We start from the raw sequence: 72,089 nt of genomic DNA, 5'->3' as shown, positions 1-72,089 counted from the left end.
AATAATTACAAAAATGTTCTTAATAACATTGTATACCATAAAACCTGTATTCTTACTTTTGATATTCTGTCCCACAATATTTTTGCAGTGGTGATATATTTATGTCTCATGATATTTTTGAATCAATTTCATTTACCATATTTAAAATGTGGCTATTTTAAAAATGTCCTTCACATGAAAAGTGTAGTTACATAACTGTAAGTGATTTTCTCTACTCCGGCACAAAGGGACCACAAACCTAATTGATACATTAGTGTTTAAGACTCCATGAACAAAGTGTCAACTGCTGAAAGCATGCTTTTAAAGTTTGTGTAGGACACCTAACTTTAACAGGGCACATTTGAAGGTTTCTTTTCACATTAAAACAGCTAGAGCATGACTATCAAGTTGTCTTTCTCTATTCCTGAACAAAGGAGTCACCAGCCCCTTTAGGAACCTTGTTGAATACCCCCAACAGATCGATGTACAACATTTGGCCTCACTCCTCAAAAATGTTTATGTTAACAAAAGACTTCTATATTTAAAGTAGGCACAATTTCAGGTGTTTATTCCCATGAAAAAGACAGCTGTACGTCAGCGAAAGCAACTTTCTCTAATCCTGTACAATGACCATACTAGCTCAGTTCAGGAATACAATTCGTAAGGCTCTTGTATATGATTTGGCCTTGAAATACCAAGACCTTCAATGCCGAGAAGACTGTTCCACCACCCTCCCTCTCTCTACTCGTGTATTCGTGTACAAACAAAACACAAGCCTGGTTTAGGAATATCTATTCTACACTCCAAATATTAAAGGGTGGTTCTAAAAATGGATTTTCAACTTTGTGAAAGTTTCCCATGTTTCACCTTGGCACATTTCGGAAATGTGCCTTTTCCCAGAAAAAGGCGGATATACCACTTCTAAGATGATTTGTTCCTAGACTTGCGCACAGTGTCAACTCATTCTGGAAATCAACTTATAGAATGTGTGCTCCGAGACACTGTCAATGTTTTAAGTTTGATAAACAAGGTTTATGTACATATATACAGTTATTTATAGAGTGTGAGCCTGGGTAGCTAGAAAGAGCCCCAGAGCGAGTAGAAGAAATACTTTGAGGGAAAGAAGAGCTTTATGAGGAGAGGACCATTACATGCTTAAATTATAGAGATAAAAATCATTAAGATGTGCCAGTTCTTATATCTATTTCTCTATTGTAATAATCCTTAAGGGTTAGAACGAATCTGTATTGGGAGTTTGTTGCAATCAGAAATATATTTGTATCTTTCTTATGGAGACTAGAGTTCATAATATGGCAGCTACAAAAGAGAATGAGAACTCAGATATTTGCATTATTAAGAAAGTGTAAACCTTCCTGGATGAACACAGTTTAACTCAGTGAATGTTGTGTTTGAAGTGGGATTAATAGATATTGGATCACTCCAGTCCATCTCTGGTGGTGGCGTGAGTACCACTATTATCACATCACATCATCTCATGTACATATATTTTATGTACACATTTATGCCTGAGGTATCTTTGCGCTGAATAACATATGTTCATTGTCATCCAATTAAATAGTACTTATTGTAAGAACCTTGGAAGGATAAAAAGTTGAGTGGAAGCACCAGGATTCAAATGTGTGAGAGAGACGTCAACCACATATCTCTTGAGTGGATTAACTTAATAAGCTACTAGACTAATACGATCTGTATGGGTTCTTCAACATCCCTATCATTACACACATCACTTGGAGACTTGCATATGACTGTAATCACACATTGACACTTTCGGGACTTAAACATCACTGTAATCATATAATATCTCTACAGAGACGTGGACATGACTATAATCACACACTATCTGTGCGCTATCCCTGTGTATCCCTATAATCACACACTATCTCTGTGGGGACTTGGGCATCTTTATAATCATACACTATCTCTATGGGGACCTGGGAATCCCTATAACCACACATTACCTTTGAGGGGATCTAGGCATGTCTATAATCACACACTATCTCCGTGAGGACCTGTGCATCCCTATAATCACACACTATCTCTGTGGGGACCTGGGCATCCTTATAATCACACACTATCTCTTTGGGGACCTTGGCATCCCTATAATCACACACTATCTCTGTGGGGACCTGGCATCCCTATAATCACATACTATCTCTGTGGGGACCTGGGCAAGTTTGTTATAACACACTTTCTCTGTGAGGACTTTGGCATGTCTATAATCACACACTATTCCTGTAGGGATTTGTGCATCCCTATAATCACACACTATCTCTGTAGGGATGTGTGCATCCCTAAAATTAACACATTATCTCTGTGGAGACCTGGACATGTATATAATCCCACACTATTTCTGGGTGGACATGGGCCTGTCTATAATCACACACTATCTCTGTGGGGACCTGGGCATGTCCTTATTCACATGCATTCTTTTTGGAGACCATGGTAATACTGTAGTTACACACCATCTCTGTGGGGACCTGGACATTTCTATAGTCACACACTATCTCTGTGGGGACTGGGCATGTCTGTAATCACACACTATCACTGTGGGGACCTGGGCATGTCTATAATCACACACTGTCTCTTTAGGGACAGTGGTAATTTGTAATCACACATTATCTCTGTAGGGACCCGTCCATGGATATAATCAATAACACACTATTTTTGTGGGGAACTGAACATGAGCATTATCACACACTATCTCTGTGGGGACCTGAACATTACTGTAGTAGCACAGTGTTTCGGCATGAATAAAGCATGTACAAAAGGGGGTGGTGATGGACGGAGCATCTGAACCAATCAAACACTCACACCCAGTCAAAAGATCTGGGTTTGATCCATCACCGTTCTTTAGCCCACTCTGCAACCCCAGTTCAGACATGGCTATATGCAAATCAGTCTGACCCTGTGCCTTATGGGAACAGTCCAGCCCGAACTGCCAAGCTGAATAAAGCATGACCATCATCGTACACGATCTCTAGGGTTGCTTGAACATGAATATAACCAAACAGTAGGGGGTCCATTAGGATGGCGAGCGGCACGCTAACGGAGAACGGGACCGCCCGCCATAAGGGTGGGGGTTCCGTAGGGGGAATTAGGATGTGCCCGCCACAGTGGCGGGCACATCCTGCATGTTTTGCATTGTGGCGGGCGGTGCACTCTGCACCGCCCGGCACAATGCAAAGCAATAGTGAACGCATTTGCATATGCAAAGCGGCAGGCACCGCGCGGTGCCTGCCGCCCTGCATATGCAAATGTGTGGGGGTACCATAGGTATCCCCCATGTCCTCCCCCTGAGCTGGTGTCACCTGTGGGCCCCGCAGGGGGCCCCCGTAGCAAACACCGCCTGCCTTTCCGTGGCGGCATTGCCTCCGCGGAAAGGCCCATCCATGCAGACATCGTAATATGGCTGGCGGTGTCCATTGGACACCGCCACCATATTTTACTATTACCGCCGCGGTCGCAAGGCGACCGCGACGGTAAAGCGGCGGACGGTCTTTCTGTCCGCCGCCTCCCCCCCCGCCATCTTAATCTGGCAGGGGGAATCCATGCAGCGATGTCGTGCGGATTGCCTCCACCAGGCCGGCGGTGGCCACTGCCAGCCTGGCGGAGGCAATCCGCCCGCCATCCTAATGGACCCCTATATCTCTATGGACCTGGGCACGACTATAATAATCAGACACAATTTTTGGGAGGATTTGAGCATGACTATATTGACATGCTATCTGTGTGGCAACCTGGGCATCATCCTACTGACACACTATCCTATCTGACTTCAACATAACTATCACCACACAAAATCTCTACAGAGAATTGAGTATTATTAAAATCACACACCATATCAGCAGGGCTTAAACATAAATATAAGCACACTCTGTCTATGGGGACTTGATCATGACTACTATTAAACACTATATCCGTGGGAGCCTGGGAATTATTATAATCATGCACTATCTCTGCAGGGGCTTAAATGACCATCACAACACATCCCTCTGTCAGCTGTAGAACATTACTATAATCATATGCCATGTCTTTGGGGATTATTATTGTACAGCCATAAAAAGACAATGGCGAGGTTGATGCAAAAAAACGAGGTAATCTCAACTTGGCTTTCCTATCTGACCACATTGCATGCTCTTTGTCCTCCACATGAATTTAACTATTCTTTGTTTCCTTATCCCTTAATGTTTGTGAGAACTTAACAATAGACTAAATACCTGTGAATCACTTTCCATGGACGTTGTATACTATAGTTTTCTACTGAGCAATGCATTATCATCAAAATCCATTTGCAGAATGCCCCTAGGATACAAAGAGCTATTCAAATATGTCTAAACTATCATGTAATATAGGCAGAGCACTGAAAAAATATCATTTAGCTATTTGTTTGTTAATGTATTCAATTCCAAATGATAATTATTACGTAAGCCCCTGTATGTATGGTAACACACGTTCAAGTCCCCAAAAAGATGGTTCTGTGCGCATGATTAAATAACAATATATTTGCAGATTTGAAGCAGGATCCTATATAATGAATTATTTCTTACAATGTTTCTGTTATTGGTATATTTTTAAAACTGGCAAAGGTTACTCCGCACAAGGCAAGTGTCCACACTAAGGGGCCGATTATGATGGCGGACGGACCTGAGTCCGTCCGCCATCATAGAGAAGGAGGGACCGTCCGCAGGGGCAGCGGCGGTCCCTCCATGCAAATTAGGATGTGACCGCCACCCTGGCGGTCACATCCTGTATTTTTATCATTGCGGCGGGTGCTGCTTGAAGCAGCACCCGCCGCAATGATAAAAAAAGTAAGTTGTGCATTTGCATGCACAAAGCGGCAGGCACCTCGCGGTGCCTGCCGCTTTGTGCAGGCAAATGCAGGGGGGTACCATAGGTACCCCCCATGTGCACCCCCCACTCCCCCTTCACCCCTGGGGGCCCGCAACGGGCCCCCAAACACAAATCCGTATGCCTTTACACGGCGGAAATGCCGCCGTGTAAAGGCATCTTTCCGCACTCATCCTAATATGGCTGGCGGTGTCTGATAGACACCGCCAGCATGTTAATGCTTTTCCGCCGCGGGCGGAATCCGCCCGCGGCGGAAAAGCGGCGGACAGATAGTGAGACCCACCAGCCATCCTAATGTGGCGGTGGGTCTTGCAAGGCTCCCCGGCGGATTTCCCGCATCCTCCGGGCCGGCGGTGGCTTCCGCCGGCCCGGTGGATGCGGGAAATCCGCTATCATAATCGGCCCCATAGTCCCCACAAGGCTAGTAAGACGTGTATGCGTGTGTGTATTGCTGTGTTGGTGTATACGTGGGTGTGGCTATGTGGGTGTTTGAGTAGGTATGGGAGGGCCTCTGTGAGTGTGTGAGTAGCTATATGGGTGTGTGAGTGGGTATGTGAGTGGGTGGGAGAGTGGATGGGTCATGAATAGCTATGTAGGTCTGTGAGTGGGTATGTGAGGTTTTTGTGGGTCTGTGAGTAGATGTGAGAGTGGCTGTGTCGGTGTGTGGGTAGGTGTGTGAATGGCTGTGTGGGTGTGTGAATGGTTGTATGGGTGTATGAGTCTGTGATTGGATGTGTGAATGGTTGTGTGGAAGTCAAAGTGTATGTCTGAGGGGCTATGTGGGTCTGTAAGCAGGTATGTGAGTGGTTTTGTAGGTCTGTGAGTGGGTGTGTGAGTGGTTGTGTGGGTGCATAAGCAGGCTTGGGTTTGTGAATAGGTGTGTGAGTGTGTGGCTGTGTGGGTCTGTGAGTGGGCGTGTGAGGTTTTTGTGGGTATGTGAACAGGTGTGTGAGAGGCTGTGTGGGTCTGTGAGTGATTTTGTGGGTCTGTGAATGGGTGTGTGACTGACTGCATGGGTAGCTGTGTGGAAGTGAGTATGTGAGTAGGTGTGTGGGTCTGTGAGTAGGTGTATGTGTTTATTTCAATTGGGCTCTGAATCCACGGATCCACCTCAGAGCACATGGAGGTGCACTGAGTGTCGCATTGAATCGGCGGGCCCGTGCTCCCTCAAAAAAATTGTTTGGGTATAATTTATTTCTCATGAGCAAGCCTGGGTGGAGTTCGAGGAGTTCCGCTATGCAGAACTACTCGAAGTGCAAAAAAAAAATCCACTGTGCTACTCGGAGCTCCACAAATGGAAGAGTGCATTAGATAAATGCCATTCACAGTGATTTTCAGAACCAGGTGTTTGTCTTCACTGTGCAATCATTGCAAATGGCACCATGCACCTCGCAGGCAGGCACTGCTTCTTTTCTGCCACTTGAGTAGATTTTTAGCTTGAGTGGCAGCTTTCTCAACGCGAATGGACGGTTTCTCAACACAAGCATCACAAGCATATATGACTACTCGCAATGAGAAATCTGACCGCCCGCATTGAGAATGCTCCACTCGCCATGCTCGCACTCGCCAACTTGACGTTGACGATCATGAAAGAGGAAAAATCTCAGCAGGAGGTGGATTTTCCTTGCTCGCGCTCGCCAACTTGATGTTGACTAGCACGAGCGAGAAAAAAAACTCCGCTCTTCTATGTGGAGGGGAGTTTTCCAGAGTAAGGAAAACTACACAAACTCTGCAAGCAGAGTTCACCACCAAGACTCACTCATGAGGTGTCCTTCACAAAGCCCTCCATCAGTCCCATGGGGTCAGGGTACCTCTAATTTGATTCCTTATATCACTTTTGAACTGTAACTTCCTCCCTGTGCACCAAACCCAGATGCACACAATGGTGGCCGCAACTTTCCTCAAAGGTTGGGGTCAGTCATCATGGTATTACTGTTGGTACATGGCTTCGTGGATTGGAGTCTCTAGATATACATAAATCTTTTTACTTTAATAACTCCAAAACTACTGAACAGATTACACCAAATTACAAAAAACACTGTTTCTGGATCAAGATCTAGATTTCTGCCAAATTTGATGCAATGCCGTTCAGTGTTTTGGTCTGTAGTCGTGTATAAAATACCTATGGGAAAATGCATGAGGAAAACATGTTTAGGGACCCCTTTTCTCTCAGCCCATTCTTGACAGATCACCCTGAAACTTTCCAGACAGCAGCTGAAGTGACTAGCAAGCTAGTTTTGGAAATTTCGTGACGATTCAGCAAACGGAGCCTAAGTCATTAGCAAAGCAAAAAACTTTCTTCCTGTGGAAACCTAGGTGCTAACTATAACTGCCAGTAGGTTATATACATAAGCTACCGACCAGTTTATATACATATCCAATCTGCATGAACATTTCCCAAAAAAGTGTCAAAGTAGGTTTTGTGTATCATGGAAAGTTTGTAGGTTATCCGTGCAGTGGAGACCGAAAAATCGGGGCACGAACTAAAGGTGCATTTGTAATGTTAATTCCCATAGGAACATGTTGTTGTACCTAATTTGGCAGAAAGGTAGATGTTGTTACACAGATTGTGCTTTTTGTTATTTGGTGCAAATCCGTTCAGAAATGTAAGTTAAAAATTATAGTGATGTCTCTGGCTGCAGACATTTCGTGGTTATTTCACGATTAATTGTGAAAGCGCTCACCAACAGGAATGCTGTGATTGGCCAGACACAACCTGAACAGAAAGTCGCGACCACCATTTTATCTATCGGGAACTGTTCCTGGGGCATATATTATCTGTGAAAGTAAACATAAGGGGTCAGGGTTGCGGTACTCTGACCCCAAGTTTCAGAAATGTAAGTGTTAGTGACACAAGTTATGTGTCCATCATTTATTTTTTTAATCAAGTTCGATATATTCAATATGACGCAGTGATCGTCAAAGAAGCCCCCATGTACCGTTGCTTCGACATCGAGCATATCGCAACGACACCACAAAAATTGGTGAAAATATAAAAAATATATCAGTGAATCATTAATACACATTCTATTATATTGAGATTCTGATAAATGTTTTTACAGACTTATTTAGATAGTGATTTATCTAGTGTGACAGTTAGAATTCATTTTATAGTTATCATTTTTTAATGTGGTGGAGGCTATTGAATTCCTGCTTTTGCTTTCTAGTTTTGTGCCGTATCTACGCGGATCGTGAGTACCGTCATCGCCGCGATCTCCAGCCTCACCGCCAAAACAGAAAGTATGTTTTAAAGATGGTTTTTCTAGAAAATCACTAGAAAAATATGAGTTTGAAGTATACAGTTATAAACCCCATTTATGTAAAATACTGTAATATGTGTGCATATATGTGGTTTACACTTTGTAGAAAATGCACGATCGTCGCTGTTAACGGTGTTTTCACAACTTCCCAAATTCCTGAATAACCGAAAATAGGTCTTAAAGATGGATTTTAAAGATACTTTTTACAAAAACGAGTTTAAACATGTTTTCAAAGAAGCATGTCTATAGTAGTATGTGTAGCGTAATGTTTACAATGGATTTTTTTAAATACAATTTTTGGATGTGCTGGTGGCCATAGAATGTCTGCTTTTGTTTTGCCATTTGGCAACATATTTGCGACGATCACAGTGTCATCACAAAGATTCCCAAAAAGTAAAAAAGTTACAGGTTACTTAGAAACACCCTGTTGCCTTCATCTGTAAAATGCACTCCATCATTTATATAAATTCCATGCATGTCAAAATGCAGATATGTTGGTATAGATACAGCCCATGCGATGATCTCTGAGGAATGCAGAAATTCTTTTATGAACATGTTTCCTGGCTTTGTCAATCTGTGGACAAATTGATTTGGCCACTACCATTTCTGTCTTTGGCATAGATTAGAGTACACCAAGACAGTGTGAGGGAAAAGCAACATCAGTTTTGCAAAGGTATCTTTCTTTAGTATTTCCTGCCCCACCCCAGTCATTGCCACCACAGTGCACAATCATGAGATGAGGAGCTTGGTACTCCACAATGGTTTTAATCAAAGCCAGCAACTGATGAAACTTTAGCCCTCTCTGGTCAAACCAAGCAATCTCCACATTTGGCAAACCCAAGATCCTGTCAATACCTCTCTTTTTTGCAGCCACTTTAGCCCAATTGACATAGCTGTGGCTGCCAATCCACAGTCTAAGCATTTTCTAATGAAGGAGCAATAGAAGTCAGGAGAAGGCTGGAGCTGAATGAGGTAGTTTTCCAAATGAAAATCAGTTAAAATAGAGGTGTTTTCTTTTTTTAAAAATATATATATTTGATTGGGTGCTGTCAGTAAGTAAGTGAATAAAATTAGGTAATACGTTGGATGCATTACTAAAAAGTCCTATTATTGGCTGTTGTTTAAAAAAAGGAATGTCATACAGACATGGATGTGCTTCTGAATCTGTGCAGTAAATCACACCTGCTGTATCTCATTTTTTGGAAGTAGCATGTTCTTTCAAGAATGTGCTGTGAACTTGTGACCTACTGGTTCTACTGGGTCACTGAGCTCAAAGTATATTAGGGGAAGGGTATTAAAGAGACAAAACATTCTTTTTAAAGTTGAGGATGTATGACATAATTTAAGTAATGATAAACTTAAATTTCCAATTGAGGACTATGTAAAAAGCTATTATGCAGAATCTAAATTAAAAAAAACTGAAGCTAAATATTGGTTTGGACCACCAGAACAAGCAGAGACAAGAATCTTATTTTGAAAGCGAGGAAAAGGTTTAACAAATGCTAACCATTCACAAATGGAGATTCAATAATTTAAAAGAGAAGACAGGATTTTGCTGCCTTTCTCATGATCATAGAGCGGAAAGTTAAAGAGGTTTTCATTTTATAGTAGCTTTCTATGCGAGTGGTATAAAATTCTTGTGCTTAATTTCTACAAATGTTAACGGTGTCAAACTATCCAGAAAGAGCCAAAACAACAATATAATCTGCAAACTCAATTCACTGGTATACATATAACTTATTAATTATTTAAAAGATTTACATTAGAAATGAAGATGTATATGGGAGTTTGATACAAAAGAGTGTCACAGTGATATGAAAAAAATATATGAGATGAACTGTCTTTATCAGAAGGTATGTGTTTAAGATGTTAGTACCATGTATTTTGGGAAGAAGAAAATTAATTAGTGGCCCTTTATTCCATTGCATAGTTCATAGAAAAATTGCAGTATAGTTTTGATGAAAGTTACAATGAGGAATGCATTTAAAGCTAAGAATGTTTTAAATGTCTACCCATCATGACCAGAGAAGATACATCTATGTTATTTGCTGTCTGGGAGTTGTAGTACTTATAGTCACATTATTAAACAAGAGTAGTGTAGTCACAAATAAAAGATAAGAAGATGTTCAGCATCTGTAAATATATTATAGAGTAGTAATACGTGTCTGTATGTATAAGGAAGTGTTTGTCAATGTGGTTCTTAGGTCGAGCCTGAGCCAGCACGCTTGCGCTGCTCTGCAAGCCTTAATGTAGACGAAAACTGAATAGAAGCACCTCCCACTTTCCGCCCATGTTTACCATTGGCTTGTGTCATTGTGTGTCCTAAATGCTGGCTTCTGATTCATTAATAGGCTTGTTAGTCCCTTCTTAGTACCGCCTCCTCTTTATTTGTCACCTCCCATGGTGACTGGCCCCTTTACTTTGAGTGTTACATGGTGCGTGTTATTTAGACTGTTAGCACTATTTTCTTTAATGAGGTTCTCCTGCTGTCTTCTTTACTCCCCTCTCTCTCCCCTTGTCCGTGCCTTGTCATCCCCGCCCGCCCGTTGTCTGTGTCTTCTCCTCCCCCTCCCGCCATGCGGTTGTCCATATCCTAAATCGTTACTTTTCTGTTACAATTATTCTTTTTATGGCTAACTAAATGTCACCTTAGTTCTCGTTACAATGCGTATGTGTTATGCTTTGTCTTTTCAGTCGTTTAACATCACACAAAGTCAGATCACAAGCGCTGTGTAACACAGAAAAACAACATACATTTATCTCTGCCCGGCAATGACACACCTTCAAAGTTATCAAGACTCGTTGAACTTATGGCGAAGCCTACTCGAAGAATGCGCTTCCTATTTAAATAACTCAGTTAATTTGTTCTTTTTTGCTGCAATGCTAACTTTTGTGGGAAAGAGTGGTAGTCACCCGGATTACTGCTTGATGGTATATACTTAATTGTGGGGTAAGAGCTGAATTATTAGCTGATTCCCTTCAGTCAGTACTGAGGAGACATTCCACAGACAGCAGGAGGCAGAGACACACCAAAGGCTGCATGCTTAACCCTCTGGTGTAAATCATGTTTAAATGTGCAGGAATAGTGAGACAAGCCCACCCTGGTGTATTGTGGAGGGGATTCACATGCTCAGTCCCTGCACCATCCGGTATCTGCAAAAGAAATACAATTTACCATATTCTTGTACTTTTAGGAACTTCAGGGGTCTGACTGAAGCGCTGCTGCTCGAGAGATGGCATTTAACAAACAAAATGCATTTTCTTATGTGAATAAGATATTTTAAACACAGTTTTCCCAAGTAAACTTCAGGCTTGCAAATGAATCTTCACTTTACTCACTCCTTTTCTAGGCATCGCGGATTTGCCATTGAAGGGAACAATGGCACATGAAGATAAAGCTACACTGTCAAACACACTGGTGAATAAGGCAGACAAAATTCTAATTTGGTATTAACAAAACATATAGACATCTTTTTTTTAATCTTTTCACGTGATATGGGAAGCTGCATCTTTCTGTCAGATGAAGGCTTGGCGATCCGGTTAGTAAATCTGCACTTAGGAGAAATTCATGTTCCCGTGCATGGGAGGTCTGCTACTGAATTGGGTTTGGAGGCAGGCATCTTTTTGTGCATTTTGTAAGGAAGATTTATTTATTCTTCCCTGGTAAGCTGCAAAACTGAAAAAAATGCAGTGATTTTATTGCATTTAAGTGACTTGTTAAGGTGAGATCTTCAATTTTAGATGTCCACTGGGGCGGAGGTGTTGCTCGACTACTCATCAAAAACAATAAAAACAGTGAACTTGCGAGAAATGCTTAGAGAGATTGGATTTATGCAACAGGGTAGACCAAATTATGCAGCAGGGTGACTAAATATTTCAAAATTTGTGGCACAATGTGGAACATTTTGTGGCAGTTTGACTCCAGTATTGTGACATTTGTTCATGTTAAAAATGTCTGGGCAAAGGTATCACCTAATTGGTGTTAATTAAATAATAAAATGTTGCAATCAGCAACTGAAAGTAATCCAGTTACCCTTCCATTGCACTTCAAAACGACTTGTCTAGCAGAGTTTTAGCAACTTTTGAGCTGGTTGAGCTAAAAAGTATATTTTTGGTTAAAATCTGCAAATTATGTTTATGTGACAACCGTGGTAAATCTATAACTATTCAGTAAATTCCTCTGCCATTGAATGGCCTAATTTAATTTCCACTGGGTCTGCTTTTAAAAGTGAGCTTCACGTCCAGCTCAACTTTGGTCAGTGGAGCCGATAGTGACATGCCAATGTGTGCTAGGTGTCCCATCCTCATTCACCAGTTTTTTTTGTTGGTTTTTATATAGTGCTAGCTAGACCCAAAGGTAGCAGAGTGCTTAACATGTTATGTGACTAAGTGTGCTTGAAGTACATATGTATGGGTCAAGACAGACAGAACAAGCATTTGCAATGCAATAGATCTCGCATTTACGCATTGTAAATGACAATGCGCTTTATATATTTTTCAAAAACCAAAACATAAATAAAAGGAATTGTCAATTGCAATGCCAATAGTTCAAACTCGCGTACATGCGAGACCTGTTGCATTGCAAATGCTTGTTTACTTATATAACCAGTTTGGATATGGAGTGGAGTAGTGTGGCTCACTGGTTAGAGGCGGCAGGCCTGAGAGCAGAAGTCAGCCTGGGACCAGGGTTCAATTCCCGACGCGGCAGGGTTGTGGACCTTGGTCAGCGGACTCGATAATTCTCGCTTCGGTGCTTACTCTAATCAGGGGTTCCACTCTGCAACTCTGGGCATTAGCTTGCCTAATCTCCACAACGGCCCCACCAATTCCGGGGATGCCTGGCTCCACCTTGGGGACTCCCAGCAAGGGACCATCCCACAGGGAAAGCCAGGACGGGTTCTCCAGAGTTATACAGCGCCGGGACGCCCCGTTGCTGGGGCGGCTGTGCGCTTTACAAGTATACTACATTTACATTTACATATGCTTAGATGGTGAAATATCTTTTTTGTTATTGCATATAGTTATATGTACGGTGGGATTCTTGAGTTTATTTAAAGATGCAGAGAACTATATATTTTTGGAAAGATGCAGAGATCTATATATTTTTTAGAAAGACGGCTTGAAGGTGTATACATATATATTATGAAATCACATATATGTTTACATGGCGATCTATGTTCTTTAAGGCTGATGAAAATTTCATGTACGTGGTGAGGGTGGTGTGTTTCTTTAAACATGCTCTATTTAAAATTGAGGAAAGTTTATAGTGCAGAATGTCTGTTAAGAATTCTTGTGCTACCTTAATTTGGTGTGAAACTTTTCCTTGAGAAATGCTGAATATATGTTTTAAATACTCAAGAAAAATGTGAGAACTGATTCAGGTAGTCCATTAAGTAAAGGTTTTAGACTTTCAAAAAGTGAGATTTGTAGAGCAATGTATGCTTGTAGAGAGGCACGTATCAAATTATATATGAAGTGTGATATCTAGACTTTTCTTTCACATAGGTCATTAGAAAAGGATAGATACACTAAAACAGATAGTTTGATACTGACAGAAAGAGGTAAACAACAAGTTACAGATAGAGTCACAAGTGTTATCTATATAACAACAATAGATATACTTTACTGTCATCCAAGAATTACTCAGGAACTCATCCAATCATTCAGCCACTACTCATGCAGTTATCGACTCACTCACACACTATGTATGCACTTATTCCATCACCCAGGCACTACACATGCCCTTTTCCAATCATGGAGGCACTAAATATTTACTCATTGAACCATACAGGCAATACCCATGTATTCATCCTATAACCCAGATAGTAGCGATAGAGTCATGCAAATACACGGGCACTAACTGTGCAGATAGGGAACCGCTGATGTAGTTTCTACATACTCAGGAAATCATGCAGGCACTACCTATATTCAGAGGGAATCACCTAGGTACTATCAATGCACTAATCCAATCATCCAGGGAGTATTGTTGTACTCATCTAGAAACACATCTATTTACAAGTTTTAGTGAGGAATATGTATGGTTTTAGAACCATCTGGTCTATTATATATGCAACCTGTAACACATTGTTTGCATGTGCTCGGACGATTTAGTGAGCTATGTGCTGTGATACAGATTAATGTGCAGAGTTTTGTATGCAGTGTTTCTCAAAATATAAATCTGACACATCTAAGTAGAAAAGTACTGAAACACTAAATCTACCAGTGACACAGTGGTAGAGAGGCATGGTAATAGCTCTTATGTTGTGTTTTTGGATTTACAGTATTGAGACACTGTTTGTACCTTTACACTTTGGTTGATGTTTATTTTAAAATGTAGTACAAAATGTATTAAGTGGTCTTTTACCATGTACACGTGACAACTGAGATATGGCACAGATATGTTGTAGGAGAGGGTGCTATGATATTAAAAGATAACTAATAAATAATATGATGTGTTTTGGTTTAGGTTTGGTACATTGAAATAAGTGCTCGTAGTTATGTACCTAGGTTCATCTGTAGATTTAAAACTGCAACATAACATTAAAAAAACTGTTTTTGTATTATGTGTAAGCCAGTAGTAAAGTAGTTGGTACATTGGCTAAAATAAAAAAGCAACTACAGTATCTAGGCAGAACTGAGACAAAAAAGGGGCAAAATAAAGAAAAAATGGAGAAAGAAAAAAAAGCTACTGGTAAGAGGACAAAGTCTTTTCTTAAAAACATATGTGGACATTTCCAAACATTACAAAATAATGAAAATACAATTCAAACGATGAGAAAGAATAACAGTGGACAAAATCTATATGACAGGAACAGGAAATAAAGTAACAAAGATGGACGCACCTTAACCAGGAGACAGAAGCAGTTTAGGGAACTCAGAGCCAGGAATTTTCATAGTAGAGTAGTTATAAATCTACTGAGAATTATGAAAAGTGTAGAAGAAGGAGAGAGGCACTGAAACAGAAAGAACAAGTTGAGAGAGTAGTTGATGAGGCCTTTGCTTTGAAGAGGAAGCTTTTAATTTTGGTTATAAATAGAATGAAGACTCTTGACAAAATGGTGTTGTGCATGAGGAGACAAAACCAGAAAAAAGATTAGTGAATAGAAGTAACTTTTGTACAGTTTTTAGTGGAGAAGACATACATACTTCTAGTACAGAGCTTTCCTTTAATGAAGAAAGCTATCGCCAAAATAATAGATTAGTTCATGCTATTGATTACAGAGAGCAATATTATGAAATGGAGAATGACACTCCCTTAGAGAGAGGTGATAGTACCTACGAATGTAGAACAAGTTATTGGAGAAGAGGTACAAGGAAGGCAGAGTCAGATGCCTGTATTCAAATGGAATTGTAGTAATGTTTGTAGTATTCAACAGCAATCCATTGATAAATTAAGGACATTTCTATATATATTTCCAAGGCGAAGTTTAAAGAACAAAATAAGTTCTATACAAGGATTGGATCCTTGCAAGATTAGAAAGCATACAAATTTGCAGGGACACTCACTAGTTTGTTTATGAAACAAAGTGTGCCAGAGCACCTTTCATCATATCAGTATGTTAGTTGTACATCACAAAACAATGCAAACTTTAGCTAGGAGGCTGCACTATGTGAAAACCCCTATTTTATGTTTAGTAGGAATGAATGGAGCACTTTTGCATGGTAATGTGGCATATGTAGAGACGGTTTGTGATGATGTGCAGTGTTGTTTCTTTGTTCCTGAGCAGGATCGTAGGGAAAATTAAGAGTTATTAGGAGAAGGAGTTGCAGAACAGGATACAGATATTACAGCTGATAGTTTTGAAGAAGAGATTGCAAATTTTAACACAGTATGTTTGTATATGTTGTTGCTGCACTCACTACAAGATTCAAACATAGATTGTTGACTTTACTCTATAAAGTGAAAAAGAAAAAAATGAAAAATTGCATAATTCATCTGTGTATTGGTTTGTAGAGGAATGCCTTGACTTTTCCATAGGGCAAATTATATTTAAATACTGTTACAATACATTAGAAGATAATAAAATGCCTGCTAATGTAGAAAAACTATGAAGGGCCAAATATTTTTTTAAAAATCAACATTTATGATTCTTTGCAGCATTGCGAAGGGCTGTTATGGACTGCTCTCCAGCACTCACTACAACTTCCTAATCAATGCAGTATGACTCCTTCCGGAAAAACTCTGGAGTCAAATCTTGAAGTTGAGATTGGACCTCTGAAGGGACTCTCTGCCCCAGTATTGTTATGGCTGCTATTGAAGGCGAGGGTCCTTCAGCCCCGCATTGCCTTCTTGCTGCTTTTAGATGATTGCCATGGTATGTTTTAGATGGTAAAGCATAAATTTAGTCCCGCAAGAATATTTTTTATGTGTACCCCTTGACAGTGTGTTTTGTTACATATTGTGCATAGTGCAAATTTGTCGACTTTTTCTATCTCCCAACAGAATCCTGAAGAAATGCCAGGCAATGCTTGATTTCTTATGGAGAGGTCCCTCATCTCCAGAATCACCAGACTCCACCTCTTGTACTTCCTGGTCCACCTGCTGGTCCACCTTCAGTTCCACCTGATATCCCTATTCTGGCGGAGTTGCCAAAAGTATGTAAAAAACACTCCAACAAATGCTAGTATGCTGCTCACTATAAACTCCTCTTAAAGAATGTTCAAAATAGATAAATGGGTGTGTTCTTCCAATTCTTATAGTTGAAAAGTCTATCACCCAATCATATTCTTTTATTTCCCGGTCACATGATCTTCGCAACAATCAGTGTCTTTTGTAGAAAAGGTGAAAAAAAGTTAAAAACCAGTACAATTTTCAAAATGAGTTTGGGTAACAATGTGGAAAAGAACATGTTACAGCGCAAACATTTACAACACATGCCTTTACAATGCAGTTTTTACATCGCAACATCCATTACAATGCATGATTTTACAACCCATGCCATCAGAACGCATTTTTAGAAACTACATTTACAACACATTCCATTACAACGCATACCATTACAATGCATATCATTACAAAGCATAATACTTTTAGGGTAACAGTAGGGTAAGTGTTGACAGAGTGTAGGGGTAAAAATTACTATACCACTTCAGTGAGCGCAACAGTCGGATAAGTGTTGGATAGTGTAGGGGTAACAATTACTATTCCCACTCCAATGAGTGCAACAGTAGGGTAAGTGTTGGATAGTGTAGGGATAACAATTACTATTCCCCATTACTTACCTTATAATACATTGTAATGGCATGCATTGTAGTGACATGTGTTGTAATGGCATGCGTTGTAGTGACATGCGTTGTAATGGCATGCAATGTAAAGGCAGTTGTGTTATAATGATTGCGTTGTAAATGTAGTGCATTGTAATTACTGCGTTGTAATTGCTGTTTCAAAACAATGGGTAGTTTGTGGATGTTTGATAGTTACGTTCTATTTCTGAGTTTAGATGTTGAAAGTAATTTTTTTAAACTGATGTTTTTTACAAATGTGTTGTTAAAATAAAGTTAAGCCAATATTTTACCAAACAGCTAGACTCAAACTTTGTGTAAAATATATCTATATATCTGTTTTACACTTTGTAATTTGTATTCATGAGAACTGATGTCATTGCAACCTCTGTTGTTGCTGTGAATAAGGAAAATGCATTTTATGTAGTTATTTTGACAAATGAATTCAAAGGGGAAAGTTTAAGTAGTATCTTACTAAATAGCTACACTGAAACTTTATGTAAAATAAGTATATGTTTTTTACACTTTGTAAAAAACACCTGGTATTCGCAGTGTGTCCTTGGCAATTGGCCTAAAAAAAACACACAGGCACTACATATACAATCATACAATCACCCAGGCACTACTCATGCACTTGCAAAATTACCCAGACATTATATACTCACCCATGTAGCCACTCACACACTCAGTGACCAACCTACACAGGCACTCACATACCGACTCTCAAAGTTTACAAGCTACAACTAGGAAATAAAATGGAAAAAAAACTTAAAAATGTACTAAAAAAAACAAAGGTTACAGGGATGTTATAGTTAGGAAATATAATTAAAAATAGCTTGAACATTCACAGAAAAAGCCAAAGAGATGTTATAGTTAGGCTCAAATTTCACTCGTACAAAACCAGAGAAATTCAGCAGTTATATTTAGCTGAGCTGACTATATTTCACACTCCTGCAATACACTGCTTATGACCTCACATATTACATCACTCATGACATGGTCAGTGACATCACTCATGACATCACGAATGACATCTAAATGACAACACTGATGACTAACCCTGTGTGGGTAACTATGCTCTGCCAGGGGAGTTTGCATTGTTTAGCCTACTCCGTGTTCCACTGCGAACGCGGAGTTCAGGCAAAACTACAACTCCGTGGCAGAGCGTAGTTAGCCGGGCCCTCCACCCTCCTAAAGTTATAAAAAATAATTAAATAGGCACTTACCTGCTGTGTCTGCCTGGTCTGCCTCCTCCTCACAATGGCTGCTCTCTCCTGCCTCCTCCTCACACTGAATAACCCCTACGTTGTACTTCTTGCACATGCGTAAGACATACAACGTAGGGATTATTCAGTGTGATACAATTTATCCATTCTGAGAGGCCGATTACGATGTTGTTTGGAAACTCTTCCGACCAGATCGGTTTCGGATCTCCGAGTCAGTCCGACCTATTATGATGCCTCTGAACAGTGGTCGGTTGGACTCACATTGACTTCAATGGGAGTCTGTTTTCTGAATGAGAACACAGACTCCCATTGAAAAACAGGTGGTTGGGGAAAACCATGCACCCTGTGACTGGCACCCCATGGTGCCTGCCACACTGTGCATGGTTTGAGATGGTGGTCCCTTGGGTACCTACACGGGCCCCAACCAGAGGCCTCACAGGAAGGGGGGCCTGCTACGGTCCCCTGAATTCTGAAAGCCATTTTGTGTTGGGCAGACTGAATAGGAAGGGCTGTCCTAATCGGTCATCATAATCGCTTGTTCGGAAACCGTGTCCATATCGCTGTACGAATCAGCTCCGAACGACTCTGGCTGTCCGAATGCCATACGGAACCGATTCAGACAGCCTGAACAGTTTCCTTCCATCGTAATTGGTCGTCTGGAAAGATGTCCAATTCAGTCAAAAACATAGGTTCCGAATCTGCTTCGCCAAATCCGAATCCTGTTAGTAGCCTTTCCGGACGGCATCGTAATCAACCCCTGAATGTTGAAAGACTAAAATCATTATGAGTAGAACAAACACAAGAGTGGGGAAAGAAGTGATCAAATTAAAAGCAGACAGCTGGGACTTACAATGTAGACATCCTTTCATGCAAAAGTGGCTTACACAATGCCCACAATAAGGAAGTGTTAAGTATTGGAAATAAATTGCTCTTTCCAAGAGACATCTAAAGGTGGCTGTAGCAAACACCTCAAAATGAGCTACTGCCTTACAGTACAAAATAGAGTACTGGATCAGATGGGCTAGTAGCACTGCTGAGAAACTGGTAAAGAGCATATTTAAGTAGTCAAATTTCTAGCCAGTACTTAAATTGGGGGGCATGCGGGAAATTAGAGCACACATTAATCTGAAAACAGAACTATTTTGGTTGAGACAATGAGGCACAATTTTCAAATGCAGGCATCAACAGCTGTATTTAGATTTTAAATTTTTATTGAATTATAAAAAAATCTATTATTATTCGGGGTGGGTGACTGCTCACTTCAAGGAATAATCACAATTATTGCTTGGTTGAACCTTCAAATTCACTAAATTAACCTGAGCTCAACTCAATGGTAGCTGTGGTACAGAGCAGAAAGGCTTAATTTAGGGCAATGTGTAAAGCAATTATGCAGTAACAGAACAGAAATGAAGTCAAAATGCAAAACAATAAAAATCCCAAACTGAATAAGAAAAATAGAGTGGAATTGATAATCACATTGACACCAAAATGACAAAAATTCAATAAGGGGAACCAGAGACATGAATTTTACATTTTTAAGTAGGAAAATCAGCAAGAAGCACAAAGTGTGATGATAGTCAATGTTCACAGTAGGCAAGGACCTAGGCACAACAACAGGTTCCAGTACATGTGCAGTTGCCACTGGTCAGCTAGGCAGTTGCAGGAAAGGGCTCTTTTAGTTTGTTGTATCCCTGTGGCTTGAACAGGAAGGAGGTCAGTCTTACGGCCCCTGGAGTCCACGTCTTTGTTCTAGGTACAATAGAGAACAGTTCTATTTCTTCATACTCCTCTCAAGCCACCAACAGCAGTTCCAGTCCTTTTCTGTGCTTCCTCAAGGTCAAGCAGTGTTCTAAAATGGGTGTCCGAAGGTGCCACATTTATGCCTGGCATGGGCTAATGGGTGGAAATGACTCCTGTGCATACCCTAAACAAAGGGGTAAAAAATAATCAATCCAACCCTTCTCACTATGGGCATTTTCAAGATGGGGAAATACTTTGGACTCACTAAACATGGACTCTGAGGGCTATACTTGTGTGTAGGGAGTGTACTATAATAATCCTAGTGCCCTCTCACATCTAACATTAATATCCAGATAGGGGCAGCCAAGGTATCCACAATAAACCGAGTGACAGGTGTCTGGTAGAACAAAAACAATTTTCCAGCAAACAGACAGTTGATAGATACGAACTGTCTTGGTATCCTGTTTGTACCTTTTAGGTGTACCCCAATGTTATATGTAAATCCATCAGACTTGTCAAAGGAGGATTTGACACTCCAGCAGGTTTGATATTGTAGAGTCAAAGGGGATGCTCTCAGTGCCCACCTTCCATATTCTATGAGGGTCAGAGAAGTAGCCTCTGTCCAGTCAGGTAAGCCTATTGTTTGTTCCTGGGAGGCATTTTACCCAGTTTTCACACCTATTCAAATGCTAATACCTTTCTGGGAGAAGTCTGACAGTAATGCAAATTAGCAATCTGCAACTTCAGGCAGGGAAAGGAAACTATCTAATAGTTACCTTTCCCTAATATTTATTTAAAATCTTGAATTTTTAATAGCTACTAAAAATAGTTGACTAACGTTTTCCCTAGCCAGGCCCATGATACAGTATTAGGATTTTAATCTGTATTCTTGTTCCCTGCATTAGACAGCAAGGGTTGCCACAATGGAAAATAGCATTTAGGGGCTTATCACTGTAAGGACACGTTAGCATTAAATGTGTACATGTTCTACTTTTAAATACCCTGCCGTGTGGGCTACAAGGCATCCATGGGGTGACATTAATATTTAAAAGTGAGGTTTTGAATTGTTAAAAGGATTTATTTTGACAGTTGCATTGCAGTTTTTACACTTCCACAGTCAGGCTACATCGGTTGGCCTTAAGCCACGTTTACCCATTGGATGTCTCAATAGGTGCTGCAGTCCACTAGTGACTTTACTTACACGCCCTGGGTGAATGTTGTACCATATACCAGGGGCTAAAAGGTAAGTAAAATATGGCAATTAGGAAAATGCTAATTCAACCATGTTCAAAGAGGTAGCACTGGCACTTTACTACAGGTTATCCAGGGTAAAGTGCACAGAGTTCTAAACAAGCAAAAATATAAAGTCCAGCAAAAGGCGAAAAATCTGGCATGTCCACGCAGAAAAGGCAGATTTCCTATACATGATAACAGTAGTTTTCTCAAAGGGCTTATCTTAGCAGTGGTAGCTGGATATGCTTTATATGGTATTGTTCAGGTAAATGCAAATTTAACAGGAATTGTAGAAAAGAATAATATTGCACTTCAGTGTATACTTGAAGTCTCAAATTTATGGTATTGAGAGAAACTTGCTCTCTATGCTCCTGCTTCAATTATTCAAAGTGTTTGTGCAACAATGGGCCAAATGTAGGCCTTTATTTATGAAGGCTTGTGCCACCATACATCACTCTTTTGTGACGCTGTAGCGGTGTAAATAATGTGCCACACTGCGCCCTATTTACAATGCATCAGGTATAATGTTGCAGTGTTGGCGCTCCCACATAAAAATAATCTATGAGATTTCACTGTACTACTCCTATTACTTGACTGCGTCACAATCCTTACGTCTGGAGACAGGCAGGGCCTTTTACATCGGACTCGCCCCATGTGTAATGACACATTGCTGGAGTTGTGTCAGTTTACCGACATGCTCCAGCAATGCATCATTACTATGCCACCAGATAAGTCAGGATTCCTAACATATCTGTGCAATCCTTGGAACATGGAGCGCCGTAGTGTAAAAACGGCGCATTCATGGTGTCACGAGGATGGCATAATGAAAAGTGTTGCATAGCTCTTTTTCCCTACCGATGTGACACTTTTCATAAATGAGGCCTACCGTATTTAACACCGACTTTAGAGGCTTTCATTAGAGCAAACTGAATATTCAAGACTGAATTTCGGGCTAACTGTGCAAGATGCACGTTCAAGAAAAATGCTAATAACTTTAACTCTAATTCAATCCTGCAAGCAACATGCATTTGAATATTTCACTATTCCCTGAAACACCACAAAAACGTAAAGGATGTTAAACTTTAATTCTCTAACTTACACAGAGTACAGGAGAAACGCGCCCACTGATCATAAGCTACTACAGAACTGTGCAAATAAACAAAAGAGCTGAAACAAAAAAAAATGATTTCCGAGTGGACGTTTAACATGGGTACAGATGCAGTCAGACAGAACAGAACAGGCTGTCCGCGCTTTCAAAATAATTGTGTTCTTTTTTCCAGTGGAATTGAGCCTCCTCTAATGCCAGATGGCTCCATTCTGTGTGCTGGCTTCATTATCCCAGGTCACCACCCAGAGTGCTTCTGGAGAGACCAATGAAGCAGCGCGCTGCCCACTCTGTCACCGTCGAGGCCCAGTCTGGAGCTTATCCATTCGAGGTCAGGCAGGGAGAATGCCTGGGCCCTTCAGTTCGAGCTCACAGTAATGGCCTCTATAAATGTAAGAAGAACTACATAGAGACTTGTATCGGAATTTCAGCTCGCTTACCCCTGTAAAGTGGGGCACCTGGCGGAAGCATTCCGAGCTTTTTGGTCCTTTCGTTTTTCACAGGCTTCAGGGATGATTATTACAAAAGACCGAGTTTCAATAATTCTCTCTGTGGTTTCCGTTTATGTATTCATATCCTGTTGCATTTGAAATGTGGCATCAAATTGGCTCCCCAGTTCATTCTTTTTTTCACATCTTAGTCAAAGTTCTTTAGATCGAAAGCACGAAAAACAAACAATCAAACAGCGGAGTGCAGATGAAACAGAGAACGATTTTTGTAAATATGCATTTTCTGCGTATTTCATTTGAATTGTTGATATGTGATTCTATTTCCGAGCCTTAAATATTTTTTCCAGTCAATAGCAAAGTAACATCATCTGTTCTAGAATGTTCTAGAGAAGCAATGCTTGATTCAGTGTACAGTCACAGTGGTGTTGGTCAGCTGAGACAGTATCTGTCTGATTTGAGTTGCAGCTGTTTCACAGAGCCCTATTCGCAAAGGTACTTACAACTATAAGCATACATTACCTTATTGCAAGGCCCGTTTACTTGTAGTGTGGGTTTTCAACTTATTGACCTTTCGTCATGCGGCTTGGCCAATTTACTGCAGCATCCATCGTCTATGCCAGTGGTCCCCAAACTTTTTTGACCCGTGGCTCCCTTGGCCAAATTGGCAGTTGACCGTGGCTCCCCACCATTTTTTTACCGGTGGGTCAGGCAGCACACTATGCTAAGCACAGATTTGTAGCTTGTGGGGCAGATTTATGTTAACTGGCGCATCCCCAGGGATGCGCCAGTTAACATGCGCCACAGTGCGCCACAGCTCCGCCACCCATGGTGCGCCGCATTTATGATGCGGCGCACCATGGGGCAAAAACGGCACAGATGCGTGACGCATCTGTGCCGTAAAGGTGACGCATTGCTGGAGTTGCGTCGCAAGCGCGACGTAGCTCCAGCAAGGCTCGGGGGTGCCCCATCTCCACAATGCTGCGTCAAGACCTACGCCTGCTTCAAGCAGGCGCAGGCTTTTGACGCAGCATTGGCCTGAAAGTGACTGAGTGAAATCTTATAGATTTCACTCAGCCACTTTTGCGAGGCGCACCTGCCCCGGAACGCCCACCCTGTGCCGGAACGCCCACAAGCGGCGCAGGGCTTTACAACGTGACGCATCTGCCTAGATGCGTCACGTTGTAAATCGTTCGTAGGGATGCGCCACGTTTACGCCGCCTTGCGTGACGCAACAGCGGCGTAAACGTGCCGCAAGTGCCTCATAAATCTGCCCCTAAGTGTTTATTACATCGGCCACGCCCCTTTGAGATCCCCCCAAGTTTTTTTCATCCCACTTAAAGCCCTGCATTTACATAAATAATATAGGTGTAATGTGCATGCTCGTCTTGGAATCGAGGCACTCTATATTTAGTTAGTGATTACAAGAGCACTGAGTTTTGAGCTGTTTTAGTTGTTCTTTGTAAATTTAAAGATTTTCGTCTTTTCCCTCTAAATACTCTAAGGAATCACTGTTTACAAGTTACTAACAAAATCGCTTTCGAAAACTTCACTTACTATTAAATGGACACACACGGCAGCACTCTACATTTCCTGAAATTGTTAATTATGAGTTTAACTTCCCCCCGGCATTCTACACTTCTGTTGCAAAACATGCTGTTTTTTTTACCAATCCAAATATTGGAAAGTAGTATGAACCACCCAAACCTACAAAATAATTCATAATGCAAAATACAGACAGAGTCTAGCAGAGACACTCATTTCAGAGATGCGGCCATGGCGTTGAACACCCTTCGAGTTGTAGCAGCAAAAAGAGATCGTAAATCTATCTGTGAAAGGTTTTAGTTTGGAAGTAGCAATCCGTGGCAAACGCTTTCTCCAATATGTGTCAATGAGCACCAAAGGAGAGTGTTTTGCGTCGCTCTTTCGCTCATATCAGTTGCTTCCTCCCCCAGCACAACACAGTGCTACAACTATGTTTCTTGCACTGCATTGCACTAGAAAATAGCCTGCGGCGATCGATTTACAGGCACCACGGAGGGCCCGATTGTGATGCGTGTTGAAGGTGGCATTTCTTTCAAACCCCCCACATCCTGCGCGGCACCGCGGCGCCCCTGGCTTCTCATCACGGCACACCGGGGTGCCGCGGCGCACACTTTGGGAACCACTGGTCTATGCTAACAAAGAACATGGCCTTGTGTATGTGTGCCGGAGCCTTCCGTACGTGGTTGCGTGGGAAGATGGCCTTCCCCTTCGGTGCTCTTACTCCCTCCCTGGTCCACTGACTGGCAGCAGGATGGAAGGAAGCAGGAAAGCATCACTCCAAGAAGAGTAACCTGGGTGTGAACTGGTGAATAACAATGTGTATGGCGACAATGATAAATGTATCTTTTGCATGCCAATGCCTTTAGATGTCCTTCCCTCCTTTCCTTAATGATGCTGCAAAGAATGTGAAAATACAATTTTAATACAACGCGATTAGTTACCGGGAGAGTTTCTCAGTGAAGGTGTGGGAAGCTAGCATGTTTAATCCTTTTTGTAATGGATAATCAATGAAATAATGCACCACGTTTCTCCAGCCTAGAAGACAGCTCCAAACGAGAATTAGCTGGGGGTATCCTGCACATAGCAGAGGGATGCCATTAGTTGCTCCAGTGGCAGAAGCTTACAGTGATGTATCTGGCCCCTTGCAAAGAGTTGTGATGTCATCGGGGGAGACAATACATCAGGTCATTAGGAACTCTGTAGTCCCGGAGAACTCCCTCCTTTGCTTCATAATCACAAGGCATGCACCAACTCCAGATGCAGGGGCCACATCATATGCAAGTACCCACCCACTCACCCATACTTGGAGCAGAAGGACGACATTTCAGCAGAAGACAATGGGGTTAGCTCAGAAATTGAACTGATTGGCTGGCTTTGAAACTTTGGTGGGGTAATGATCTTGGCAGGCATGGGTCTGGCTGGTGGGGGGACTGAGCGGCTGGCGGTCCTAGATCTTTCAGACCTTCCCTAGGTTGCCTGGAATTGATTATGGATGGGGGTTTCCCCTGGAGGATGGACAGGCCACAAGTCATCCCCCAGGAATGGTGCATTATGCGGTGCCCTGGAGTTGTACATGTATCGAATTAAGTGTATTTTTCGTGCCTCATCTATTCTGAGATTAAAACTTGTATAAATGGATGTTGATGAGATGATTTGCCCAAGAATCCTTGATGGGGAATGAACATTGTTGGAACCAGGTGCCTGCCCCTGTGGTGGATGTATATAGGAATAATCTATATATATATGTGAAATGTTTATCACTGGACTTGTTAATCATGCCTAAATGTATTTGGGTTCATTTAACCTTAAAAGTCACTTGCTGTAAAATATGGGTGTTGCCTTCCTTACTTCCTAGTGCTTATATCTAATGCCTTCTTTTATGACTGCTATTTAATTTGTGAATGGAATTTTGCTTGATTAAACAGCTGCATTTTAGTAATACCAAACAATTTCAGTATGTATCTCATTAATCTCAAGGATAAAGCAAAATCAGAGTGTAAATTTACTCTGAAAGTGTAATTCGCCTGTCTCCACCAAATTGAACGACTAGGGGGCTGTATCAATTTGAGTAATTTACACTTTTGCGTAAGTCTACTACTTATTGGCTATTCACAAAGTCAGAGTGTACATTTACTCCAAGAGTGTAACTTTCACTTGGATTACGTGAACAGCCAAAAGTGGCAAACTTACTCCAAAGTGTAAATTACCTCTGTGAATCGGACTATGAATGTAGTGGGGACTATTCACAAAGATAAATTCACATATGAGTAAATCTAGATGTGTAAGTTTACTCTTGCACTTTTGAGTACCTTTACTACTTTGAGCTACTCACCATTTATGAGTTAAAGTTGCTCAAAAGTGTAGAATTTCATTTGTCCACCCTAAATTTATATGTGTAAAATACCACAGCCAAAATGAAGCTGTAGTTAGTCCAGCACTACACATGGCAAAGCCTTCCCATACAAAATAAACCCACCTAGGAAATAATGTTAAGTTAAAATAATTGATTATGATCTTTTTATAAAATATATTGAATGTTGAAAGTATATACATATTGAACAATAAATATTCTGTAAGGATAAGAATCTGCCAGCTACAATACATTTGTGAACTATTTATCGCTGGACTTGGGAATCATGGCTAAATGTTTTGGGGTACATTATATCTCAAAAGTCACTTGCTGTAGAATATGGGTGTTGCCTTCCTGGCATCCTTGCGTTTATATCTAACTCCTACCCATATGACTGCTATTTCATTCACTGATAGCATTTTGCTTGATTAAATAGTTACACCTTGGTAATACCAAATAATTTGAGTATGTATCTCATTCCTCTCAAGGATGGGACAAAATCTAAGTGCAAATTTACTTCAAAAGTGTAACTCACATGTGTTGAAAAAAGTGAAGGACTTGGGGGCTTTACACATTAGAGTAATTTACACTTTTGAGTAAGGGTACTACTTCCTGGCTATTCACAATAAAACAGAGTTTAAAGTTACCAAAAAAGTGTAACTTGAACCTGGACGCTCAAAACAACTTCTAAAACAGCAGAACTTAAATTGTGCTGTCAAGCTTTTAGTACAGGTGGAAGGGTGACAGCAGGGCAGACAGATCGTTACAGGAAAGACATTTTAATCACTGCTTGTTTTGGCGTTTACCGGACACAGCTGTCTCCAATTCTTCAGGACAATGCAGATCCATTAAGCACAGTTGCACTGACCCATGCGTTTTTTTCACCAAGTTGAAAACTAGAGATATTCTTACAGAAATAAACAAAACATGTAGGTCTGTCCTCATGTACATCGCACTTCACACCCAGAAACTAGCACAAGCAGATTACAGAGTACATTCTAGTCCGAAGGAACTGTGTAACAGATGTATTGTTCAGTCTCTACCGCGTTTAAAAGAAATATTGATCCTAACTTCGTAGGTTTTGCGGATTGAAAGAAATATAATGAGGAGCCACATGAAAACACAGTTTTACTATTTGACTGCAACTCTCAAATGTTTCCCTCCTCTCCATGGCATGGGTATATTGTACGCGCTGGGGCCTAGTCACAAATTGCATTTGCTATTCCATTTCCTAGTACTACAATTATACTTCCTTTTTTTAATTTTTTTATTTTTTTTATTCAAAACATTTTTACAACATTTATTCCCCTAACTCCTCCCTCCTCCCCCCCCCTGCACAGGACATGAAAAATGCAAAAAAAAAATACAATCAAATTTCGTTTTTCCACAACATTTCTATATCTCAGGTTACAAGAATTCTGCCTTCCAAATTATACTGGGTAAGCTAGAGCATCAATCAAAACAGCTGGAGAAAAAAAGAGAGAAACAAAAAAAAAAACACAAAAAAAAACCATGTAGGGCCAACAGCTAAACCCACGGATACAGCTTGATTAGTATTCCTGATCTTCATTACACACCCGACTTGAGACCCTATGGAAATTCTATGTTTCCTGCCACCCTATTCTTCCAAGCTGTTATTGGTTTCCAGATCTGCAGACCAAGGGATCTGCTGCCCTTCTTCCCTTTTCTGGCTTATAACGCTTTTTCCATGTTGTATATATATAAAAGCCTGGCCAACCATTGCTGCATAGTGGGGGGGTGCTTATCTCGCCATGCTGAAGCTATGCATAGACGAAATACTGCCATGGCTACAAACAAAAAGTTCTCAAACTGTGATTGCTCTCCAGTCCCGTCCAGTCCCATTAATATTACTTCGGGTGTCATCGTTAACTTACAATTCAGCGATCTATCTAAAAACCCTTTGATTTCTTTTATCAGAGGAACCAGGTTGGGGCATTCGCCAAACATGTGGACTATGTCTCCCTCCTGGCTGTCGCATCTTGGGCATCTTATCCCTTGTGTGCCCCCCCACTGTGCAATTCTGGCTGGGGTGTAGTATAGCTTGTACAAGGTCTTATAGTGCTGGGCTTGCAATGAAGAAGAGCGGAGAACCTCCTGTCCCATCTGCAATGACTTCTCAAAGATCCCCTCCGTAATCCCTAGCGCATCAATCCATTTTGCTTCAAATTTACCAAGGTCATCTCCCCTGTGTGCTATAAGTTCGGCATAGAACCTTTTTATCGTACAGCTGTGTCCCCCTTCTAATACTTGTAATATTGTATTGTCTCCAAATCCTAGAGGTCCTCCTCTCTTTCCAGCCAATAAGCTTCTTATCTGTAAATACTTAAAAAACGTCCTTGTACTGACCCCAAATTTTCTCTGTATCTCTGAGAATTGGCGCACTCCTAGCGGGCCTATCAAATCCCCTATTCTTTTCACTCCTAGCCGTCCTCATTCCTTGAAAACAGTATCAGCAAAAATCTCTGGGGGTAATGTGGGGTCGTTCCCTAACCTAGTATATGCATGGTATCTACACAGTCCAAAGCTCTTTTTAAACGCCTTCCACACCTTATAGGCTGCCTCCAGGGTCTTGAATCTGGTCCTCTTAAAGTAGCTCGGTTCAGTGTATCTCAGGAATACATTCTGTGCCTCCTCACCTAAAATCAAACCGAATATCTCTAACGAGCCGGTATAGAATTCTCCTTCCATCTCGGCCGCACCAATGAGGCCCGTTATTTGCTGCAGCACTGCTGCCCAGTAATAAAGTCTCAGATCCGGTAGTGCCCCCCCCCTCTCTCTTGGTAATGCCATAAATTTTAGTGCCCTTCTTGTTTTACCCTGTGACCAAATAAACCGGTTTATTATGAGCTCTATTCTACTAAACAAAAGTGGGCTAAAAAATAGAGGTATAGTTCTAAATATATATAGAAATTTCGGGAGGAGATTCATTTTGATATAGTTTACCCTGCCAACTATGGACATGTGCAGATTATGTATCCTATCCAAATCCATCGTCGCTTTTGCGATGATAGGGGAAGTATTTAAGTCCACTAAATTGCCCAGGTCAGCAGTGATAGTTATTCCTAAGTAAACCCCCTCAGCTACCACCCGAGAATCTGTGCATGTTGCGTATGTGTTCTTTATAATTTTTGTCTTAGTTTTATTTAGTGCGTACCCCGCGACCCGCCCAAATTGCTCCGCCTCCTGTTCTATTTTATTGATGGCCTCTGCTGGTGAGGGTGTGATAATCACGATATCATCTGCGTATGCTAGTACCTTAATCAGTCACATCTTAGTATCTAGCGGCCTAATTCCATCATTTAGCTCCAATTTCTTAATTAGTGGGTCTATGTAAAGTGCAAAGAGCAGGGGTGAGCATGGGCACCCCTGTCGTGTGCTCCGTGTAATTCTAAATGGGGTAGCGCGGCTTGCATTCACCCTTACACACGCCGTTGGTCCTACATACAATGATTGTATCGATTTTATAAATCCTTCTCCAATTCTCCCTTTCCTTAGCACTGCCCACAGAAATTCCCATGCCACGCGGTCGAAGGCCTTTTCGGCATCTAGTAACATAGCTGCCATAGGTTTCTCCTCCGCCCCTTTTACGTCAAATAGCGTGATCATTTTTCTAACATGGAGTGTAGTTCCTCTATGTGGAATAAAGCCATGCTGATTAATGCTTACTAATTGCTCTGTTACCCTAGCAAGTCTGTTCGCTAATGTTTTAGAGAAGATTTTTAGGTCAGCATTAATCAGTGTAATCGGGCGGTATGATCCGGGCTCTGCGGGGGGTTTCCCTTTTTTAAGGATTACAACAATATCTGCCCCTGCCCAGCTGGCTGGTATAGAATTCCCCACCTGTGCCTCCCTAAGTGTCTTAACTAGCTCTGAGATAATTGATGCAAAAAACACTTTGTAGAATTCCCCGGGTATCAAATCCGGCCCGGCAGCCTTGCCATGGAGGCAAACTGAGCATAGCCTCCTTAATTTCTTCTGCCTCTAAGCAGGTCTCGAGAGAGTCCCTATCTATCTCCTGTAGGGTTTTAATTGGTAGGTCTTGCAGGTACCTCTGAATATCGGCAGGATCCCTGTCCTGCTCCTCCTCATAAAGCTTGCAATAGAACTCCCTAAAGACCTCGAGGATACCTTCCCTATCTGAAACCATATTACCCCCGCTGTCTCTTATCTCTTTAATTTCCCCTTTTGCCATCCTCTGTCTCGTGCGTGTTGCGAGTGTCCGCCCTACCCTTTCGCTATATTCGTAGAATTGCTCTCTCTTAGCATTGTAAATCTTAGCTGATTTTATTGCTATACTCTCTTCTGCTTCTGCTGTAGCCATCATGGTCGCCATTAGATATTGTTCCAACTCCCGCCCCTCAGTAATAGCCTGTTCAAGTCTCTGCTCTGCTTTCAACAGGTCGCTGTTTACCCGATCTAACATGGCTTTCTCCTTTTTCTGATTGGCTAGACTAAAGCTCAGTGTTTCACCTCGCACCCCGGCTTTAAAGGTATCCCAATCAATTCCTGGATTAGTACTCCCTCTATTGATATCCCAGAAGCCCTTTATCCAAACGTGCATGTGTGTAATATAGTCTATATCCGTCAGGAGTTCTCTTTCAAATGTCCATGATTTAACCTGTCTTTTAAGCCCACTGCCCGTTATTGTCAATATTAGGGGGTTGTGATCAGACAGAATACAGGGTAGCCTTGCTATCGTGAGGGTATTTGAGGGTAACCTGGAGGTGAAGAAGTACTCCAGACGGACGCACTTCCTATGGGGGGCTGAGTAGTAAGTGAAGCCGTCCTCGCCCGCTTTAAGCTCTTCCCAGACATCTATAAAGGCGTTGTTACTGGCCATACTTCGGATTGCTCTACACACCCTCTTTTTCCTTCCTTGGTATAGGCCTCTATTATTCAGTCCCAAACCTGATGCCCCGTCGATGTTGAAGTCTCCTGCGAGGATCACTCTTGGTGCCCAGGTAGCCAGTTCTATATCTAGGAACTCGAATACTTCAGGGTCATCCTCCGTTGACCCATAGACGGACCCTATAGTAATCCAGACTTCTCCAATCAGACACTCAATCAGGGCCCACCTGCCCCAAGGATCTTCTAATTTCTTCCTAGTGCTAACGTTAAGTAGTTTAGTTAGTATGGCCACTCCCCTGACCTTTGCCCCATGTTTTGAATATGCCAGCACGCGCAGCCCCAATTGTTCCAACAAGAAAGGCTTGTTACCTTCTATGTGTGTTTCTTGTAAACATATAAATTCTGCCTGGGTGTTTTTAATTAATAGAGATACCTTTTGCCTTTTCAGCCAATCATTCAGCCCACATACATTCATTGTTAACACCTTAACTTTTGAGCTCATCCTTAATCTTTATTATTCCTGAGCCTTTTGAACTGAAGAGATAAAATTTCTTTTCTACCCTCGATACCATCTTTGCTGCTAGTGCCATTGTCTTTGCCTTTAGGTTTTCATCTAGTTTTTGCCAGATCCAGCTGATTAGTCTAGCCAGAATTAACTCTTTGAACGTATATGCAGTCCTTGTTTCCCTTACATGTATCCTGAGTTCCTTTTGTGTAATTTCCTTGTTTTGATATGTCCCAGTCGTTTTCCCTATATTCTGTCCTGTGCCCCTTCCCCCTCCCCCCCTCCCCTTGAGGCATCCTGGGTCCAGCCGGATTCAGGTGTGGCCGTCCGTTGACCAGTACGCCTCAGTGCGCTCCCCCCCCCCCCAGCCCCGTGTGAATATTATGGTTAGATTGAGAGAGAATCTATGAAAAAAAAGAAAAAAAAAAGTTCTATACCTAATATTGAAAAGAATTGGAACTTATTATCCAGTCCACATCCTAAGAGAAAATTCAGTTCTTGATCATTTTCTGGTATTATCTTTTGCAGTCTCTGAAATTTCTTTAAGGTAATTTTCGGCCTGTATTTCGCTGGTGAAACTCCGAGTTGTTCCCCTAAAAATTACTTTCAGTCGGGCAGGGTTCTGTAAAAAAACGTTAGCGCCAATTTGCTCAAAGGGAGAAAATAGCTGTCTCAGCCTCCACCTCCTTTCAACTGTAGCGTGGGCAAAATCTGGTCTCACAAAGAATGTGGAGCCGTTATATACTCTCTTACTCGTGGGACGCGCTAAGTCGTAGATAGTATCACGAAGTAGAAAGTTTCCAAAGAACACCAGCATTGCCCTTGGAAATTTAGGTTGATTCTGTGGTTTCTTAGACTGAGTAAGGGAGAACCGATGGGCGCGTTGTACTTCTCTCTCTAGTTCCTAGGTTTGAAGTTCAGGGAAAGCTGATTTAAGAAGTCTAATTACATACCCCCTGGGGTCGTTTTCCTCAACGCCTTCTGCGAGCCCCAGGAAGCGCAGTTTCGTCTTGATCTATTCTCTTGTTCCTTGACCTTTATCAGTAGATCCTGTATGATTCCTTCTTGGTTTTTTCCTGCTTTTGAAGGTAAGTAACATCGTTCTCAAGATGGTTGGTTTGTGATTCAACTGACACCATTCTTTCGGATATCTCTATACATGTACTTCCCACCTTATTTACAGTGCCTTGCAATTGTTGTATGGCTGAGTGTTGCTTTTGGGTTTCTATTTTAACGTCTTTATGAAGTCTTTTTATTGAGCTTAATATATCTTTTAGTGATGGCTCGGCCGCTTCTCCTATTTCTTCATCATATTGAGAGATGTCCCCAGTTGGATCCTCCTCGCTTTCTTGAGCCACTATTTTTTCCTTTACTTTATTTTTGGGTTTTGAGATTTTTCGGGGATTGATGGATTCTGGGTTACTTCCTCGATCGGTTGTTTCTTCATAGGTACTTTTATTTAATCTTTTATTCCTTATTCTTCTTTTCTCTAGATTTTTCCTTGGTGTATTTCCTTGCACAAGATTGCTTATGTTCCTTGTGCCTGAACAACCTGATATTTCCTGGGTTGATACTTCTTGGTCTTGTTCCTTGTTTACATTGCTTGCCTCACTAGAAGTTGATATGCCAGTTTCGTATATATCAGATTCATCTGAGTGTGAATCAGTTTCTGGCGAAGGCAGTTTGTCCGTTGGAGGATTCGATGTTACATGAGGGTTCATCCCCTGAGCAAGTTTTTGGGTTGTCCCGTTCTTTATCATTGAGTCCTGAACCACTAGTCCTTGACTTGGCCCTTTATTTACCCCAGCTTTGGGCAGTGGGCTAAAGATGTTTAATATACTAGGCTGCGAAGTAGTTGATTGCCCCGTCAAGGTTGCTTTTGCATTTGCTTTCAAATCCTTGATGGTTTGTAACCGTTTTGCTTTTTTTGCCATTAGTTCCAGCTCTTCAGTGGCTTCAATGTCTTTCTCCCTCTCCTTCTCCTTCTCCTTGTTTCTCTCCTTGACTTTATCTTTCCTTTTCTCTGTTTCTATGCCATTAACTTTAACTGTATATTTATCACTCTTCTTCTTTTTTTTAGGTTTATCATGGTCTCCCTGTTGCTCACTGCAGCTCTGGATGACGCCTTTATCCTTGTCTTTGTCTTCATTTTTCTCTTTTTCTGGACCCTTTTTAATTCCTCTGTCCTTCTCCTTTTCGTTATCTTTTTCTCTATCTTTTCCTTTGGCTTGTCCTTGATCCTTATTTTTTGATTCCCTTGCTTTAGTTCCTCTAGTCTCTCGTCATTGCTGCAATGGCTGTAATGGCTTTATTAATTGAGCATTATCCGATTCTTGTGCCTCATGTGCCTCATGTATCTTCTCGTCAGGTTCAGATTCTTCAATACATTGGGCACTCATGACATCCAGGGTGTTTGATCGGGGCATAGGTGGCATAGGTGGATCGGGTAGATCGGGTAGATCAGGCACTGCAATTAGATCACGTGATTCCATCTGATCACACTGAATACTCTCCACCTTTTCTGTGCCCATTTCCTGCATTTTCCCTGTTTCTTCTTTCCCTATAATCTGCTTATTAGATTCGGTTTTTTTGTTCTGCTCGATTGATATTGTATGGGATATTTGAGCTGGTTGCAATGCAACTAATCCATGCCCTGAGTTAGCCAGTTTTGTCAATTCTTCTAATAGACCCAAAAGACTCAATGTGATGCGCCGTTCTTGTGCGTTTCGATTGTGATTCAATTGGCACAGAGGAATGAGTCTAATGATATTACTTTCAAGATTTCGTTTTATTTGCACCTGCTGCCTGTCAGATTGAAGGCACTTGAGGGATCCCTTAAGTTTGGTTGCGATGTTCAAGGAGCACGATATAGAGATTTTTATCTCTCCCTCCGCCAACTGTTGTCGTGTAGGGATATTTAGGCACCGAGGGTAGCGCTCTTGGGTTTTCCGCCGAGGCCCATCTCGCATTGTAGTATATTGGGCTTTTTTTTAAAAAGAAAAATCCAGGTTTTTCCCCCTCAAAAATGTCCTACGCAATCTTTAGAACAGGTGACAGGTGATTGGTGACAAATTCAGAACGGGTTCAAAAGCCTCCTTGCACCCCTGATAGAACCGGCAGAGCAAAGCTGAAAGCATAAAAGGGTCGTTGTATTGTAATTAGCACTACAACAATTTAATGTCTATCACCCACTGCTGCACCTTATTGTTTAGCTCCTGCATGTAAATGGTGGATGTGACAGATCAAAAGTGGCGACCTCAGCAGGACACCCTCCCTCGGCTTTCTCTTATTTTCTTATTTTTCTTTTCAGCGCTCGTTAATCTCAGCGCTCTTTGAAGCTGAAGGTTAGAGTCTCTGAATGCCGATTAATGCCGATTAACTACACACGATTGAAGGCGTCCCGCTGGTTAATGGGCCGTCGGTAGAGATTCTCGCAAAGAAGTGTTGGGTCCCTTTTTTCGGATTACTCAGCTTATACTACTTATGCTGCCCTGCCCTGATAAACATTGACAGTCAAATAATATCGCCGCCACACAATGGGCCCCGCTTCTCACCTTCTGCCTTTCACCTCAGGCTCCAGGCTCCAGCAGGCTGATCGCCGAGTCGGAGATTGATAGCTCCAAAACACGAAACGGGGTTAGGGCAGGGGTAAAGGGCAGCCATCGGTGTCTTTTGAGATTCTTTTGAGATTCCGCAAGTTTTTCTCCGGCAAAGCTTTTCTCACAGACCACCCCTGTAAAAAGCACCAGCCGGCGATGTCCGAGAGTGTCACCGGTATCTGAAGGTATCTGCTCGACTGAGAATCCGTAAAAAAAAAAGGCCAAGGGTCAGCTGGGTCAGGTACAGTCTTTTCCGCAGTTCCTTTTGCAATCCCTTTAAATGGATTTGTTTTTTTTTCCTTTCCACAAGTTATGAGTTATCTCATAACGATCAGACTGGCAGGTTTATCTCTCCCATTTTTCGCTCGGTTTCTTGGTTTCTCTCACGCAGGGGTCCAGGAGAGCAGAGAGCGCTCAGTCAGCGACTGTCCACACCGACGCCATCTTGCCTCTCTGCATCAAATCACAACTCACATGTAGGATAATAGAAGCGTAGGATAATAGCAGCGTACTTCCAATGTACTACAAAATGCTAATCAAAAGCTTATGAGCTTCTGCCTCTCCTTGTTTTTTTTCCTGCGTGGAGATCTTTCCGCCGACTGCAAGTCTCTGCACACTCAAGTATATGTTTAAGTAGTACATGCGGGATTGAGAAACTGAAAATGGAGAATACTTAACTACAAAGTGGGAGGGGTTAAGGAAGTAGTAAGCCGCTGTTTAGGGAAAACATGCACCCACTCGCAAAAGAGAAATCCTATTCCTATTTATAACCTGCTACATCTAAGCAATTACTTCCAAAAAGGGCCACAACAATCGTAAATGTACCAAGTACCACACATGGACAACTACTGGTATTGCATCTTCCTCCCATAGAAAATAATTGAAGTAGCAATTTAAAATTAAACTGCATAAGAAATGTTAAATTAGATTACGATATTTAACCCCTTTCCTGCCAGTTTTTCTGGCTATTTGGAGTAGTTTGCGCTTAGGTCCCCATACCGCTTTGTCTACATAAGGTATCCATGCTTAATTTGCATCCTTTTTTCCAACATACTGGGGATTCTAAAAGTACTCAGGGTTTGTGGATTCCCCTGGAGTGAACTGAGAAAACAAACTGTAAAGTAGATAAAATTCAGCAAGGGGCCATTTGTGTACCAGTAACAATATTGCAATTGAGTCGAAAAAAAACTATCCATGTATGTCTACATTTTCATCTGTAACTTTTTCTAACTATGGTCTATTTTTTAAAGCAATATACTGTTACGTCCATCTAACCTTCTGGTTGCAGAGATAAACAGGGGTTGTCAGTTCTCCAAGAACCTAAGGAACCCAGAGCCAATAACTGATCTGCACCTTGCAATGGTTTTTCATTGTGTGGCGGATATACAGCAATTCATTTGGGAAAATATAAAAAGTGAAAATAGGTATCAAGGAAACCTATGTATTTCTAAAATGGGTACACGATATGGAGTTTATTCAAGTTACGCAACCTGCAGGTCTAGTAACATTTTTAAGATATTTTTAGGCCTGTGGAGGACAAAGCCCAGGTCGGGAGCCCCTGCCCCAGGGCCCAGATGGAGCTTCTGGATCCGGCCACACGGGGTAGGCCTCCCTGGGCACGTTGGACCCTATTCTGGGTGCTTGGACAAGTGACGGGGCACAGGATAGGGGCTCCCATCTCAAGCCCCACTGGAGCCCTGGCTCAGTCCCCATTTTGTGCTTCTGAACCCAGAGAAGCAGGGAAAGCTTACCTGAGCTGGGGACCCCCATTCCATGTCCTTTGTGACGCTGTAGGCTAGAGGAAGGATCACTGGACCAGGGCAACTACCCCAGGGCCCAGTGGGGGCCCTGTTCAGATCCTCTGAACCTGGCCGTGCAGAGGCAGCATCCCCTTTACAACACCGCGGGCTGGGGAAATGAACTCAGGGCCCTAGTATGCTTGCAGACTAGGTCTGCCTGCTCCCTCACCATGTGGAGCCCTGTCCTTCCTGCTCTGTGGCTCGGAATCCTTGACCGGTGCCACAGTCAGGTGTTTACAACCAAGCAGCTCACATTCGCTAAATAGGCCTAGTTATGCCAGCTCAACCAGAGTCCGGTCTGGACCTTCCCCAGACAGGCTGCCCTGTCCGAGACCAAATAGCCCATTTCCCCTACTGCACGTAGGGTTGCACAGATGGTTAGTGCATGAAGTCCAGGCCCTGCTGGAGCTCTGACCGAGGGCACAACTACAGCCTCCCTCTCTGCTGGAGACGGGGAAGAGGGCTGCCGGGGCCTGCTGATTCCCCTTTGACAGGTCCAGCTCATTCTTATGAGAAAGGTAATCCTTGAGCCAGGCCTACCCACAGCACCTGTAGTGTGGTGGTGGTGGTGGTGTGGGACATTGACGGTTGCTTCCATTCGAGACCAGGCCCAGGCATCTGCTGAGGTCTTCTGGGAGCTCTCCTGGGCTCGTGCTTCAGCTCGTCCCCCTGGGGGCTAGGCCTTCATGCAAAGCTGGTGCCCACTCTTTTCCCCCACAACCAGTGGGAGAACAAGAGAGACCTCCCCGGGCCTGCAGCCACCCTGCTCGGGTTGCTGACTGTCACTGCCATACCATGAGCTCAGGATGCTGCCTTGGGTGGATGCTTTCCACTTTGTGGAGGTCAGGGAGCAAAGGAGGGTTAAGCCCAGGTCATCCTCTCCCCATGGGCCTGCCCAGGAAGCCTATTCTCCTCGACTATTGATCACCACTAAGAACTCTTGGGAAGATAAAGGTTGCAGTTAGCCCAGCCGCCTGGTCAGCCGGCCATCTAGTCACCCAGCCCACCAGGGCATCTGGTCGCACAGCCTGGTGACCAGATGGCCCAGAACAACTCAGCAACCAGATGGCCCAGGATGACCAGACCCAGGATCCAGTCACATGGCAGTCCGAGGACGACAAAAGTGGTCATGCACTCTAAGGCTGATGCTCGGGAGGCTCCTTCCTGGGGCTGTTTGCCTCCCAGTGACGTGTGCTGGAGTAGGGGTATCCCGGTCCAGCCATATGGTCACCCTGCAAGAGATCATGACCTGACCCTGCACCCGGTGGCATAGGGATAGGAGGGGGGGCCCAATGGCAGTCAGCACTTGGTGGAGGCAGCTTAACACATGTCCACATTTCCCCCTCCGAGTCCCTCCTGTCGGCCTAGCAGCAGAGGAACCCACCCCTAGGTGTGGTGCAGTGGGTCCTTGTGCGCCTATAGATGGGGACAAAAACGTGGCTCAGAGGATGACTTTCAATAGATCACATCAAGGTAGCTGCTCTTCTACTTACAAAACTGTGACCCAGTATCAGGTTGTCTACTAATGATTTAGCACAGGGTGCCTCACTAACATGCAGTACACTAAGGGCGCTAGAGGTGTCATCCAGTCTCCAGTCCCCAAGCGAGCGGCTCTGCACACCTGCCCATGAGACCGACTATCCCAGGCCAGCCGAGGCTCCATGGCACTGCGGTTTTGTTATGGTTTAGTGGGGGAGTTTGACTTAGAGGCATACAGTCATAATCCAACAGGTGGTAGCTTTGCTTCATTAGCTCCTCAGCCAAGCACATACATCAAATGTCTGAACCTGGGGTTCCTCTCGTACTGAGCAGGATTACTATTGCAAAAACACATCATCAGTAGGGTAAAACTAACCTGCCTCACAATAGTCTAAACACAGCTCATGTTCCCTATTAGTGGGTGAACAAACCAATGCTTGATGAATTCTGCTTCCCAATGGTAGGAAGAGCCGACATCAAAGGATCAAAAAGTGATGTTGCAATGAATGCATGGCTGCCACAAGCCAGTTATACCTGTGGTGACTTTTCTGACACCACCTGCTTGAAACCCAAATAGTGAGAAGGATCGAGAGGCCATACTTTCACAGTCTGTATTCATACTGAAAATCAAGATCAATCCAGATTTTGCACTTCTGTTCTACGGAAGGTTTCTGTCCTCCCTGAGCTCACCTTAGGACACCTGCATTATCGTTTGACAAGTGTACCACCCCAGTCAAGCTTTCCACCTGCCGCTGTCCCCGGAACGGGTCATGCCTGGCAGGCGCCAGGAGCTTGGAGCCAGAAGCGAGAACCCCACTTTATCTCCTCGCCTCAAAGTATAAGTGTAAAAAGTAGTGGTAATTCACCTGAAGCCTGAGAACCACTAATTTATCCTACATCTATCATGTCTCTTCACATTGCCAGACTAGAGTCAACCTCAACAGGGTTATTTTCCAATGATTCTGCCAAGCCCATTCCCTTCGCTGTGGTTTCAGTAGATAGTAGGTAGGGATAGAGGGAATTTTGTTTATCCTTTCATGCATGTCACTAATTAGAAGAAGAGGCATTTGGCTATCTTTACCACCACGCAGTGGCTCATTCTGGGTTATTATTGCTGACCATAAGCATCAAATCGATCTTGCTTCCAACAGCACAACATTTGTTACGGAGTACAGCCACATTTCAAGCTGTCCTCACAGGAACTTAAATCACATTCATGATAGAGATAGTACACCCTCCAGTACTAATCTGACAATATAAATTGTCTACGAACAGTCCTGAGAAAATTAAGGTATGATTACCAGGACATTAATTATCTATATGTGATATGTGCAGGCAATTACTTGAGATATATCCTGAATTCAACATATATCAATTATCAGGATGTACACTTGAATATCTAAATTAACACACCCACCTATAATAATGATTCTGAAGCTCGTTACTGAACATTCCCTATTCTAAATATATATTTAAATGCAAACATGTTAACTGCAATCCATTTTATCTGCAAACTCGAAATGTGTAACTATGCTAGATTTAAACTAATCCTGGGTGAAGTTTGCGGAGTTCCGCTACACGAACGCCTCGAAGTGCAAAAAAAACTCTACCATGCTACGCAGAGCTCCGCAAGTGATGGAGTGTGTTAGATAAATGCAGTTTGTGGTTATTTTTAGTGCCAGGTGCTTGTCCCCACTGTGCAATTATCACGAATGGCACCAAGCACAGTGCAAGCGGGCGCTGCTTCCTTTCTGCCGCTCAAGTAAATTTTTACTCGAGCAGCAGCTTTCTCAATGCGAACAGACAGTACCTGAATGCGAGCAGTCAGGAGCATATGCCATCACTCGCAATGAGAAATCTGACTGCCCGCATTGAGAAATCTCACCGGGAGGTTGATTTTCCGCACAGTGGTACAGTTGGTGAGATTTTTGGTTTCCTTTGATAAATCCTGATAATATTTAACTTTACTTTCAAATGCTAGTTCAAGGGAATTTTGTGAGTTTTTATATCGAATTGAGACATCAATCACTACAACCGTACCATCTTTGGTAAAGACTACATCTGGTTTTCGTAGTTCACCTCAACTGTTTTTGACATTAGGTACCATATATGCCATCCAACCACACCTTTTCGCTCAATGAGCAGTTCCCAAATCTTTGTGTCTTTTATCCTTATTTACATAGTTTTAGGACATGTACCTAAAATGTGAGCAGTTGTTTCACAAACATCTTTACAATATCTACAAGTAGCAAATGTTCCATTTCTTACCCTAGTGATGGTTTCTCTGGTGTACAAAACTATTTGCTTGTAACATCAGCGCAGCTATGGTTAGGTTTTCCTTTAGTGTGTTGTGCTTGCTGATCCAGAAATTTGAGGTTGGGTTAATTGCTATATAGTTAGTACCATCACCCACTACAGGGAGATCTTTCCAGTTTTCAAATTCCTCTTTTCTCCAGTCATAAGCAGCTAACAATTGCAAATAATAACTCAGGAATCTACTGTCTACAGTGTTAAGTTTGTGAGTTTTGATGATATTATCGATCTTTTCATTTATTATTTCTCCTGCATACATGTAAGAGTGAGAAATGTTCAAAACTGGAGTTTCTTTCAGGTAGAGTAGATTGTTGATTTAATTGAGTCTTATTGTTGTACGTAGCTTTGGTATACTGAGGCACCCATAGGATCTTTTTGGAGTAGAGGAGACCATCGCAGGTGTGTGCAGGTAGGGGTAGGAAGTGTTTGATATAATTCTGTTTGATCCAGAGTGCTTGGAGATTTTGCATCTGTGCCTGCCATTTCCAATTTAAATACCAATTTAGGAACCAGATACAGCCACAAGAATTACATTTTTCAGTGGGCTGGAGGGGTAAATTGTCAAGTTTTTTAGCCCAATTTATGAGATCTTCATTTAATTTGCTATTACTTCCATGGCTGGTGTGTGGATCAAAGTTCAATCCGAGGTATCTCTCACAGTCTCTTGGATGAATATTTTCAATATCTTGTTTTTCAAACTGCCAAGGTTTGCAGTTATTCACCAGGAAGTTATCTTTATGGTAATTTTTGTAAAATCTGTGGTTTTGTTTCACATTTACTTTTAAACCTGTCGCTTTACTAAATTTTTAGATGATTTTCAGATTAGCACTCATTCCTTCCCAGGTTTTGCTGAATACTGCTATATCATCGGCAAAGGTTGGAGTGGTGGTCTGTTCAATAAGGCCATCTGAGCCGAATGTGAAGCCCTTGCCATTTTTCTGAATATCACATATTAGCAGATCCATGACAATCGTAATCAACAGTGGGGATAACGGGCCATCTTGTTTTACTCCAGATTCCATCGTTATTTATAGGGTATATTCATTATTTATGTCCTTGAAAAATGTTGTTTAGTCTGTATACAAGTCTTTTATTATATCCCCATGTATGAAGGAACTCTGTGCCTTTCGAGACTCTGTAGAATGCTTTGGAGATGTCCATGAAGACTAATGCAAGTAAGTGATTGTTATTATATGCCCCTTTCATAATATTCTGATGAAGAGTCCGATTTTGGAGACAACCTCTTACCTCATGAAGCCTTTTTGTCTCGTATTCAGATTAATGAATTAAGTAAGTCATTTGGTTAAGATTTTTGAAAATAGCTTCATGAATGCTGCACCAATTTTAATTGGTCTCAAGTTGCTTATTTTGTTAAGTTCACTGAACAGTATATTCTATGGGATTTTGTTTTCATATACTTTTTTCAATTCCGCTAGCAGCAGTAGTCTTGTGACCATAAATTGGATGGTTTGCTGCTTGCTAGAGCTGCGAGTATAATATCATTTTGCGCTTTTGGATGTGCATGCCGAGCATGTTGTGACACTCCATTTCTTGTTCTGATTCTGAGGTCATAAAAACAATAGAGACATTGGAGTTCTCCTTTTTTTGTTCTTCCTTTTCATTTTGCATAGTTACATGTAATGTTGTGAAATTTGTTTTCCTTGTCACATTTTGAACAATATGTTTTCTGGTAAAATGCTACATGTTTATTGAATTCAGGCTTTCTAAGCTCTTTGAAAGTTCCTATTATGTCTCTACATACATCACAGTTATCATTGGGATATTTCCAGGAAGTTAATTTTTTGGTGAAATCACTTTTCTTGTTATTGAGTCCATCGTTGACCTCATAAACATCGGGTAGATTCTCAAGTCTTGATGCAATAGTGTCACTCATGGCTGAGGAGGTCATAAATTCAAAGTTTTCACTGAGGTCTACGGTTACTTCATCTTCTGCTATTACGGAGGGAGAACAGGGCGATATATCACGATTTGAATATTGTTATTTATTGTATTGTTAGAATTGGGTGTTGAATTGACAAAATCGGTAGAGAGATTAACAATGTGTGTAAATGACAGCACCTCCTTTTACCATCTTAACGTTGGGGTTTTTAATCGGCGGGAACTACCCTATCTGGAATTGTGATTGTTAGCTTCACCATTTCTCACTATCATGCTCAGGGCTATGATGGAACCTTGTTTGGCTTATCTCTATAGACTTCTCTTCAAAGAGTAGAGTGATATGGAGACAATTACCAGCAGGACCACTTGGAGGTAAAGGCCACTATGCGTGAGAAGAGGTTAAGAGACTCATAATTACGTCTGTTGTTCACCCACGCTTCACAAAGAAAAGAGAACTGTCCCCAGGGCTCCCGCCCACTTCCCTGGAATCATTTGTGCCCTTGCGGCGTCCAAGGGCACCCGTCTCCACCACTCTGGGTTTGGGGATCAGAACCCAACTGCATTTCCTTCAGCTGAGGGCAACGGAGCCCACCATCCATCCTTTCCAAATGGTTCTCGCCCAGCTCTTATGACCGATTGACGCATGTCAATGTCTGTTAACATGGAACCCTTATCCACTGCGGCCTTCAAAGTTCCCGTTTCAATATTTGCTGCTACCACCTAGATCTGCACCTGCGGCGGGTCCACCCAAGCCCTCACATGGGCTTCTGTACGCACCATAGCAGTCCTCCTACTTGTAGCAGCTTAGCCCTGTGACTCTAAGCGCCAGCAGCGTCCCATTTCCGGGGCTGTGCACTTGTCGGCACATAATGCAGGCGCATGGAGCCCAAGCCCCACTGAAGCTCTGACCTAAGGTGTGATCGCAGCCTCTATCCCTGCTGGAGAAGGGGGAAGAGGGTTTCTGGAACCTTTGGCAGGCCCGCTCTTTCTCAAGAGAATGCAACGCCTTGTGCTGGGGCTGCCGACTGTACCTCCTAGGTGGCATGGGACATTGACAGTCGATGCCATTCAAGACCAAGCCTAGGTATCTGCTGAGGGCTTCTCTGAGCATTGCCGTCGATCCCGCAGGTCAAGGATGCATGGACTCTTCTCCACGTAAGCATTGCGATGTATCCATTCCAAAGGAGAGATGTCGGGCTGAGATGCATTGGTTACATAGAGAGATGAGTCTGGTTTTTCCATGTAGTCGAAGGATGCGTTGCTATGAAGGCGATACATAGTTCCGATGTGTTGGGCTCCCGAGGTGCAGTATTTGTTTCTAGAGCAAAGCATCGATTTTACTCCTGCAATGAGGTTGATGCACCAGTTCTGCTACATGCAGACAGGAGATGTGTCAAAGTCCAAGTTGAAAGTATCTGGGTTCACTTCCAGTGAACCAGGTACAGGAGCCGGGGTAGAGACTTTGATATCCATGAGTCTCAAGCAACAGGAGGCAGTGTGTTCCAAGTGTGGAACACACTTGGAGAAAAGACAGATTCCAGCTCTCCATCAGAAAAGTCAGAGAGCAGCAGGCAGGAGGGCAAAAAGCAGTAAAGCAAGCCTTACAGATCAGCAGTTCAGTTGAGCACTTTAAGTAGCACAGCAGTCCTTTGGGCAGAGCTTCAGTTACAAGCCAAGTAATATCTGATTTTAGGAGGTCAGAGACCCAGAACTTACACGCAAAAGTGCCTTTGAAGTGGGAGTGGTCTTTAAAGTGCACAATTATGCTTTCAATCCAGCCCTATCTGCAATGCTATCTATGGAGAGTAAATCAGCCTTTTGTGTGGTGACAACACACTGCATATGCAGTGTAGTGTTAGCCCCTTCCTTCCATCCTCCCCAGGCAGGGCCATCAGAATACAGATATATGTAGATGGGTACTCAGACACACCTATCTTCTATGTTTATGGCTGTCTAGAGGGAATGCACTAAGTGTAGCTCTCACCCACCTCAGATGTTTTTTGGAGACAGGTTGCAAGGCACACAGAGCAGTAAGTGCAGAGAAATGTCCACTTTCTAAAAAGTGACATTTCTAAAACAGTAATGTTAAATCCAACTTCACCAGTAAGGAGTAGTGAAAAACAAATGTAGCTATTTGTCATTGTCAAGACATACAAAACATAAAAGTACATATCCTGCCTTTTATTTACACAGCACCCTTCCCTGGGGGCTGCCTAGGGAACTAGCTTAGGGGTGAATTATATGTAAGAAGAGGAAAGTTTAAGGTTTGACAATTAGCTTTAAATGCCAAGTTGAATTGGCAGTCAATTGTACACACATGCACTCAACTGGAAGGTCTGAGAAAGGTTTGAGATGCTAATTCTGTGGGTGGCACAATCAGTGCTCCAAGCCCACTAGTAGCATTTAACCTACAGGCCCTGGGTATATGGTATACTACTTTACTAGGAACTTCCATGGATATTAAATATGTCAAACATGTATACACAAATTACCCACATGCACTTTAGCACTGGTCAGCAACGTTAAAGTGCTCAGAGTCCTAAGGCCAACAAAGTTACAGAAAAAAGAGGAGATAAGCAGACAAAAAAGCTTGAGGAAAGACTATCCGAAGAATGATAGGTCTAACAGGTACATAATAAAGGGGTTTCTAAAATGAACACTTTTACATTGATGTATTTTTAATGTTGGTGTAATTATTCGGGAGATAGTGGATGATTGCAATGCAAAAAGTAGACAATATTGTCCTGTTGCTGCATGGTGATAGGGTTTACCTTTCTCACATCGATGGGATTTGACAAATGTAAAGACACCATGCTAGGAAGCTCATCTGCACAGTAAAGTACCACATCATGCTTCCTGTAAGTGTAAAGAAGCGCATGTGGTCTACTTTGCAATAAGATGCATTACTTTTCCGTAAGTCCCTAATTGATGTGGCAGTGCCTTCATTGTTGGTGTGATGCAAAGTTATTAAGCCTGCAAGTGAATAGGACGGCTGTGTCAATGCTATTTCGCAGTTGCCATATAAATATGTCACATAGAAACCAGCATGTCTGAAAACTTATGAACATGTTTTGTTACAGGACCAGAACATGGTATTTCATGTCATGTTGTAATGTGACATATGTTAGTTCTACGCATATTCAATGTTCCACCTGATTGTGTGAAGTGCATACAAAGATGGTCCAATTGCAGCGTCTATTGCACAGTGCCTTCTAACTGCTGTTGTGCTTCTCTCAACCAGCAGGACTTGAAATGTAACCTAAGTGAATGAACTGTGGAGCACTTTAGTTGTACTGTTCACTGGTCTATGCTAAACTTCTCTGATTAATTGCTGTGTGGATTGAGAAACCACAAACGGTTCACATTCTTCCAGCTAGCTTAGTTTTCCGACCACTACTAGGAGGGTTTGGGGGGATTCTCCCCCCTAGTAATTTTGGGAAAAAACAGACCAAAATGGTGCATTTTACAGCACATTTCTCATTACCAATGTAATTGTATTAACTTTTAAAGCACAGTAAATAGCACATCATGACCTTAAAGAGCACCAGATTATCCAGTAATTATGCCTACAATTAAGGCAGTTTTGTATAAGATAAACAGGAGTGGACCCATGAACCAAGTTGGGATGGGTGAGTAATGAAACAAGAAACAATTCCCAACTGGTCTCAATAGAAGTCAGTTAAATACTGTATGCAATCAGCATTACAAAGAACAAGGAAAAACCAAGGAGTCTCAAAGACGTTTTTAGAAGAAGCTTATTATTTAGCTAATTTGCAGGGTCTTTCACATGTCTAAATACAGTTAAACAGCACTGTGTCGAGCAAATCATGTGACAACCTGGAGGGCACTTGGTGAAAGGTGATATTTACAATAAGTGAAAGGTGCAAGTGCTAAAGTGAGCAGCGTGAGCGACGCATAGTGACATAGAATATGTACAGTGAAGGCTCCACAGTTTCAAGTTGCAATTACTCTGAACCAAAATTCAATAGATTGTTTGGAGCACAAAACGTAGAATGCGTCAACAAATAATGCTGCAATGTCGATGGCGTTTCGATCCCCGTGAGTCGGGATCGTCATCAGGACAAGGTTGTCGATGAGGGCAGTGCTGTAAGGAGAAAGGGCGGGTAAGTATGCGATTGGCACACTGGGCAGTGGTGTAGGAGAAAAAGGGGGGGGGGAAGGGGGGGGTTTACGGGGGGCGAAATAGCAGGCAGTGACTGGGTTGAGGGCTATAACGTGTGGCTAATCAAGGCATAAGTCCTTACCGCGTGGACTATGTTGGATAACATAGGGAAGGTGGGGGTGGTGGAGCAGTTGCGGGAGAGTGGTGGTGAGTAAAATTGCACCTACCAGAAAGCGCACACATCTGTTGCGTAAGAACTGTACTCCGGGCTGGGTCTGCGGAGGGGCAGGCTGGTGGAAGGAAGGAACGTATTATACTCGGTACGGTAGAGAAGTTAAAACCGGGGTGATTGGATTTAAAAGATTACCTGATCGTGGATACAGGAAAATCAGCACGGGAGAAGCCTGTGGGAAGATAAAGGGAAGGCTTAGCCAGCGGGTCATTGAGACTGAAAAGTTAAACGCACAGCAGTGTGCGAGTCTGCAGGATTAGCCGGCGTACAACGTACCTGTATTTATTTAGGGCTGGAGAGCGGTGAATGCTGTCCTCGAGTAATGAGCTTGCACTAAATGCAGGAGCGATCGGGAGCCAGCGTACGGGGAACAGTAAATAAAGACGGCTAGCGAGGGCGGGGGGCGTGACCGGTGGTTGAGGGGCGTGAACGGAGGGGAAGGGAAATGTCAAAGTGGACGCAGACAGCGGACATTACAGAGGCACTCGCAAGTGTGGATATATAGTAAACATTTAGAATGATACATTAGGCAGACAACCTATATTAGTAGGTAGAAGTAAATAATTAAATATTCATGAAGAACGTATTTACATAGAGAACGTATTCATATAGAAACAGTGGAAGGATTACATGTTGGATTGGGATTTGGTGAGCCAATGAGCTAATTAACATAGTATCAAATCTTGGACGCCTTGTTAGGTTGGATTTACAAAGAGGCGGTGTCCAAAACGTCTATGGTATAAGACCAGAAGATTAGTGTACACGTTAATGAAAAGGGCATAGAGGTGGGAGGGAAAAAGAAAAGGAGAGAAAAAGAAGAAAGGAGAAGAGGAAAATGGAAGAGGGGGGGAGAGGGGTTTAGGGGGGGAAAGGGGGGAAAGAAAAAGGGGGGGGAAGAACAGGGGGGGTATGTGGGGGGGTGAAAAAAGGGGGGGGTCGGTGGGGGGGGGAAAGGGAGAAAAGGGAAGGGAAAGGGTGGATAAAGAGTACATTTCATCAAGGATTATCATAATTATACTTATACAGTAATGGTGCTGTTCCATTCATCAAGGGTGTTGAGTCCCCGGTTGACAGAGTCAACACGTGAGATCCATTTGCATTCAGCTCTGTTTAAGAGGTGTGTCATGTTACCACCTCTAATAGGCAATGTGGGTTTCTCAATGACCATCCATCGCAAGTCTGAGTCAGTATGTTGTTTTTCAAGGAAGTGCATGACTAGAGGGGCAGTTAGTATTTTACAGTTAATTCTGCTCTTGTGTTGTATAATCCTTTGTTTGACCATTTGGGTCGTTTGGCCAATGTACAGGAGATCGCATGGGCAGCGGATGGCGTAGATTACGTTTTGAGTCTTGCAGTTCGAGTGGTGATTCAGTTTGTGGGATATTCCATTGTAATTGAATATTTTGGTGTTAAAAGTTAGTTCACACACACTGCAGGATTGGCATTTATAGTGCCCAACAACAGGATCCAACCCCCATGACGTCGTGATGGTGTGTTTGTCCTGAAGTTGGGTAGGCCAGGTAATGGCACGTACAAGATGTTTTGTGATGTTGTTTCCTCTTTGATATGAGAATAGTGGCGGTTCCTTGAATTGGTCTTGGCCGCGTAGGATAGGCCAGTTTTTTCGGATTATTTTAGCAACCATATTGCTGTCAGGGCTGAAAACAGATACAAAGGGTATTCTGGTTGTTGTTTTTTGGTTGTTGTTAGGGGTCAGTAGATCTTCCCGGTGGTTATACCAGGCCCTTTTCTTGGCTTTCGATACTAGACGTCGTGGGTATCCTCTGCTGATTAGCTTAGCCACTAGTATGTCGGCTTCTCTGAAGTAATCCTTACGCCATTTACAGTTACGGCGAATCCGTAAGAATTGGCCATAAGGGAGGCCGTCCCGTAGGCCTCTAGGGTGATGACTCCGTATCCGTTCCGTTCCGTAGGTTTGCGGAAGAGTGATGTCCCAAGGGCACCATCTTCGGCATGAATGGTCACGTCAAGGAATGGTAAATCATTCAGTTTGTGTTCACAGGTGAATTTCAAATGTTCCTGCGTGGAGTTAAGCCAGTTGACAAAGGGTGGAAGAGTATCAGGCAGACCGTTCCAAATGAGGAAAATGTCATCTATATATCGTCTCCATAGATCAATCTGGGGACGATATGGATTAACAGGGTTAAGAATGAGAGATTTTTCCATCTCGTGGACGAAAAGAATTGCAAAATTTGGGGCAAAGCAAGCCCCCATAGAGACTCCTTTCACTTGTAAGTAGTAGGTGTTCTTGTATAGGAAATAGTTATTTTGTAGGGCAATCCGGAGGAGGTCCATGATGAAATCAGTCGGGATTTTGGTGGGTTGCGGTCTTGTCAGTAGGAGATTTTTTATCACTTGGAGTCCCTCGTAGTGAGGGATGTTTGTATAAAGGGACTCAATGTCCATACTCGCCAGCAGTTGAGTGTTCGCATCGAAGGGTTTATCCTCTATGGTGTTGATTAGATCCATGGTGTCACGTATGTAGGTATCAGTGATCGGTACGAACTCCTTAATAATTGAGTCAAGGTACTTTCCCAGTGGTTCTAAAATAGACCCACATCCGGACACGATGGGGCGGCCTGGGGGATTCCTGGCGTCCTTATGAATTTTAGGGAGAATGTAAAGGACAGGTGTCCTAGGATGTGAGTTGTTCAGGTATTCAAATTCTTTTTTTGTGATTATGCCACTGTCCCTTGCTGCTGTGGTAGATAAAAGGATTTTTTCTCTGATGTCTGGGAGGGGGTCCTTTGAGAGAGGGCGATAGTGTTCAGTATTCGAGAGTTGGCGTGTAATCTCTTGATCGTATTGAGTGTTGTCCAACACCACAATGCCACCTCCCTTGTCGGCTGGTTTGATGACAATTTCAGCGTTACTTTGAAGAGAGGTAAGAGCTTGTTTTTCCATGAGAGGAAGATTGTAAGGAATGAACCGGGGTACAGCCTTCAGGTCCATAACTTCCTTCATGACTAGACGTTCAAAGGCCAGTATTTCCGGGGTCATGTGGTGGGAAGCAGGGTTAAAGGTGGAGGGCAGCCGGAAGGGAGAGATGGGCGTAGAGTCCGTTTTGTCCGCGAAGAAATGTTTAAGGCGTATTCTACGGAAGAATTTCAGTAGGTTTGATTGTAATTCCAAAAAATTGGTTCTCACAGTAGGTACAAAGGTGAGACCTCGGGATAGAAGCATCGTCTCTTCTTTTGAAAGTATATGGTTAGATAAATTGTATATGGGAATGGTCATTTCAGTTCTGTTGGATGTTGATTCTTCAGCTACTGCGGTGGGCCCCATTGGTAGTAGCGATTGCGTGTTTGGCGGTTGCCTGGTACCTGAGGTTGATATTGTCTGCCTCTGGCTGGACGATTTTGTGGTGGAGGTTGGCCGCGGCCTCGGCCTCGGGCTAAAAAACCGGGTGGTAGGAGTGGTTGCGGTCCAGAGGTAGAGGCGGATGAGGAGGCGTCTGTATCTTCAGCCGAGCTGTTAGACGAGACTGAAAAGGTTACCCGTTGGTTATTCCTAAATCGTCCCCAGTTGCGTGTACTTTGGGGATTTTGTTGAGTGTTAAAAAATTCCTCGTTAAGGTAAGGGTAAGTATTTTCCACTTTATAGTTTTTAAAGTCTTTTTCAATTTTATTGACTTTTTTGTTGACTTCAAAGGTGTTGAAGGTGGAAATAGTAGCGTTGATTTTGTCTAGAAGACTTTTGGCATCAGTGAGGGAAGTGTCTGCTAGGATCTGTTTCTCCAATTCGGCGATTTCCTCTAGTTCCAATCGACTGTGTTCGATGGCCGTATCTATACCCAAGACCATCCAATGACGGGAACAGGTCGTTGCTAAATAGCTAAAGTTTGTTCTGAATTTGGGGTCTTGGGTGAAGATGGCTGGCGTGTTGCGAATTTGTAGGCCCACAGGAATGACACCTGAGCGTAAGTAATCCGTCAGCATGCGGGCATGTAAGTCGGTCCTGATCTGTTTCTTCTTCAGCTTTTCTAGTTTATCTAGGAGGACACGAGAGGTGTTGGGGGCAGTGGGAGCAGTCGTGGAAGTTGACGCTCCCGAAAGTAAAGAAGGGCCAGTCAGTCTTGACTGGATATATTCCTCAGAATAGGTAAGAGACTCCTTGGACATCGTGTATACGCCAAAGGTAATATACAGACGGATGCCTTATTTGTTGAGGCAATGAAAGTCGGGTACCGGGTGGTACAACTCTCGCAGCTATGCAGCTGCTCAGAACATGTATAAGATAAACAGGAGTGGACCCATGAACCAAGTTGGGATGGGTGAGTAATGAAACAAGAAACAATTCCCAACTGGTCTCAATAGAAGTCAGTTAAATACTGTATGCAATCAGCATTACAAAGAACAAGGAAAATGAAGGCAGGTCAGGTGCCTCAATGCCTGCTTGGTCACGAGGGGTGGTAGTGCTAGACAGTGGGTGTTGTACCAAAAGTATGTGTACGTGGGCCGCAGCCTGAATGCACTGGCCGCACGGCACGCTGTCCCTGCGCATGCACAGTGTAGTACCTGGGTGGACTGGTATGGTAACTTGGGTTGAATTTATTAGTGTGTGTGCGAGGCACACGCACTACTAAATTCAACCCAACTACTGCACCACAACACCTCTGCCTGTCTGTGCGGGTAAAAAGCCCCACTGCCATTCATGAGAGAGGTTACCTCACCAATAGCAGTTGTGCTTTTTCTCCGCAGTGCACATGCAGGAGTGCACACGGCACTGTTCATAGCTGCCAAGGTTTCAGATTGCTATGTGGGACATTTTCATAAATTCAGTGTAATTATGAGTGACATTCAATGACTATGAGTGACACTTTCTTGCGAGCAAAACTCAAGCAATGGACATGAGGGAAACATATAAATATCAGAAATTTCAACTATTTGAGCAACCAGACTATCTAAGATCCTGAACAATTGCACTAGTACTGCTGGGAAATTCCATCTGTTAGTGGCTCAGCGTGATACTGTGATTGCACCAAGCAACACACCCACTGCTCTAGTGGTCTCAAAAGGATAGAATATAAAAAAAATAGCATGGTCTGAAAATACAGACATTTACAGCTTGTATGATAGTGGCTACAGTTCATGGAGCGCTGTAAAGCTATGCAGATCAATGGTTTGTCAAATTTCCAGGATTTCATTTCTGCAATGGACTGAAAAGTGCCTAGATGCATTTTAGCTTCCAGCAGAGCGCTATAAACAGTTCACAAATAAATACAGTCAACAAAAGTGTATCACAATCGTTCTGGGAAATATTCATTCTAAATAAAACATTAAAGTGAGGCAGGGCAATGCAAGAATTTCAGACAAAAAGCAAACAGCAACTGGTGGCGTTGTGGTTTGTGTTTATGCTGCTTATGCCTGACCCGATAATACCCCGAGGATTGGGTCAGTGGGCGGAGTCAGAGGTGAGGCAGAAAGAGCAAAATATCCCAATGTTTTGTATTTGTTTCCCATTTCACTAACAGGTTACAGCTTAAATCGTTATTTAATTCAACCAATGGATGTACATGTTCATTTAAGGTTTAATATTAGTTATTGACATTAAAATACATTAACAAAGTGGAATATGTTTCCAATCACAAAACATCCCAAATACGCTTAATAGTGGTAGCACACGCTATTTGTCTCTGAGTCATGGAGTTTCTGTCATCAGCACTCCTCCTCCATTTTTCCACAAGAGCAGTTCCAAAATGAATGGCAAATTACCCTAGTTTGCAAATGTTTTCCACATAATTATGGTTCTGCTGTATTTGCAACATAATACATCATCTGCCACATAATACATCATCTGCTACATAATCTGAGGATTTTAACTAATAAATTGTTTGTAGCTCAAACCGATCAAAAGTTACAAAAATGTGACTGCTGTGAAGTGAATGGACCTTTGCAAAGGTTGATTGGTTACATTTTTCACTGCTGCAGTTGTATGTTCTACTGCTGACCAGCTAAGGGAGATAAATGTAAGTGCCTTTCCACTCCATTGCTCTCCTATGTCCAGTGTGTCATTATTTACGTCCCCTAGCACCCCTTGTCCCACATGCCTTTTTTCTCTCCCTGATCTTTGCCCACCCTTCCAGCCTTCCCGTTTAAAATTAAGGCTCCCTTATTCTGCAGCTCTTATCAATGCACGATCTTTACCTAGGCATAATATGGAAATCCTGGAGCTAATTACAAGTTTAGATTTGGACATTGTGTTTATCACAGAAACTTGGGGTGATGCGGCTTCGGGACCTGACTTCTGTTCAGCTATTCCTGAGGGCTTTCTTGTATCTAAACTAGACAGACCTTCGGGTAGGGGCGGGGGACTTGCCATAGTCCATAAAGCTAGGTTCTGCTTAAAAACAGAACCAGTGTCCGCTTTGGGCTGTGAGGCTCTTAAGTTCTCCATTATACTAAATAACAACCAAGTATTTAAGGGTACTCTTCTCTATCGACCTCCTGGCCCACGTACACATTTTCTCTCCAATCTTGGCGAGATATTACAACCGTGCACAGATTCATCGGACTACACAGTCCTGGGAGATTTTAATTTCCATCTTGAATCCCCCGTGGACAAAGATACGATTCAACTTATCACCGATCTGGAAGCGCTAGGACTACATCAGCTAGTCTCAGTCCAAACCCATCAAGCTGGTCACACCTTGGATGGGCTGTTCACTAACAACCCAGCCATATCCCTAACTAAAGTGCTGCCCCTGACCTGGTCAGATCATGAGGTAGTCATTTTTAGTATAAAAGCACATAACCCTAACCCAGCACAATTTAAATCGCAAACTGCGCAGAGTATTTGCGACTGGAAAAATCTAGATCTTTCCCTTTTCACTCAATTACTTACAACTCCTCCTTTTGAGACCTCTGTTAACCCCAATCAGGCGTCTACCAGGTACCAGGATTGGCTCCTGGACGCACTTAGTATGGCTGTACCCACCAAATTAATTTTTCCTAATCGTTCCACTAAGTCTGCGAGATGGTTTTCGGAGGAACTCAGACTGCAGAGGCAGCACTGCAGGAACTTCGAGAGACATTGGCGAAAACATTACAACCTTCATGATAAACAACGCTATAAAGCTGCCATAGCTAAATACAAGCGTGCCATAATCTCTCATAAAAGGGCTTACTATCTATCCCAAATAGAACTTGCACAAAATTCTTTCAGAAAACTGTTTCAGACAGTTAACACCTTATCGACTCCCCCATCAGTTTCAGCTATTGAGCCATCTCAAGATCTCTGTAATTCTCTAGCAGATTACTTCATTAGCAAAGTCACCAATATCTATGCAACTTTTTTTTCATTAACTCATTCCCAAGGCCTGGACCCTCGACCTGTTTCCACACCGGCTGCTGGCCCAACCTTCTCCATGTTTCAGCCCGTCTTAGCCGATACGATCAATAAATATACAGTAACCATTACCTCAGGTTCCCCGTTAGACCCTTGTCCACCATCGGTACTTAATTTACTCAGTGGCATTATCACGTCTCCTCTTACTGTTATCTGTAATTCTATGTTTCTCACGGGTGAGTATCCAGAGATATGGAAAAAACAATTAAATCTTTGCTAAAAAAAACGTCACTGGACCCTTTAGAACTAGCCAGTTACAGACCCATAGCCTGCCTTCCTTTCCCAGCAAAAATCTTCGAATCACTTATGAACCATCAGCTTTCAGAAATTATTGATCAACATCACTTGCTGGATGATACCCAGTTTGGGTTTAGACAAGGCCATGGGACAGAAACTGCACTGATAAAGGCGGCAGATGAGATCAGAACCATTTTAGACCATAATGGGGCGGCGGCACTCATATTGTTAGATCTCTCCACCGCCTTTGACACGGTCGATCACTCCATCTTGATCGACCGTGTCTCAGCACTGGGGGTTAACCATCTACCCAGAGACCTCATAGCCTCTTCTTTGGCCAATCGCTCACAATCTGTGAAACTGGGCACCTTCTACTCGCCCACATCTACGTTGCCACGTGGAGTGCCCCAGGGATCATCGCTAAGTCCGACACTATTTAACATCTATGTGTCGGACTTGGCGAGGGTCATTAAATCATATGGGCTGAGTTTAACCACCTATGCAGATGACACCCAATTGGTGTTGGCTGTCCATAGGAATGGACTGGCAGTTGCATCGAGATTCCAGGAGGCTATGCTAGCCATAGGTTCCTGGATGTCGATGAACTGCCTAAAATGAAACTCGGACAAGACAGAGGTGATGACCTTTGGCAACTTGTCTCCAGTATGGCCAGACAGCTGGTGGCCCACTGACTTTGGCCCCCGGCCAGTGCCGGTCGCCAAGGTCAGAAATCTTGGGTCATATTTGACACCAAATTAACATTTCTCCATCATGTTAATACTGTGATCTCATCCTCCTTTTTCACCCTCAGAAAAATCAAAAAATTACTCCCCTACTTACCTCCAGCTGCAGGAAAAACTTTGATAACTACTCTAATATTCTCAAAACTGGACTATTGCAATGCCCTCCTGCTAAATGCCCAGCAGCAGGTAGTGGACAAACTGCAATCGCTCCAAAATGCGGCGGCAAGGGTACTACTTTCCATTCCCAAATACCACTCTGTTTCTGCGGCCATACGTCAACTGCACTGGCTTAGAGTCAGGAGCCGCATAAAATTCAAGGCCCTCTGTTTTGCGTATAAAGCCATCCACAACTCGGGCCCTCAATTTCTAATAAAGGCTTTCAAGATCTACACCCCTAGCAGGTCTCTCCGCTCCGCATCTAACTACCTTCTTCCTCCTTCCCGCACTAGAACAGTTGCTTGGGGAGATAGACGCTTTTTAGTAGCTACTGCGAGGCTTTGGAATACTCTCCCTCTCACCATCAAGACCAGTCCAACCCATCTAATCTTCCGAAAACAACTGAAAACATGGCTCTTTGATCAACGATTCCATTTTGCATTATACTTGTCATTGTACAATCCTCTGCGCCGAGACACCTTCGGGTATTTGTGCGCAATACAAATCTAATAAACATAAACATAAACATAAACATACTTTTACTAATAAAGAAACATATTTGCAGAGACTGTTAGCATGTGTAAAAATGTCAAAATAATCAAATACCAGAAAATGTACAGTGCCATTAATACCAGTGTAGGGTGTCAGAGCACTTTGCAACACACATATTACACAGAGACAATCAATCATACATGTGTAAATAACTGAATAAGAAATGTTACAAAAGACAAAGGACTACAAGGTGTAGGAGTCACATGACAACCATACTGGTAGGCAGCATAGTTTAATAGTAATTGGTCTGGAGAAACACACACTCAGAATTTAAAAAGCAATACCTTGGTTGGGGGTTCTCTTTAAAAATCAGAATTGATTTCTATCCCAATGAACCCTTTTTTGCAACATTAGGATAAACAAAGACTGCGGAAAAACCATAACACTCTAATTTATACCTTGCAGTTTACCTGCAACTCTTAGATTCCATTAATAACTCACTGGTCTATGTTAGGATGTTCACCTATTAACTTCAAGTAACAATAGGAACTCCTGGACAAAAGCAGTAACCCACTGACCTATTTACATTATATGTACGTTGTGATCTGCATGGTACATTCTTAGCAGCAGGCACATTAACACTCTGTAATTTCTTTCTATGAGTCAAAACTTCCACTAAATAAAACACCATCTCTCTCTACTAAGCACATTAATCACTGGAGTTATTATGGCATTGTTGCCGAAAAAAGGAGGAAGCAAGTGCCTTTAAAACCATATTATACTTGCAAACACGACACCCCCATCCGAAGTCAGCACCCTGTGTGGTTGCAGTGCCCTGGAGCTACCCAGCTCAAGGGTGCTGTGACCTCAGTGACAGAGCCACTGTTGCTCTAGGGTGTGCTGCTTCATAGGCCTGCCTGCAAGACAGGAGGTGAATTTCAGAATGAATTGTGGTGGACAGGCCTTCAAGGTTAACCCACACTTGCCACCGCTAGGGTTTACCTGCTGGTGCTAAGACATAGGGCTTTTAAGATTGTTTGGGGCCTTCTAAGTTCTAGCATGGGAATGTGCTCCCTCAGGGGGAGTGGTCTGGTGGACTGGTCATGAAGGCTTAACCTGGTTCCCCAGTTCCAAATTCAGCAACTCTATATATAGTGCCACAACCTCTCCCCCACTGAACACCATACTGTCCCACTGGGAGAAACTTGCACTGCCTTGAACTACAACCCAATTGTGCCCGCTATAAACCCCTGGAAGTGACTCAATTCCAATTATGCACTAGACAAAACCAATATGCTGCCTAAAAAGAAATTAACAACATCCTGGAAAAAGCAAACACTCACAGGGAATGCAAGAAGTAAAGCATGTGAAATGTTAGCAGGGACAACATGGTTACCTTAATGCTTTTACACTCATTAGGTAGAAATCAGTGAGTGCCTTTGTCTGATACATTAAAGACAGGACTACAGGGCCCAGAAGGGACCCGTTTTAATGTTCATTGCTTATATCCTTACAAAATGTAATCACTATGGTTTCAAAAGACCTCATCAATTAATACAGAGCAGTGGTACACATTTTGTTTTCCAATTCACCCATCAAGCACGTATTTCAGTATCTCCAGGAATGGTGCACTTTCCCACCCAGGGAAAACAATGTTGTTCAAAGAGAGACAAGAACACACAAAAGCACTTCACTGGCAAACACTGTAAAGTTGCGCTAATGTGCTTGGGTGTGAATAAAATAATTGTGGCCACTTTGCGACCCCTCTATTTTGCTTTAGTTATTTTTTTTATATTTTGAATGTTTTATTTCTCTCAATACAGCGGCTTCACTTTGAAATTGAAAAATGTCAGAAAAAGAGGAAGTTTCCAGCAAAAGTGTTTTTTTGTTTTAGATCCAATTCACACGGGAACAAAAAAACGAGAGGAAAGAGAGGGTGAGAACCTTTTTTCGAAATGAGGTTTTCAGTGAATGAGTAGGAGCAAGACAGAAAGAGGGAATAAGAGGAAGAGAGAGGGGGCAGCTGAAAGCGAGGGCAGGACGGGATAAGTGGGCACTGTCCTTTTCTTCTCTGAGCAAGAAGGAAAAAGACAAGAAACACTACACTTGCCACTTGTATTGCCGTTATTTGATTGCTGAGATACATTGCTCCCAAATACTGGAACTCGCTACCAGAGGCCCTGCGTAAATCAACATCTCTCCTGACCTTCAGGAAACAACTAAAAACATTCCTGTTCTAACTTGACTTGTCGCTCAAGAAGTACTTCCTGATGCGCCCTATGTCATCCTCTAGGTTTAGCGCTGAGATGGCCCTGGGTGAATCAAGCGCTATACAAAAAAACACTAACATAACATAACACAAAACCAGGGGTCACTGCAATAGAGTGGCCACTCACCTGCACCTTGCTCAGATGGCCCCGGTGGTCGAGGCTCCGTAGTACAATGAAGTGTTCCGGGATACCAAATATTACATAGCACCGGATTGGCAGCGAGACTTGCCCTTGCTCTTGAGTCTCGGTTGAGATTGAAAGACACAGGGGCATATTACCAAGGGCCTTATCGCCGCTTTAGCGGGAATTGTTCCCGCTAAAGCGGCGATAATTTCATCGCCCTATTACCTAGCTGTCGCTAACACCAGTTAGCGACAGCTAATAGGCGATAGCGGGCATTTAGGGGCCCACTTTGCATGTCAGCGCTATTTATCGCTAATGACATGCAAAGTGGGCGTGCCAAGATGTTAGCGACTGAAAACAGTCGCTAACATCGCTATCCCCTATTACCAACTTTTGGAAATAATCGCGCTAAGTGCGATTATCTCCAAAAGCTAACGCCTGCCCAGAGCAGTTCTTAGCCATGTTATCCAATGGAAGGTGGATAACATGGCTAAGAGCATTTGCCCGGTAATGCATGAATATCGCTGACTTTTCAGCGATATTCATGCATTTCGGCCGATTTTTTATCAAGGAGATAAACCTTGATAATATCAAGGCTCCTAAGCGATAAAAATCGGCGATGCTCGGTGATATAATTTTGGACGCTAACCAAGCTGAGCAATATTTTTCGCTTATGCTTGGTAATATGCCCCCTAGTTCCTTTTAGTCACTTTGTATGTGTTCCTGTCCCGCTTCTAACAGTCTGGTTCTCAGAGATAGGAGTCTGGAATTTGCAGCTGATCGTCCTTGGCAAGTCTGCTGCTACTGCTAGCCAATCAGTGCTTGTCTGTTGAAGGGTGCCCAGATCGATCACTTTGTTTTCAGGCAGCACGGTGAATAAACATTTTAGTTTCTTTTTTTTCTATTTTTTTTTAATTTATTTTTTTTCATAAAGGATGCAATGGTTGATTTTCCAGCCCAATTTTCCCAGACGGCGGGGGAGATTTCAGCAGGTTTCCACCCATCCTCAGGGAAGTGTGCGTTTTTTTTAGAAGCTTAGCACTTCTGCCTTGCAGAATGCCGCCCCTACGTTTCCTCTTTTTGTTTCTGGTAATCTGAGCCTGTTTTGCAGTTGGGGGTGTAGATGTTAGTAGGTTCACCAAGGATATTTCTTCAGATGAGACTTCCAATGGTGTTTCTACCTGCGAAAGATCTTTAGTAGGATCAGCCGATTTGTCCTGGTCCCTTAGCTGGAATGGGATGCTAGTATCACCCTCATAAGTTTACCCCCAGCCCGTTCTAATGGGGGGCTAGCTACATTGATCGACCCCAAGGAGGAACGCTTATTACACATAGAGGGGGACAGAGGTAATCTAGAAGACAGAGACTGTAGCTCCAGGGGGACACTGACAATAGTAGAATGGTTAAGCTGCGTATCTATTGAGGGGTAAGTACGTGGGAGCGATACAAAGGATGGAGCAAGATATGAATCTTGGGAATTGTTTGTAGTCATGGATATGTTAACTGATGAGGGAGGGAGAAAAGAGCCGGCAGGAAGAGAGAGACGTCTCTCTGTATGCTCGATGGCATTTACTATCACTCCAATAGTCTTTTGGAGCATACGATCAATTGCCGTCAGAGTGGGCAGTGTAGGTTTAGACTGTTTCTTACCAAGTGGGGCAGACATTTTACTATACTTTGAGGAAACCAAGTTATCCCAGTGATGTTATGAAAAATAGGGGCGAATCAACAGTAAAGTGTTCACATGCGGCAGTTAGTAGTTTGTAAGCAGTCTATGTGGAGACCTTACTGTATTCAGCAGAGTTGTCCAGAGATGACCTGGCGCGGAACCAAGGGGAGGGGGCCCAGCCCAGCCTCCTTCGGCCCCCGAACGGCCACAAAACGGCCCCACCCTTGACCCGGGCTTCACCCGGGCTACTCCGCGCGCGTCCTGCTCCGCGGGAGAAGCGCAGTTGTTTTTGTGCGCCTCCGGGCACGTCCAATGACGTAGGTGGGCGGGACTAGGAGTGGCTTATGGGGGCTGTAGTCCCCCCGCTCAGCGGCCGCGTTTGGTAGGCGGCGGCAGGGGGGACCGGGCGCCCTGAAGGTAGCGCTTCACTGGCCAAGCGCACAGCAAGTCTCCAGAGTCCCCATCAGATGGGCCACGTTAAAATGCAGCAACAGGATTCCAGCGTGGACAAGAGTTAAAAATGTTGTCTCAAAACGCTAACATTGATCTTACTCCTTCAAGCGCTCAGACCCCAATAAATGATATGAACGTCCAAATCATTACGATGGCGGGGCAACTTTAAACTATGCTGAGGCCTCACGACTTGACCTGACGTCAGCAAATGCCGCCGCAGTATGCTGTGAAAGATTGTAAAACAGCACTGCCCGGCGCGAAATGAGCCTAAGCATGATGCAATCTGCCAGCTAAGCGTTTGGCAGCCAGAAGAGGTGCTAACTTGAAGTACTCCACAACGCGCACAGACGCCGGACACAGGCCTGAAAGCAGGACGGCCTTCTGATTTTGTTGCTGGGACCGATTTAAAAAAAAAATCAGCTAACCCAGTAACAAAACCGGCTCCTGTAAAGAAACTGGCCCCCACCCCTTCCGGCCTCCCTGGCGATTGCCCGGTGCCCGGTCTTACCGGTCCGGCCCTGGCCTTGGCCCCCTTCTACTGTGTGAAGTGGCGTGACTTGCAGGGCTAGCTGGTATGATTTAGAGTCACGAGTAAAATTGGATTTCACAATTTAAATGAAATATTAAGAAATTCGCTGAAGATTGCTAACATAATTTCAAACACAAGCAGTTCCTTTAAAGGCATTGTAGCAATCTTTTCTGAAAGGTATAAAAGTACACCTTTTCATTCCCTTCAAGGACTTTGCAGAGTCTTTTGTCATGAGAGAAACACTTGATGCTCTTCTTTTTTGGAACAATCTCTTCTGAATATATTCACTCTAACAAGTGGAAGAATGTATTAACATTAGAGAAACTTCTGCTGAAAAGGGAAAAAAAGCTCATTTATTGAAAGCAGAACTGAGTGCCTGCCACACTGAGCTGTAATTGAATTTATGAAGTCATCCAAAGCACGGAGGAAAGTCATTTGACAGAGCTAATTAGGCCCCATTTGTCTGACTGGGATTTTCACCACAAGTCTGACAACCAGACAATACAGCCTCATATAGCTGAAATCTTGGTAAAAGAAGGATATGCTACCTTGCAAAGTGTGTCTGACTGCAGAAATGATTGAGGCAATATTTGAGCTTTGAGAATGATGTCTTTAGAGAAGCACCCTGACAGCAGTGACTGTATGGGCAATTAGGAGAGTCATTAGCTCAGTGCTGTATCTCCTCGGTCTTGGGGAGCACAGAAGGAACCCATGAAGCATTTTTCCTAATGTTCTGTGGGGTCAATTCTCTTCCAAAACGCAGATCCTTAGCCTAGGTTTTGATAGACATATTGGTATCAAGGCATATAACCTGGAATGTGAAGTAGGAACAACATCATTGATTAATATGCTCTGGGTGTTTGATCTCCCATACTCCCACAAAACCCTGTTACAAACTGGCCAACAGAGACCCAATTAATGTGTGCTATAATAAAAGTGATGGATACATCTCGTCCACAGTTGTATGACATTTTTACATGCATGTTGCACTAACTACAGATATCGTTACACACATAACAAAATGATAGTTTCTTTTCTTGTATCTCTGTGGGGCTGAAAAGATAGAATGTGTTTTTTCATGTTATTGCTCAATGGCTGGTCTCAAAAGCCCCCTAGTTTCAAAAACGGGATGCAATGTGTTTACCTCATGCATATCTAAATAAATGGGACCAAACTGGAGTCTTCATAGCCTGGGAACATCTCAGTATTGTGAAAACAAAGGTTATGTATATTGTTAGTAAGAAGAGTCTCGACAAGGAGGGCATTGAAAATTAGTTACAAATATACACTCAACAAATTATTATTTTTTTAAAAGAACTTTAACAGCAGATGTAGGAGGCTGGCTTAGTATATGGTGCACACCTATTTAAGCGATGCACCTTGCACTAACCCAGGCAACCCTTATGATGATTTTAGTGGTCTTGGATAACCAAAGAAAGCTCTCAAAGTGGTAGCTGTTGAGAGCAGCCTTTAGGCTTATGTTGAAGGAGTGTTAAGCAGGTTGTATTACCAGGTTAAACTGTAGTGTAAATTAAATTAAAAAGAACCACACAGTGTTTAGATAAAAAATGTTCTGTTTATCACACAACACACACTAACACATTGGCATTTCTCCTACCCAGAGATATCAACACAATACATCAGAGTGCTTCAAATGCAATCAGTTAAGTAGCCCAAATTGCAGTGGTCGCCATGGGGAGACCAAACCATATACTATGAAAGTGGAATGGGAACTGCAAAGTAAAACAGGACTTGGACCGGAAGACCAAGAGGAGCCGGGGACACAAGAAACCACCTAAGGTCAGTACCCAGGGACCCCATGGAGGTTGTGTGTAGAGTAGAAAATCAGCCATGATCCCAATGGATGTCAATGGAGAAGTTGTGGTTGCAGTTTTGAAGAAGGACCCGTCCCAGAGGATGCTGAAGAATTTCCTTGAAGGACAGAAAGTTGGAGAGCCCCACCATCTGTGGATGCCCCAGGATCCAGGTTACCTACACCAGGGAAGGCAGGTGCATAGTGTTGAAGAGACACCAGAAAGCTCCATGGACGAACATGGAAGTCTTAGAAGAAAGTGCCTCTGGAGAAGTTCAGGATCGAGTCCGATGGAATCTAAAGGTGGATTCTGGAAATGAAGAACCTGCAAGCAGAAGGGACAGAGTCTATACCACTCAGAGCTGAGCAGGAGGCATGGAGACACAATGTCCACTGATGGCGGGAGGTACAGTAGAGTCGATGGTGACCTTATCTCTACAGCTGTGAGGACCAGGCAATGCTGAGGAAAACCAGGAGCTGTACAGGAGCTGTCCCATGTCTGATGCTGGTGACTAGGTGGTGGGTGTCCAGTGTGAGCAGCAACAATTTTTGGTAGATGCAACTGGTATGAAGGACAAACAGGGAGCAACGTTGGGACCAGCAAGATCCAAAGGAGACACCAACAGCAGGAGAGTCAGATTATACCCGAGCAAGCAGGGGATATACTAAAGCAGTAGAACACCCTCAGGAGGACTCAAAGTCCGAAGGCGCAGGAGTCGCAAGAGGACCTTGAGCAGCTCACCATAGATGAAGACCCATGGTGCAGAGGATGTGGTGAGGATGCTGATCTTGGAGGGAAGGGATCATTGAGGCTGGAGCTTCTTGTAGCACAAAGATCTCAGGAGTGCAAAGCTGACCAGTCTTGGCAATGGTAAGTCTACGCAGTGCACAGGGGTTTAGTTCCAGTGGTTCTGACAAGGGATTATGGGCTCAGAATTGCAGCGAGAACAGGCTAGGCCTCGAGGGAGTTGCAGAACTACCAGCTGTGTTCCTGAGCCTTGAGAAGTCTGTAGGACGACAGGAGCAGCAGACAGGCCAGCTTCATTACATTGCCTGCTGATGCAGGGCAGTGACTCCTTCACTCCAAGAGAGATTTCTGTGGGTGTCCTTGATGCCCACAGGTCTGTTGAAGAACCTAGAAGCAGCAAAGAAACAGGCGATGAAGAAGACTTGAAGAACAGCGAAACCATGAGCAGTAGAAGTCTTCTTTGTTGTAGTTTTGTTTCCAGTTGAAGTCCAACAAATTTCAAGTGTTCAGATAGTCGCAGAAATATGTAGTTTCAGAGTTGAGTCTTGCCCCACAACAAATCTGACTACTCACCACAAGGAAACCCTTAAGTGCCCTAAGGGAAAAGTTGGAACACCTATGGGGTCCCTCTCAGAGGAGGGATTGGACAAAGGAGGAATACTCCCATGTCCGTTGTCAAGTTTAACACCAGAGCAGGAGCCAAGGCTCCCTGAACTGACTCAAACTGGAGTATGTAAGGAGGGCACCAAATATGCCCTTCAGAGCAGTCTGGTGGTGCTGGGAAGTTCCCCCACTCCAGACCAATACACTAAGTCCTGTCTGGGAGGTCATCACACCTCCCTGTGACAGGAAACCTATTGTTCTACATTCCCCTGCTCGAGTTCAGCTCAGCAGCAGGAGGGCAGAATCATGTTTGTGGTAAGTAACATCACTAGCTTGCTGGCAGACCCTGAAAGGCTGTTACTGGGAGTGCAGGGGGTACCCAAAGGAGCCCCACAGTACATGCTTCCACATTGGAATCGGTGTTGGGGTATGATTCCAACATGTGTGATACCAAACATGACCAGGTTTGGTGCAGCCACTATATAGTGAGACATCTCATAATGACTGATGTCCACTATATGTATTAACATGGTGAACTGCACTTACAAAGCCTGGTGAATCAACTCTGGGGTTTGTAGGGGTGTCCTGCTCATGCAGGGGCACCCTTACATTTACAACCAGGCACCCTGCCCTCAGGACTGAAGAGCCTGCCATAGTGGTGACTTATAGGTTTAAAGTGCAGTGACCTCTGATATAAGGACACTTATATCTGTTGTGAGAGGTGCAAGTGATGGAGCGAGATTCAGAAATATTTTTCATTTCAACTCGTGAAGTCACACTTCCATAAATTAATTAATTATATTAATGATCTGTGCTGTGTGAGTATTAATTCAACCTAGTTTAAAGTTGCATTTTATGAAAAGAACACGCGGGAAACTAACATGTGTGCTCATAAATGTGCATTATGTTGCATTCTCATGTATGTGGAAAATAATAAATTAATCTTGTCTATTGTTGTGCCATAACTAATAGCAGCTGTTTTTAAATAATGGCATGTGCTTATTTTGCTTCCCTGTCTATGTGGTGTCACTCTATTCTCTATAGGTGCATAAAGAACCCTGCTGGATTAAATGAAGAATGGTAAATATAAAATGCTGCTTTATTTGTGCTTTACAACTAGGTAATTTAGACTAATGGGTTAATCATTAGCAATGAAGGGTGGCAACAGAACAAATTGTATTTCTTTCATTAATTACTCTTTTGTGTGTGTTTATATATTAGTTATACAAATGAAGCTTAGAGATGGCTGCAGAAAAATAGTGCACTTTTAAAAGTGACGCAAGAGAGGTGGCGCAGAAAAATGACGCTTTCTGAAAAGAGGCCTGTTGATGAAAATGGCACAAGAGAAAATAATTCTGAAAAGGATGGAAAAAGCCTCTGAGCTTTTATTTTGAAAGGTTTTGGAAAGAACTGCTAAAAAGATGACTCTGTGGAGAAATTTGCTAACGTGTCACGAGAGCTCAGAACGGACAGGCTCAAGGTTGGAAGGAAGAGACGTGATAGAAATTGCATTGCTTGAACTCCTTTCGCTACAAATTGTAGCAACCTGAGGAAATGCTGCCAAGACTTCTACATGAACAATGAACAAGTGGTTAAGCCCGGACATGTGGGAAGGAGATGTCACAATTTACTGTGGCACGAGGTGGCTCAGCCAATGGAGAGCTAGAATTCATCTGAGGGAATAAGAATCAGACCAAACAGCAGACATTTGGCTTGCGCTCGAGACTCCTGAGGGACGTGTTATGCTGATGGACTACATACGTAAGGACAGGAGTTTTTATTAAATACTTTATTTCTAGGTGATGAGGGTAGAGACAGAGAGATAGTTAGGATTTGGAAATGCTTAATTTTACTTATTTCTGCTAATGAATAATAATTCTTGGTTTATGCTCTTTTTATTAATTCTGAATAAACCTCTCTTTATGACATTTTCTAATGCTTGCTTAATAAAATTCCAAAACCTGAGTTTTTCTAGATGTGTTTAAATAAACTTTCTAAAGGACAAGCTGGTCTTGATTATTGTGGATAGTTAAAACAACATATTTAGATCTTATCGCCTCATGATTCAGTCGCTCTGTTGTTGATATGGGCCTAGTGTTGTAGTGTAAGTTTGGTGGTAGTAGATAGAGTCATTTATGCAAAATTTTGGTGAGAGCGCTGGATCAATTTCCTGGTAGCAGAGGATGGTTTATATGTTGTTTTTGACATACATGTTACATGTTTGACACATATATGTTAGTATATTCATAGGATTAAGGTTTAACATATGTTGAGTTAGTCAGTTTGTTTAATGTAAGGGTTTTTCCAGCAGTGTGAAAATTCCCAGGTTAGCCATGGCTAGAGATGTGTAACGCTGTGATCAGGACGCTGATATGTAAGCAGGTTACACAAGCACATTTGTTCTGCTTCTGAAGGTGGTATCGCCGTGTATCACCAGTGTTGTCGCCGTGCAACACATGTTAGGGCTAGGTGTGAATGTATGCATAGTGAGGATTATCTAAGAAATTTGAGCAGCATGAGTATAGGGACAATGAGCCTGTTGTAAAACTCACTGTGATAAGAGTAATAGTATATATTCAAGCTTGAGTGAAGGGTAAGATAACGCTGGTGCATGATTATCTATAAACAGGTGAGAGTCCTGTAGGGATAACATGCTTAATTTCTATAAACAGGTGAGAGTCCTGTAGGGATAACGTCACTTATTTTACTAACGGTGCATGATTATCTATAAACAGGTGAGAGTCCTGTACGGATTTCATGTGTGTTTGATTAGGGATACTTTCTGTTTGGAAGTGCGTAATTGTTTTGTAATGGTGTTCAAGTTAAACTTTGAATTGTCACTTGGTTGTGCATTCTGAGGGAAATGAGTTCATTATTACCTGTTAGAAGGATAGAGTAAGAATTGCTCTACTGACAATTGAAATTATTCTATGAGAATAGCGCCGACTATTCCAAGCTAAGAATACTTGAATGAATGTAAAACTATCCTATTTAGAGAAGCAGGCAGATGAGTCAGTTTTATGTAATTACTAAATTGTACCTAAAATAATTTTAAGGTACTTAGGAACGTTCAAGATAAAGTCTGTGCTATTTAAAAGACTTTATAAGGTATTGCGCGCTGTTTAAATATACTAAAAAGCATTGTGCGCTATTTAAATCCATTTAAAAGTATCACGATCGAAAATTGTAAAGGAGGGGCCAAATTAGAAGCGAGATCATGTGGGGAGAGCCTGAAGCCGCAGCGGCTGTCTACGTCAGAGCCGCCGCGCTGATTGGATGGGCGTCCGATTTATCATTGAAAAGCTGCGCTCTGATTGGCTGAAGCGCTGTTGTATTGCTTACAAATTAAAAGTGTCCCCGTTCAATTTCATTCATTGTTACAGCTGTGATTATCACAGCTGATACGTTTAGAGAAGGCCGACTGTTGAAGTGGTTGTGACTGATGTGCTTTACCACTATCTGTAAAATTATCGAAATGCCTTTAAAAGTATCCCCGATATGGTTTCTTTCTTTATTATAACAGCACTATTGTGAATTTAATACAATTTGTTCGGGAGGGACTGTTTGTAAAATAAAAGTGCTAGGGGAGAACTGAAAAGCACAGCAGCTGTGTGAACAGCCGCGCTCTCATTGGTCGTGATATCGCAGCTTCATGACAAGGCTGTGCCCTGATTGGTTAAAGTGCCGTCGCGTCATAACAGAGCAGCGCTGTGATTCGCTGACAGCGCTTCAGTGTTTAGAATAGTTACCTGCCGAAATTTTTAACATTTATCAAGTGTTCCCAAATTTACATGAACACACTCTAATGTAAAGTTAAGTGCCCGTTTTGGTTCCCTTCCTTATCGCACTATTGTGTATCGTATAAAGTACGAGGGGAGAGGGAAAGACTGTAAGGTTATATAAGTCACGCGTAATTTCTTTGATATTATATTAAAATCTTAATTCATTTTGTAAAAAGGGAGGCAAAACGCGAAGTACTGAAAGCTTGCAGCGAAGAACTAAGAGCCGCAGTAACTGTGTGAGCAGCCACATTCTGATTGATGTAGATGTCCGGTGCGTCATGATAGGGCCGAGCTGGGATTCGCTAAGGTGTCTGAAACATTGGGGCAATGGAATGCTCTGATTAGCTGGGAGGTCTGACGAGTCATAGCGAGGTCGCGCTGTGATTGATTGAAGTATTGCCAACAGAACTGTGATTGGCTAATGCTCGAATGATACTGTTTGATCGCGCTGTAATTGGTTAGAGCTGTTGAATTGTTTATGAATCATTAATGTCCCTGGTAGTTGTATTGTGATTAGCCAACATTCTAGAAGACGTGCATTGATTGGCTAATGCGCGTTAAATATACTTATCAAGTAAATTATAATAGATAAATATTGCCGCTTTAAATTTCTTTCCTACTTCATAGTGGTTAGCAAACATTATAAATTATTAAAATCAATTGATTAGAGTGTTACTGCTGCATGTTTGTTATTTGCCGAGTTATTTCAAAGAGGAGGGATTAAGCTCGTGGAGAGAGAGACTGCGGTGGCAGGAGTATGGGTCATAGAGGAGCCGCGCACCCATTGGCTGGTGACACGCAGTGTCACTAAAAAGCCGCGACCGGATTGGTTGAGGCTCGGGTGAGCACTATAATTGGCTGTGCACTTTGTTTTGATATTTGAGATTGTCGAGGAGTCGTCTGCCAAGAAATTAATTTAACGAAGAGGAATTTAAGCGCTGTGATTGCACTAGAAATAGAATAAAGCTTAGTTAAGTATTAGAGAGGTTGGTTTCCCTAGTTAGCGCTAATGAACAAAGGTAGGCTGCAATTTCTTAAAATTTAGAACAAATAGCCAGTAACAACTAAGTGTAGAAACAGTATTGATTGTAATTGAAATAAAAGATTTGAAGATTTCTTAAAGGGTGTAAGGGTTAGAAGAAAAGCAGATTTGGGTTAAAATTATTAATAAAGGAGTTTAAAGGTTTTTATAACAAAACATTTTATTTAAATTAAAGGCAATCAGATTAGGTTTTCTTTTTTCCACAGTTGTTGATTCAGAAAGGTGTGTAAGTGAAAATAAATACATTTTAAAATTACTCAATCACATTTAGGTGTTTTATTGTTGCAAATTAAATATTTTATATTACTGTTTTTGCAAATTAATGTTTTTCTTTCCAGGTTTATTAAAATTAGTGATGCAGGTAATTTAGGAGATATATTAAATTGACCAAGTTATAAGATTTGTCTACACCTGATAGTGTTAAATTAATTAATTAATTGATCAACAAACGCTGTAAGGCAAAATAAAGAGAGTGTATTTACCAAATGATCTAAAGAAAAAGAAAATGACTTCCTGGTATAAGAAAATGAAAAAGGTTGTTGCTAAATGTGAGAGCAAATTAATGATTCCCAAATTAGCGAAAATAAATAATAAACGTGTCAGAGTAGAAAATATTGATCAATCTAAAATTAATGTTCTAAATATTGATCAGAACAGAAATTCAAGAAGACTCCCAGAACAGATTAATGTAACGCCAAAAGTCCCAAATCAGATTGATAAAGTGCCAGCTCAGACTTCTACTAAAATGTTTGAAACAGAAAAGCATGATGAAATGTCTAGTACTTCTGGAATTAATATTCCTGATCATGTGAATTCATCAAATGATTTAAAACAGTCCATGAATTATAAAGAAACAGTGACAGTTCCTGTACTTAGAAAAGATGAAACTAGTCCCGCAATTTTAAAGGTCCCATTGACTGAAAAAGTTTATTCTATTGTACTTGAAATTGAACTAGTAAAGATTACAACTCAGCAAGAAAGAGTGATGACTCCAGTTCTAGTAAGTGAGAAATCTGACATTGACCTGATTGAATTGACACAACGTGATGAGTCAAAATTATGGTCAAAGGAAAAGGAGATTGAGATAAATGAGCTAAATGAACAGCTACAAATACAACGACAGGTGATGATTCAGCAGATTGAGATGGCTTCACCGCCATTACCAAATTATGTTAATAAGCAGACAGACAATACAGATACAGGATTAAATAAAGAACAGGAAAACAGTTCACAAGGAATAAATGTACTTCCAGTATCTTGGAATGAATATGATGGTCTTTTAAGTAAAAACATCCAAGTAACAGATACAATTGATCAACAGATTAAAACATTGACTTCTGTAAGTTCACCTATCAGAAATGCAAATTTAATTAAAGGATTTATTCATGACATTCAATTGGCAGAAAAGATTGCTGTCGTGAAAGGTACAACATACAAAAGGAATGATGAACATGCTTTGAGTTCATTAATACTAACATCTGTAGTTGAAACTTGGCAGGGAGTCAAAGATTTACAAGATGAAGCAACTCATGAGGAGAAAAAGACATGGTTGAAAGCAGATTATAGACAGCGAGATGAGGATGAGATTTGGACACACAAAGATGGCAGAGTAGTTTTACTAAATAGCATGATTACTGACATGGACAGAATGTACCATAGAATTGTAGAATTTCTTTATCAGAGGTGTCTGTCTTGTCAGCAAGTGAATACAATTAAGAAAACAGTTGTGGGAATGGGAACAGAAGGTCAGGAGAATGATTCATTCACCAGATTTCAAATGGATTCCATTGAGATGGCACTGCATAACAAACTGTGCTACGTATTTGTGATTTTCTGTTTGATTTTAAGATGTGTTGAAACATTTCTTACGCGACATGATGGTGAAATTACTGTTACAAAGTTATCAGATGGCAGAAGACATATTGAAAATAGACTGCTCCATTGTACAGATAGAACAGAAATTTCAGGTGTTGAGGAGCAAGAGAACGATACTATAAAGAACAGAGATGCAAAAATGAGCCTATCTACAGGTATACAGTGGACAGATGTCTTTCCACTTATTTTGATGTTTCTGAGAAGTACTACTGATAAAAAGATAGATTTAAGTCCACGTGATATTATGATGGACAGAATCATGAGACAGACATTCATATCAGTGGAAAGAATGATGACTATTGATGATAGCATTAATTTGGAGTACTGCAGAAATTTCTCAGATGTAGTGAGTTCTGTGTCTAATGAAGATGTAACTCAAGTGCAAACAAGAGA

General features: G+C 42.4%; 1 pseudogene; it reads right to left on the bottom strand.

Annotated features, from left to right (window-relative positions):
* Positions 1–39,178: 39,178 nt before the first annotated feature.
* On the bottom strand, positions 39,179–40,191 carry LOC144756771 (28S ribosomal RNA; annotated as a pseudogene).
* Positions 40,192–72,089: the final 31,898 nt, after the last annotated feature.

Source organism: Lissotriton helveticus, chromosome 5_1 (genome assembly GCF_964261635.1).
Source record: "Lissotriton helveticus chromosome 5_1, aLisHel1.1, whole genome shotgun sequence".
In the NCBI taxonomy this organism is placed as follows: domain Eukaryota; kingdom Metazoa; phylum Chordata; class Amphibia; order Caudata; family Salamandridae; genus Lissotriton; species Lissotriton helveticus.
Note: the sequence above shows the minus strand (reverse complement) of the source record. Positions and strands in the feature narration are given on the sequence as shown.